The 72,089-nt window shown below is 41.4% G+C and overlaps 1 protein-coding gene and 1 long non-coding RNA gene across 5 annotated transcripts; one reads left to right on the top strand and one right to left on the bottom strand.

Annotated features, from left to right (window-relative positions):
• Positions 19,520 to 33,909, bottom strand: LOC100511509. Its single transcript, XR_001308761.2, has 3 exons — positions 33,508 to 33,909; positions 24,501 to 24,587; positions 19,520 to 19,864 (listed from the first exon to the last, which is right to left on the bottom strand). It is a non-coding gene; the product is annotated as an uncharacterized LOC100511509 (long non-coding RNA).
• Positions 33,942 to 69,978, top strand: KIAA1551 (KIAA1551 ortholog). 4 transcript variants are annotated; one of them, NM_001243821.1, is given in 6 exon segments: positions 34,046 to 34,081; positions 35,417 to 35,505; positions 49,229 to 49,293; positions 59,794 to 64,843; positions 66,687 to 66,770; positions 69,246 to 69,978. In NM_001243821.1, coding segments are annotated over 3 exon segments (5,241 nt in total). In that variant the 5' UTR covers positions 34,046 to 34,081; positions 35,417 to 35,505; positions 49,229 to 49,293; positions 59,794 to 59,850; the 3' UTR covers positions 69,410 to 69,978.

Here is a 72,089-nt window from a genome sequence, read left to right as displayed (position 1 = left end):
AAATGAATATCCTGGAGCCCACCTATCTACAGCCCCTGTTCCATCAATGTTCTTTGTTTCAAAGTGGATTAATTTGTTGTTAGCTGTCTTAAATACAAGATCCTAAGTAGAGTAAGTGAGTAAGTAGGGTTGTTTTATTTTTAAGCAACTATTATTGAATTATTATTTTGGAGTGAGCATTTAATATACTGATTTTGAAGTTGTGATGGGTGGTGAACAAACGTGTTGTATGCGCTGGTGGGTGAGGGCAGATGGGTCCATATTGGGAACGTCAGAGTGGTACCTTTCAGCTGAGTGGTACTGCTGGAGTGTGGGTGGAGGAGGAGCACCAGGATCTCTGGTGATGAGTTTAAACTTCATGCTGGGATAATCACATCAACATCCTATAATTTCATTTTACAACTAGTTCATTTCATTCTGAATTCAGATGTGGTATCAAGTGGAAAGTGTCCCTTGGATGTCTTCCATTTTCTTAGAGAATTTACATTTATTCTCCAGGAGTTCCCGTCGTGGCGCAGTGGTTAACGAATCTGACTAGGAACCATGAGGTTGCGGGTTCGGTCCCTGCCCTTGCTCAGTGGGTTAACGATCCGGCGTTGCCGTGAGCTGTGGTGTAGGTTGCAGACGCGGCTCGGATCCCCCGTTGCTGTGGCTCTGGCGTAGGCCGGTGGCTACAGCTCCAATTCAACCCCTAGCCTGGGAACCTCCATATGCCGCAGGAGCGGCCCAAGAAATAGCAACAACAACAACAACAAAAGACTAAATAAATAAATAAATAAATTTATTCTCCAATACCAAGATTACTCCCATTTCAGAAACTTCATACTCATTATTCCTTTTTTTGGGGGGGGGAAGTATACTATTCCTTTTAAGGAAAAACAGTGTCCACTTTTTGCAAATGACTCAAAATTAAATCCCTTAAGACATTTCAAACTGCCCAAACAGATTGCCACCCTAAAGCTCCCCTAGTTAGAATTTTAGTCACCTCTGCCCTTAGTGTGTCTTGGGGGTTATGAGAAAGACTTCCAGGAGAAGATAAGTTAAATCAATGAGTCTTGAAGGATGGGTAAGAAAAGTGGGAGGTATGCTCCAGAAAAGTAGCTTAAGGGCTGGAGAGTTTATGAAAAACCTTCTTTGTATGTGGTTCTGTGGAAAGAAAGAAAGAAAGAAAGAAAGAGGAAAGAAGGAAAGGATGGAGGGAAAGACAGAATGAAAGGAAGGTAGGAAGCAAGAGAAAGAAGTAAAGAAAGGAAGGAAGGGGGAAAGAAGAAAGAAAGAAGGAAAGAAAGAAAAAAGAAGGAAGAAAGAAGGAAGGAGGGAGGGAGGAAGGAAGGAAAGAAGAAAGGGAGGAATGAAATAAAGGAAGGAAGGAAAGAGTAAAGGAAGGAAGGGGAAAAGAAGGAAGAAAGAAAGAGAGAGAGAAAGGAAGGAAGGAAAGAAAGAACCAGTGAATGAACATCAGGCCCCAAATGAAGTCACTTGTGCTAAGTCCACATCACCAAACTGAGACTTATTACCTAACCTAATTGCAGTTTCAATTTTACCCAAGATTGTAATTTTTTTTTTTTTTTTGTCTTTTTAGGGCCGCACCCATGGCATATGGATGTTCCCAGGCTAGGTGTCTAATTGGAGGGGTAGCCGCCGGCCTATACCACAGCTCATGGCAATGCCAGATCCTTAACCCACTGAGCTAGGCCAGGGATTGAACCCACAACCTCATGGTTCCTAGTCAGATTTGTTTCCGCTGTGTCACGACGGGAACTCCAAGATTGTAATCTTAACTGGACAATCTTGAGTATCCTGGTCATCACCAGTGAGATAGTCCACTTGATTAACATTTTGTCTCCCAAGGAAAATCTTGCCTGCAAATAATCCTTATGTCATTTATGACTTTGGTTGCACCCCCCTCCCCTCAAGCTGCAATTCTCTGCTATTCCCAAATAAACCCATCTTTGCTGAGGAAATATCTGGTAGACTATTCATTCAGATCAACATGTGGAAAACCCACACCAGAACTGTTAAGTAGATTAATCCTGGGTACTGGATTGCTCTGAATATTCAGAGATTACTGTGTCTAATATACGTGAAAATTACAGAGTTTTCCTTTACAACCAGATTCCACTTTTAAGCCTTTCCATCACTAACAGGAAAAAAAATTTTTTTTGAGGTTTCTGTTAAAAAACAAAATTCAGGAGTTCCCGTCATGGCTCAGTGGTTAGTGAATCTGACTAGGAACAATGAAGTTGCGGGTTCGATCCCCGGCCTCGCTCAATGGGTTAAAAGATCCGCATTGCTGTGAGCTGTGCTGTAGGTCGCAGACGCGGCTTGGATCTTGCGTTGCTGTGGCTGTGGCGTAGGCCGGTGGCTACAGCTCCGATTCGACCCCTATCCTGGGAACCTCCATATGCCGCGGGAGCAGCCCAAGAAATGGCAAAAAGACAAAAGAAAAACAAAACAAAACAAAACAAAAACAAAATTCAAGGAGTTTCTGGTAACAAATCCGACTATTATGGGTTCGATCCCTGGCCTTGCTCAGTGGGTTAAGGATCCTTATTTCCATGAGCTGTGGTGTAGGTCAAAGACGCTACGGTGTAGGCTGGGACCTGGCATTGCTGTGGCTGTGGTGTAGGCCAGCACTGCAGCTCCGATTTGACCCTTAGCCTGGGAACATCCATATACTGCATGTGTAGCCCTAAAAAAGAAAAAAACAATTTATGAATTGGGCTGCATCCCGTCTAGCAAATAAAAAGGAGTTCCAAAGAGCTACAGAAAAGGAAAGATTTTTTTTTTTTAGTCTTAGAAAGGAAAATGCCATTGTTTTCATTTATATTTCACACAATAATCTCTAAATATTCAGAGCACTCCAGTATGCAAGATTGTCCACTTAACAGATCTGGTGTAGGTTTTCCAAACATTGATCTTAAATGAGTAGTGTACCAACCATTTCTCCAGCAAAGATGAGTTTTTTAGAATCAGAAGAGAATTGCAATTTGGGATCTGCAATCATTTTATGCCATGTGCAGGTCCCCACAGAGAACGGGGAGGACAATTTATGTGTGAAGAGAAGAGGGAGTCGGGAGGGCTGTGGTAAACTCAGCTCTTCATTGGCTGAGTCTCTGCCAGGAAAGAAGAGGAGTCTTTCTTCTTCCTTTTGGACTTTGCTGTCATCACAGGACATAATCCTCCTTCCAGTCTCTCAATGCTATACAACTGAAGTTTCTCTTTATTCATTTTTTAAGTTTTCCCCTTTTGATCAAGTTCTTTTTCTGAAGGCATCCCAGATCAAGAGTCAGATTTTCTAGTTTTAGCAGGTTTTTGTCCCTCGGTTTTAGGAAGCATCTGTCCTGGTTGTAGTGTCTCATATCAGAGGGAAAGAACAGACTGGAAACTTATTGAGGTCACATTCAAGGAACAAGGAAGGGTAGAACTCTTTTTTATCTAAAGTTCATATGTAATCAAGATCATACACATTGTAGATCCTTTGAAGCATTATGTCATCTTTTTTTTTTTTTGGCTGATCCTGTAGCATGTGGAAGTTCCTGGGCCAGGATCAAACCAGCACCACAGCAGCGACCAGAGCCACTGCAGTGACAATGCCAGATCCCTAACCGGATGCATCACAAGAGAACACCAGTTACGTCATCATTAAAAGTTTGTCAACAAACCTTCCTCAAGCCTGATCTGTGTATCTTGGGAAAGCTGTCCAATCAGATGTCATTTGTTTTAATTCTGGGAGACCTTAACTTTCAGGTCACTAGATGTGCAGGTCCAGTCAGGATTCAGTACTCTCCTTATGTTTGTCACATGAATGCAAGAGTCTATTCCTTGGAGTTTGGTGGCGCCAGGGTTTGATTATCAGTATTTGATAGGGCCCTCTCCAGGGAGGTTGAGGAGAGTCCTTTTTTTTTTCCCTCTCTCTCTCTTAAGGGCTGCACCCACAGCATATGGAAGTTCCCAGGCTAGGGGTCCAATCGAAGCTTCATTTGCTGGCCTCTGTCACAGCCACAGCAACACGGGGACAGAGCCGTCTGCAACCTATACCACAGCTCACAGCAATGCCAGAACCTTAACCCACCGAGCAAGGCCAGGGATTGAACCTTCATCCTCATGGCTACTAGTCAGGTTTGTTACTGCTGTGCCACGATGGGAACTCCTGAGGAGAGTCTTTTTGGAAGTGTCTTTTCCAATAGACAAGTTTCCAATTTCCAAAGGTCTGATGCTTAAGGTCTTCAGTCTCCCGAGGGTGCACTGTGAGATCACTCTAGCGAAGTGTGATCATTTACAATGGAAGCAATTAAGCCTTTGCAATATTGGATTGTCTCTCCTTTAATCAATTATGAGTCAAAAGAATCAGGAGCCAAGTGCCTTGGAGGTCCTGTGGCTGTTTCCAAGGGTGAGAGTCTATGAGTTCCAAAAGGTGTGGATCTGAGATATAGAAGGACCAACAGCAATGTTTTGGCCAAGGAATTTGGAGGGCTCCTACAGATTTTGCCAAGTGAGTCCTAATAATGCTATAAGTGTATTTGACTAAACTAGAAGACTGAGGATGGCCAAGGAGGAATCTTCTATCATCCCTGGGCATGAGAGCCCCTCCTTCTGGTCTCCCAATTCTATTTACTTGAGATTTATGTTCATTAGTTTTTTCAGCATACACCTAGCTATTCTGTGACACCAGCTGGATGTCCTACAATTTAATTCAACTCTGCCAATATTTACCTAGAGGTAACATCAGAGCCCACAGATTAAGGGCTCAATCACACAAGGCTCTCCCCTCACCTCCACTTCAGACTCCAATCACAAATCCAGGTTGTCACCTGTGCTTCTGACCAATCAGCTATAAATTAAAAACCCCTATCACCCTTCCCCTAGGTTTGATTAATTGGCTAAAACAGCTCGAAGTGTTCAGGAAAACACTACTACTTACTAGATTGCCAGTTTATTACAAAGGATATTAAAGGATATGGATAAACAGCCAGAAGAAGACATACATAGGGCCTAGAGTTTACGGAAAATGTGTGTAGAGCTTCTGTGCCCTCTGGAGGTACAACTCTCCTAGCATCTCCATGTGTCCACCCTGGAAGAGCTACAAGCCCTATAGTCCATGGTTTATTATGTAGGCAGAGCTGATTAAATCACTGATCATCAGTGACTGATTCAACATTTAACCCCTCTCTCCTCCCTAGAGATAGGCAGTGAGGTTGGATATATAAGTGATACCATATGATATCACTTGTATGTGGAATTGAAAATATGGCCTATCGACAGAACAGAAACAGACTCACAGACATGGAGAAATGACTGGTGGTTGCCGAGGAGTAGTGGGATGCCCTGGGAGTTTGGGGTTAGTAGATATAAACTATTACATTTAGAATGGATAAGCAATGGGGTCCTACCGTACAGCATAGGGAATTATATCCAAACTCCTGGGATAGACCATGATAGAAAACAGTATTTTAAGAAATAAAATTTAAAAAGAATGTATATATATACATATATATATATATATATATGACTGAGTCACCTTGCTCTACAGCAGAAATCGGCACAACTTTGTAAATAAACAATGCTTTAAAAAATAAAATCCATTCTGTAGGCTGCCTGTAAGATTTCAGTCAGTTTTTAAAAGCTTTTTGGGCCACAGTATACAGAAGTTCCAGTGCCAGGGATCAAACTTGAACTACAACAGTAAGCCAAGGAACAGCAGTGACAAAACTGGATCCTTAATCCACTGCACCACCTTGGAACCTCTGCCTGCTGAAAGGCTGAAAGTAAATAGTAATAGAAAAGAATAGCATAGAAAGTAAATAGATGGAAAAGATTTACCAGGCAAAAAGAAAGCCAGTGTGTAAATATTAAAATGAGAAAACAATACAGTTCAATAGAAATAGCGTTTTTAGAAATGAACGGGTGCTAGCAGTGATCAAGATAAAAACATAAGACTATTACTGGCTCACTCATCCTTGTCATTTTATAATTTGACCATCAAACATGGTAGTATGTCATATCTTCTATTACCAAAGCAAAGATGTCTGATATTTTCTATTATCAAAGCAAAGGTGGAGTTCCCTTTGTGGCTCAGTGGTAACCAACCCTACTAGGATCCATGGGGATGCAAGTTTGATCCCTGGCCTCACTCAATGGGTTAAGGATCTAACACTGCCATGAGCTGTGGTGTAGATCACAGTTCCAGATGGGATCTGGTGTTGCTGTGTCTGTGGCATAGGCCCGAAGCTACAGCTTTGATTCAGCCCCTAACCTGGGAACTTCACATGCCACAGGTGTAGCCCTAAAAGACAAAGGAAAAAAAAAAAAGCAAAGGTTTGCCCATAAAGCTTTTTATTCTTCAGATTTCTTCTTCTCCCCCTCCCCCTCACTTCTCCTTGTCATCCTCCTTCTTCCTTTAATCTTATGGAGGGAAACAAAAGTATCTCAATGTTTTATTTTGAATTCCTGTGTAAGGTTGAACACACCCTCTTTTTCGGCATTGGATTTGGCATTTGGATTTCCTCCTTTATGTTTTACTGTCTCATATCCATTACATATTTATCTACATCTTTACATATTTATACCTGATTTGGTCAAAGGGGAAGATTACTACTCAATGTGTATAATTAAACATAAATTTATGACTGCAAGTAGAACAATACTGATCTGGCACAATATCCTTGAGGAAAGCTAACTTCTGATCTTATAAGGTTCTTGGGAAGCAGTTTCTAGTAGTTATATTGATTGTAGAGGCAAGAGTGGGTTTTACATCACCTTTAGAAATGTGAGTTGAGCTAATTACAGATATGAGAGTGGGTTATTCTGGCCAGACTTTCTGGGTAGCTGATTTTCAGGAATATTGGGGGCTATCTCTGGTCAGTTTTCAAGGGCACTTTCACAAAAGCAAATTGATTTATGAGGGTTTCTTGTTATCATGGGTATGGAACTGTCACTTTCGCAGGAGCATAAGGACTTTTTGATACTCAGCTCCTCATATTGAAGATATTAAGCTTTTATCTCTCTCTCTCTCTCTTTTTTTTTTTTTTTTTGGCTTTGCTTTTTAGGGCTGCACACCCAGCATATGGAAGTTCCCAGGCTAGGGGTCTAATAGGAGATACAGCTGCCAGCGTATATCACAGCCACAGGTTAAAGGCTCAGTCATACAAGGCTCTCCCCTTACCTCCACTTCAGGCTCCCATCGCAAATCCAGGTTGTTACCTGTGCTCCTGACCAATCAGCTATAAATTAAAAACCCCATCACCCTTTCCCTGGGTTTGATTAATTGGCTAAAGCAGCTCAAAGAGTTCAGGAAAATGCTACTACTTACTAGATTACCAGTTTATTACAAAGGATTTTAAAGGATATGTACCTACACCACAGCTCATAGCAACACCAGATCCTTAACCCACTGAGTGAATTCAGGGATCAAACCTGAATCCTCATGGATCCTAGTCAGGTTTGTTAACAACTGAGCCACGAAGGGAATGCCAAGCTTATATCATGTTTAATTTTTTTTTCCATTTTGTCTTTTAATTTGGAGACATCTTCAAATGTAAAAATCTATAGTTTGTCAAATTCCCTTGTCTTCTTTATGCTTCCTCTTCTTTTCAGTTTAAAATCTTTCACTACTCACAGCACCCAATGAGGAAGTTTCCACTTTTTTTTTTTTTTTTTTTTTTTTGTCTTTTCTAGGGCTGCATCCACAACATATGGAGGTTCCCAGGCTAGGGGTCTAATCGGAGTTATAGCCTCCGGCCTACGCCAGAACCACAGCAATGCCAGATCTGAGCCGAGTCTGCTACCTACCCCACAGATCATGGCAACGCCAGATCCTTAATCCACTGAGTGAGGCCAGGGATCAAATCCGAATCCTCATGGTTCCTAGTCGGATTCGTTAACCACTGAGCCACGACGGGAACGCCAACGTTCCACTTTTTATCAGCTCTTATTTTCAAAGAAACTCTTCATATTGATTTGTCGTAGCTTCAGTCCACATATCTTGCTTCCTCTAAAATCTCAAGCTCCATGAGGTCAGGGTTTATATCATGTTTTATTCCCACAGCACATGTGGTGTATGTGAGGTAGGTGAGACTGCAGTACGAAGACTGGGTTGGAACAGGAGTATGAGAGCGCCTGTTGTGGCTCAGCAGGTTAAGAGTCCGATGTAGTGTCTGCAAGGATTCTGGCTCCATCCCTGGCCTCGCTCAGTAGGTTAAGGATCCAGCGTTGCTGAAAGCTGCAGTGTAGGTTGCAGTTGCAGCTCGGATTCAGTGTTGCTGTGGCTCTGGCATAGGCTGGAAGCTGCAGCTCTGATTTGACCCCTAGCCTGGGAACCTCCATATGCCACAGGTGCAGCCATAAAAAGGAAAAGAATAGGAGTTCCTGTCGTGGAGCAGTGGTTAACGAATCCAACTAGGAACCATGAGGTGGCAGGTTTGATCCCTGGCCTTGCTCAGTGGGTTACGGATCCGGTGTTGCCGTGAGCTGTGGTGTAGGTCGCAGCTGAGGCTCAGATCCCATGTTGCTGTTGGCTGTGATGTAGGCCGGTGGCTACAGCTCCGATTCGATCCCTAGCCTGGGAACCTCTATATGCTGCGGGAGCAGCCCTAGAAAAGGCAAAAAAAAAAAAAAGAGGAAAAAATAAAGGAAGAGGAGTATGAACTTTAGACTGAGCGACAACAGACCATCATCTGGTGGGGTAAGAGTAAGTAAAGGGTTGATGTAAACCAAGGAGAAGCTGGATGCAGGAAAAGATTTAGGAAGAGGTAACTGAGGATCCAAATTTGATAGAACTCAACTTGTAGGCAAAATTTATTCTTTTGGACAACACAAATTTCTATCATATTTTAAAAAAATCTGCCTTTTATTTGGCATTAGTTCAGTGGATTGGAAATTGTAGAGTCCTCTTGTGGGGTCTTAGTAAGGGGTGATGGTTAAACATAAAGACTGGTCTTGTAAAAAGAGTCCCTCACAACTGAACTTAATAAATCCCCGGGGAGGATTAGAAGACAGAGGACTCAGGTGGCAGCATTATTTAAATGGCTACTTCTGAACATAGCAGACAGGAGTAACCATAATTAGAGTGCTTACTCTAGGAGGGTCCCTAAAGGTGCATAAATCCCCAAGCCTTACCTAGGACATCCTATGGGTAATCAAAATCACAAGGTGTTTTTCTTTCCCCAAAAGATACTCAAAAAATTTTGTGAATGTCATATTGAATTAAAAAGCAGGAGTTCCCGTTATGGCGCAGTGGAAACAAATGCAATTAGGAACCATGCGGTTGCAGGTTTGATCCCTGGCCTCGCTCAGTGGGTTAAGGATCCGGCGTAGGCTGGCAGCTGTAGCTCCAGTTAGAGCTCTAGCCTGGGAACCTCCATATGCTGAGGGTGCAGCCCTAAAAAGACAAAAAAAAAAAAAAAAAGAATTAAAAGGCAGAAAGTCTTACCTCTCATTATGTGAACCTCTCGTTATGTGAGATAATAAACTTCCTCATGATGATAAAAGAAAGGAAAGGAAAAGGGAAGGGAGGAGGGAGGGAGTGAATGAGGCAGGGAAGAGAAAAGGAAGGTAATTTTTTTGTTCTTTTCTTAGGGCAGCACCCATGGCATATGGAGGTTCCCAGGTTAGGGATCTACTTGGCCCTACAGCTTCAAGTCTATGCCACAGCCATGCCAGATCCGAGCCGCGTCTGCAACCTACGTCACAGCTCATGGCAACACTGGATCCTTAACCCACTGAGCAAGGCCAGGGACCGAACCCGCAACCTCATGGTTCCTAGTTGGATTCATTTCTGCTGTGCCATGATGGGAACACCTGAAAAATAATTTGAAAAGGAAGAGAAAAGGGAAGGGGGATTTCCTGTTGTGGTACAGCTGTTTAAGAGCCCGACTAGTATCCTTGGTGATGTGGGTTCAATCCCTGGCCTCACTTGGTGGGTAAGGATCTGGCCTTGCCACAAGCTGCAGAGAAGTTCACAGATGCAACTTGGATGCTGTGTTGCTGTAGCTGTGGTATAGGCCTGGGACCTTCCATATGCCTCAGGTGCAGCCCTAAAAGAGGGGGAAAAAAGGGGGTGGGGGACTAGGAAAGGGGGAAAAAAGGGGAGAATCAGGGAAGGAAAGAAAAGAGAAGCAAAAGGATAAAGCAAGTAGCTTAGAAATGAAAAGTCGGGAGTTCTCTGGTGGCTCAGTAGGTTAAGAATCCAGTATTTCACTGCTGTGGCTCAGGTTGCTGCTATGACATGTACTCTATCCCTAGCCTGGGAAGTTCCACATGCCTCAAGCATGGCCCCAAAAAAGGGGAAAAAATGAAAAATTACATTTAGTTACTTGACAGATGTAGAGAAGAGAGGCTTAGAGTCTGGATTTCCTTGAGAAAAATGCTCTGCCATTTACCGACTATTGTACAATGCTGTGACTTTAGCTTGGAAAAGTACCTGGAAACCACCTAGTTCAACTCTTTGAATTTTTTTTTTTTTTTTGTCCATGCCCAATGAATGCAGAAATTCCTGGATCAAATCTGTGCCATAGCAGTGACCCCAGCCACTGCAGAGACAACACTAAATCCTTAACCACTAGAATACCAGGGAACTCCTTAACTCCTTAAATTTTTAAAGTAAAAAAAAAAATCAAATGCTCAAAGGTTAAATTATTAAAGTTAGTACCAGAGCTGGAGCTATAATCTAGATCTTCTGATTCATAAACTAATGATATGTACATTACAATATGCTTCATTACACACTCCAACTTCAATAGTGAATGGATAAGAGAGCACAAACTCAGCTAAACAAAGATGTTTAGCTACATCCTAATAATTCTGTGTAAGATGATCTCTCTGGATGAATTCCTGAGGATGTAATTAATATTTCCCAGTAGTACTAGCATCAAATTTTCAATTTCTTATACTCCTCCTATGATAAAATTTTGCTAGGCCTTGGGAAGAAGATAAATCATTTATGGATAGCTCTGATAAATATATCCTTCCCTTCCTATGTATTACAAAGTAATGAATGGATTTGCAGCTAAAGTTTTTAAGAAAAGATGGCTTTAGTGGCTTAAGCATGACTTTTCCTGTTAGGATATACTATTCATTTGCAGGCGTAAAAGACAGAAACCAAACAGGAAATGAGATTGATTTTATTTGGATCAGAGTATCTTAGCCAGGTTGTCTTGCCTTAGACTTTTTTTTTTTTTTTTTTAACCTTTTGTGCCTGTGGCAAATGGAGGTTCCCAGGCTAGGGGTCAAATCAGAGCTATAGCTGCCAGTCTATGCCAGAACCACAGCAAGGCCAAATCCTTAACCCACTGAGTGGGGCCAAGGATTGAATTCGCATCCTCAGGGGATACTAGTTGGGTTTGTTACTTTTGAGCCATAAGAGGAATTTCTAGGAAGTGTTCTAATTATATTCTTTTACATGTAGCTGTCCAGTTTTCCCAGCACCACTTATTGAAGGGACTCTCTTTTCTACATTGTATATTCTTGCCTCCTTTGTCATAGATCAGTTGACTGTAGGTGTGTGGGTTTAAGTCTGGGCTTTCTATCGTGTTCCATTGATCAATATTTCTGTTTTTGTGACAGTACCATACTGTTTTGATGACTATAGCTTTGTCGAATAGTCTGAAGTCAGGGAGCCTGATTCCTCCAGCTCCATTTTCCTTTCTCAGGATTGCTTTGGCTATTCTGGGTTTTTGTTCTTCCAAATTTTAAAATATTTTGCTCTAGTTCTGTAAAGAATGCCATTGGTATATCTTTCCATCTGTTTGTGTAATCTCTGATTTCTTTCATCAGCATCTTATAGTTTTCAGAGTGTAGGCTTTTTGTTTCTTTTCTTCTTCTTTTCTTTTTCTTGCTTTTTAGGAACCACCTGAGGTATGTGGAAGTTCCTAGGCTTGGGGTCGAATCAGAGCTGCAGCTGCTGGCCTACACCGCAGCCAGAGCAACGTGGGATCTGAACCAAATCTGCGACCTATAGCACAGCTCACAGCAATGCCTGATCCCCAACCCACTGATCGAGGCCAGGGCTCAAACCCACATCCTCATGGAAACTAGTCAGATTCATTTCCACTGTGCCACAAGGGGAACTCCCTTTTGTTTCTTTAGATAAGTTATTCCTAGGCATTTTATTCTTTTTGAAGCGATGGTAAATGGGATTGTTTCTCTAATTTCTCTTTCTGATCTTTTATTGTTAGTATAAAGAAATGCCATCAATTTCTGTGTATTGATTTTGTACCCTACAATTTTACCAAATTCATTGTTGAGCTCTAACGATTTTATGATGATGTTTTTAGGATATTCTAGGTATAGTATCATGTCATCTGCAAACTTCTTCCTTTCCAATTTGGATTCCCTTTTTTCTTTTTTTCTCTTAGACCTTCTAAAGTCATGTTGAATAGTAGTGGCAAGAGCAGGCATCCTTGTCTTGGTCTGATTTTAGCAGGAATTCTTTCAGCTTTTCACCATTGAGAATGATGTTAGCTGTGTTATCATATATGGTCTTTATTATGTTGAGGCAGGTTCCCTCTATGCACACTTTTTTGGAAGATTTTTATCAGAAATGGGTGTTGGATTTTTTTCGAAAGCTTTTTCTGTATCTATTGAGTTATTTATTTATTTATCGTTTTTAGGGCCATACCTGTGACATATGGAAGTTCCCAGGCTAGGGGTCGAATTGGAGCTGTAGCCACTGGTCTACACTGCAGTCATAGCAACGTGGATCTGAGCCGCGACTGTAAACTACACCAGAGCTCACAGCAACACCAGATCCTTAACCCACTGAGCGAGGCCAGGGATCAAACCTGAGTCCTCATGGATGCTAGTCATTTTCATTAACTACTGAGCCATGATGGGAACTCCCCTATTGAGGTTTTTTGTTCTTCAGTTTGTTACTGTGGTGCATCACACTGACTGATTTGTGGATAATGAAAAATCCTGGCATCCCTGGGGAAAATCCCACTTTACAATCCTTTTAATGTATTGCTGGATTCAGTTTGCTAGAATTTTGCTGAGGATTTTTGCATCTGTGTTCATCAGTGATATTGGCTTGTGATTTTTTCTTGGGGGTATCTTTGGTTTTGAAACCAGGGTGATGGTGGCCTCAAATAATGACTTTGGGAGTTTTCTTCCTCTTCAATTTTTAGGAATAGTTTCACAAGGATAGGTATTAATTCTTCTCTAAATTTTTGATAGAATTCACCTTTGAAAGCATCTGGTCCTGAAGTTTTGTTTGTTGGAAATTTTTTAATCACAGTTTCAATTTCAGTACTTGTGATTGGTCTGTTCATCTCTTCTATTTTTGTCTTGGTCTAGTCTTGGAAAATTGTATTTTTCTAAGATTTGTCCATTTCTTCTAAGTTGTCCCTTTTATTGGCATTTGTTGTTTGTAGTAGTCTCTTATGATCCCCCCCCTTTTTTTTCTGTCTTTTTAGGGCCTTACCCTTGGCATATGGAAGTTCCTAGGCTTGGGGTTGAATCACAGCTGCAGCTACCAGCCTACACCACAGCAACAGCAGTGCAAGATCCAAGCTGTGTCTGTGACCTACACCACAGCTCACAGCAATGCCGTATCTTTAACCTACTGAGCAAGGTCAGGGATCGAACGTGTGTCCTCATGGATACTAGTCAGGTTGGTTACTACTGAGTTATGATACTTTGTATTTCTGTGATGTCCATCGTAACTTCTCCTTTTTCATTTCTAATTCTTTTTTTTTTTTTTTTTTTTTTTAAGACTGCACCCACAGCATATGGAGATTCCCAGGCTAGGGGTCCAATAGGAGCTGTAACTGCAGGCCTATACCACAGCCACAGCAACACAGGATTCAAGACATGTCTGCGATCTACACCACAGCTCATGGCAATGCCAGATCCTTAACCCACTGAGTGATGCCAGGGATTGAACCCAAAACCTCATGGTTCCTAGTCAGATTTGTTTCTGCTGGGCCATAGTGGGAACTCCCTCATTTCTAATTTTATTGATTTGAGTCTTCTTTTTTTGTTTTAATGTGTCTGGCTAAGGGTTTATCAATTTTGTTGCTCTTTTCAAAGAACCAGATTTTAATTTCATGATCTTTTAAAAGTTTTTTTATTGAAAAAAAATTTTTAATTGTAGTTGATTCATAATATGTCAATTTCTGCTATACAGCAAACTAACCAGTCTTACATATATATATATGTATATATATATATATATTCTTTTTCTCATATTATCTTCCTGCATGTTTTTTTTTTTTCTTCTTTTTTCTTTTTTTTTCCTGCATGTTCTATCACAAGAGACTGGATATAGTTCCCTGTGCTGTAGAGTAAGATATCATTGCTTATCCATTATAAATGCAATATTTCTTTCTTTCTTTCTTTCTTTCTTTTTTTTTTTTTTTTTTTTGGTTGTTGTTTCTTTGTCTTTTTGCCATTTCTAGGGCCACTCCCGAGGCATATGGAAGTTTCTAGGCTAGGGGTCCAATCGGAGCTGTAGCTGCCAGCTTATACCACAGCCACAGCAACGTGGGATCTGAGCCATGTCTGCGACCTACACCACAGCTCACGGCAATGACGAATCCTTAACCCACTGAGCAAGGCCAGGGATCAAACCCGAAACCTCATGGTTCCTAGTCGGAATCGTTAACCATTGAGCCATGGCGGGAACTCCGAAATGCAGTATTTCTTGATTAAACTAGATTCCTCAAGTAACAATCCTTTATTACCTTACCTTAGGCTTGATGGAAACCTCTCAGTTACAAAATTAATTTATAGAAAACATAACAGCTTGTGAATGCTTTCAAACTTTTCAGTATCAAAGATTTTGCAATTGAAGTTGCATACCAAGAGCTCTCAGAAGTATGGACTTGTAAAATAGCCAGGAACAAGATAAATAGGGTATAGTAACAAATCAGAGGAAGGTAGTGACTGTTTTAAGACAGTGAATGTATTTAATCACACTAAATTTTATACTTAAAGTGTTATACTTTTCTTATATATATTTTACCGCAATTCTCTCAAGTGTATAGAAAAAAGATGAAATCAGAAAGCATAATGCAAAAAAGTCTTTTTTTTTTTTTTTTTTTGACTATGCTTGCATCCTGCAGAAGTCCAGGAGCAGGGATTAAACCAGAGCCACAGCAATGCCAAATCCTTAACTGCTAGGCCACCAGGGAACTCCTGCAAAAAAAAAAATCTCCTTTATAACAGCAAGAGAAATTAGACTATCTAGTAAGAAAATTATAGCACTGTGTAAAAAGACTGAAAAATTATAGCACTGCGTAAAAAGGCACTGTTGTACAGTGGAAAGGAATCTGACTAGTATCTGTGAGGATGCAGTTTCAATTCCTGGCATAGCTCAGTGGGTGGGGGATCTGGCATTGCCATGAGCTGTGGTGTAGGTTGAAGATAAAGCTCAAATTGGGCGTTGCTGTGGCTGTGGTGTAGGCTGGAAGCAGTAGCTCCAATTTGACCCCAGCCTGGGAATTTCCATATGCCATGGGTATGGCCCTAAAAAGCAAAAAATAAAATAAAATAAAATAAATTAAAAAATTAAAAGGCATAAAAGAATATCTGAATACATGGAGAGATTTTGTGTGCTCCTGGAGTGGAGGACTCAATGTAAAAACAAAACAAAACAAAAAACCAAGGAAGTTTTCTTTTAATTTATCTAGGCATTCTGTGCAATGTCTTAAAAGAATTTATACACACATATACTATAGCCAAACACATGTACACACAGTTTGTGAATGCTTTCAAACTTTTCAGTATCAAAGTTTTTGCAAATGAAGTTTGATACTGAAAAGTTTGAAAGCATTCACAAAAAAATTGATTATAATGCCACAGGAGTGGCCCTAGAAAAGGCAAAAAAAGACAAAAAAATTGATTCTATATTATTAATTATCTGGAATGAATTATTCAGTGAGTAGTATTGTACAAAGTGCCATCTGGAAAGTATACTCTTAGAATTTATCTTACACCAAAATTAATTCCAGGTGGATCAAGAATGTAAACATACAATCAAAATAAAATGTACTAAAATCTTTTTTTTTTTTTTTTGCTTTTTTTAAGGCCTCACCCAAGGCATATGGAGGTTCCCAGGCTAGGGATCCAATCGGAGCTACAGCTGCTGGCATACACCACAGCCACAGCAATGCCAGATCCAAGCTGCCTCTGCGACTTACACTACAGCCACAGCAACGCCAGATCCTTAACCCACTGAGTGAGGCCAGGGATCAAACCCGCAACTTCATGGTTCCCAGTTGGGTTCATTTCCGCTGCACCACAATGGGAACTCCCAAATGTATTAAAATCTTAAAAAGGCATCACAGCACACAGAAATTCCAAATGACGGATAGACAGGTAAAGATGCAAACCAGTCCTCATAATAATCAGTAAAACCATAGTAAGGTGTGTCTATATACCCACCAGAATGATTGAATTTTAAAAGGTTGATAAAACCACATGTTGGTGGGAAAGTCAGCAATAAAAACCTTTATGTAGGGGGATGTGCCTGGGCTGTGGGATGGAAATCCTGTGAAATCAGATTGTTATGATGATTATACAACTACAGATGTGATAAATTCTTTGAGTAATAAAAAACAAAACAAAACAAAACAAAAAAAACCTGTATGCACCAGTGCTGGGAATGTAAAGTGATACAACTTCTTTGAAAAATAGTTTGACATTGAATGTATTCTATGAATCCAAAATTCTACTCCCATTCATTCAGAAGAATGTAATTTTTTTTGGTCACACTCTCAGTGTGTGGAAGTTCCCAGCCAGGATTGAACCCAAACCACAGCACTGACAATGCCAGGTCCTTAACTGCTAGGCTACCAGGAACTTCAGAAGAATATAATTTATTAATAAAAAAAGAATATCTGGAAGAGCAGATTCATAAAAATAACTTATTTTTTCTATTTTTATTTTTTTCTTCTTAAATTTTATTTTATAAATAACATACTTCGAATAGAAGAATAAACATAGGAGTTCCCCTCATGGCTCAGAGTTAATGAACCTGACTAGCATCCACGAGGATGCAGATTCGATCCCTTGCCTTGCTCAGTGGGTTAAGGATCAGGGTTGCTGTGAGCTGTAGTGTAGGTCAAAGATGCAGCTCCAATCCCAAGTTGCTGTGACTGTGGTGTAGGCCAGTGGCTACAGCTCGGATTGGACCCCTAGTCTTGGAACCTCCATATGTTGAGGATGAGGCCCTAAAAAAAAAAGCAAGAGGGGAAAAACATCACGTTGAAGAAAAATTAATCAATCGTTGATCTACTGGAGAAACAGAATTTTATTTGAGCCAACCTGAAGATCATAACCCAAGAGACAGAGAGTCTTTCAGGAAACTCTGCACACTGTTCCACTTGTTAGAACCCAAAGGCACATTTATATACATTTCAGACACAAAGGACTGCCCATCGAAATGACACACTGACATTTTACATAAAGTTCACCAAAGATACATAGCCTAGATCTACAGGTACCAAGAGAGCAAGAGGTCACCATGACTCCCCACCGCACTAGGAAAAGAAGGTTATCATCTCAGGAGTTTACGTTGCTGCAGTCAGAATAAGGAAAAAGAAGTTGATCTTTATGCCTAAGCACACTTTCCCATCTTTGCGGTCTAGTTAATTATAATGCAGGTGCCCATTGCACGTTAGAAGGGTCCAATATGAGCAAGGAATATGTTACATTTTCTTATCCTGCCTGAAAACATAAGTTTTATTCCATCAACCAGCATATCAGTGATTATTATCTGTAAGTAATGGCTTAATGATAATATTTTATTTTATCTTTCAGAATTTTTCTCATCATCTAATGAGCATTTATTATTTTCATGACAAGGAAAACAAAACAGCATGTCTCAGCATGCTCTGACTCTTTTTTTTAAGATGTGCAATGCAATAGGTTGGCCTCCTGTGGCTTTTCCAAAGAAGTAGTAATTGGTGATCCTCCACATACTGAGCAATTTTACCTCACATAATGAATATCTGATAGTTGGGTTTTTTAAACGAGGGGGGAAAAAAAAAGAGGAGTTCCCGTCATGGCTCGATAGTTAATGAATTCGACTAGGAACCGTGAGGTTGAGGGTTCAATCCCTGGCCTTGCTCAGTGGGTTAAGGGTCTGGCGTTGCCTTAAGTTGTGGTGTAGGTCGCAGACGCAGCTTGGATCCTGCGTTGCTGTGGCTGTGGCGTAGGCCGGTAGCTACAGCTCCAATTAGACCCCTAGCCTGAGAACCTCCATATGCTCAGGGAGCGGCCCTAGAAAAGACAAAAAATAAAAATAAAAAGTGAAGGAGGGCAAGTTCACACTTTAATCTGTGATTGAATTACATAGATAGTAGGTCTTCTGTAAATTTTTTTGTTTTTGTTTTGCTTTGTTTTGTTTTTATCTTTTTGCCTTTTCTAGGTCCGCTTCCCGCGACAGATGGAGGTTCCCAGGCTAGGGGTCTAATCGGAGCTGTAGCCACCAGCCTACACCAGAGCCACAGCAACGGCGGGATCCAAGCTGCATCTGCGACCTACACCACAGCTCAAGGCTATGCCAGATCCTTAACCCACTGAGCAAGGCCAGGGATCGAACCAGCAACCTCATGGCTCCCAGTCGGATTCTTGTTAACCACTGTGCCATGACGGGAACTCCTTTAAGTTTTGACTAGGGGAAAAAAAAAATCCTGTAGTTCTCTTGTGGTAGAGCGGGTTAAGGATACTGCATTGTCACTGCAGTGTCCCAGGTCACTGCTGTGGTGAAGGTTTGATCCACATGCCTTGGGTGTGGTCAAATAAAAGAAAAAAAAAAAAAAAAAAAGGAAGAGAAAAAACATTTCTGTACTGTGTTAAACAAATTCTTCAGATGGTTTATTTGGGAAAAAATCCATTTTAACTTAGAAAGGAAAAACTTTACCTTAGATTTATTGCCTGGAAATGTACTAATTAAACTAACAAAAAACAGATTAACAGGAGAAGGCACATTTTTTAAATGTGCAGAGGGGTTCACAGAAAAGAAGTGAAACTCAATGAGGCAGAGCTTATATGCCCTTTCAACCAAAAAAGGGGGGTTGAGCTTCAAGGGAAAAAAAAAATTGTAGGGAAGTGAAACTAATAGAAAATAAGGGCTATTTTAGCAAGATTTTGTTTATGCAAATTCGTCTTTTTAGGGCGGTACCCATGGCACATGGAAGTTTCCAGGCTAGGGGTTGAATCAGAGATGCAGCTGTTGGCCTATGCCACAACCACAGCAACGCAGGATCCAAGCTACACTACAGCTCCCGGCAACACCAGATCCTTAACCAACTGAGCAGGGCCAGGGATCAAACCCATGTCCTCGTGGATACTAGTCAGGTTCATTACTGCTGAGCCACAATGAGAACTCCTGCAAATTCATCTTGGTGTAGGCTCCCTGTCTTTGATGAGAACCACTCTTCTCTCCCAGTTGGGGTGAGGGTGGAGGTGATTCTTAATGCTTTCAGTTCAAAATAATCCTTATGCCAACATGGCATATTGGGGTGGCATATCCTGATCCCTTTCAAATGACTGTCCTACAAAATAACACAACCAGTTATTTTACCAGCAGAATAGGTTTATTCAGCGATAGCAGAAAGATTGCAATTAGAGACAAGCAAGCTATAGCAAAAACCATAGGCAAGACCAATTAGCAAAGGAGAGGAAAGTTACTATAAAGAGAAGAGGAAGTTGGGAGGGGTGGTTTTGAACAAAAGTGGAACAAAAGTCAGGGTGGCCCAGCTTTTCCCATTGGCTGAGCTTGTTGCTGGGCAAGAAGAAATCTTCCTGTTGAGGTCTGTAATTGATGCTTCCTGTTGGAGTCTGTAACTGAAGACAAGTGGTCATGCTTGAGGGCTCCCCATTCTGGTCTCTTAACTCCATTTTAAATGAAGTTTCCTTTATTCTGTTTCACAAAAGAGAAATGAATAAAGTTGGAGTTCCCTAGTAGGGCAGTGGATTAAGGATCTGTTGTTGTTACTGCTGTGGCTTGGATTCGATTCCTGGGCTGGGAACTTCTGAATACCGTGGGCACAGCCAAAAAAGAAAGAGAGAGTATAGTAAAAATACCTATGGCGTTAAAAAAAAAAAAACAAAAAAAGCAACATTCTGTACACAGAATTCATTGTTGTGCAGAGTTTATGCTCTTTGGGGAGGCAGGATGACAGCAGTTATGAACAGAAACTCTCATATTCTAGCAGTGTGCTCTGGGGCAAATTTATTAATCTTTTTGAGCTCAATTTCTTCACCTTTAAAATAGCGTTATAAAGATCAAAAGAGATAAGGCACACTTAGCAAGATGTCTGGCACATGGCAAATGATGAATGCTGCAAGTAAAATTTTATGTTCCTCTTTAGAAGATATTTATTTCATAGCAGTACTGACTCCTTATATCAGGCAGAGTTTTGATGATAGAAGCAGAAATACCATGAATAATTTATTAAAGAATTTATTATAGGTGTTAGACCTTAGACAGTTATGGTAGCTGGTTGAGAAGTCAATGCAAGGCTATTACCTCTGTATTGTATAGGGCTTGAAGTCATCCAGGCTGCTAATCAGGGAAGCTGGGTGCAAAGTAGGGAAAAGCAAGAACTAGAATCCATAAGGAAGGGGAGTTCCCAATGTGGCTCAGTGGTTAACAAATCCGACTAGGAACCATGAGGTTTCAGGTTCCATCCCTGGCCTTGCTCAGTGGGTTAAGGATCTGACGTTGCCATGAGCTGTGGTATGGGTTGCAGATTTGGCTCAGATCCCACGTTGCTGTGGCTGTGGTGGAGGCCAGGGGCTACAGCTCCAATTCGACCCCTAGCCTGGGAACCTCCATATGCCGCGGGAGCGGCCCAAAAAATAGCAAAAAGAAAAAAAATTAATTAAAAAAAATTAGAATCCATAAGAATAAACTTGAAACCACAAGGCTAAACCATGCTGTGGAGTGAACTGCAGGAGAAGTTGGTACCCTTTGCCATGGAATTACCCAAGCATTTGGCCCAGGACTAGGAAAAGCTGAAGGAGGAGATATGGGGTGTGCTTGAGGAGCTATGGATTGGGTGCTACTGTACCCCCACAAGGCATGTTAGCAGACGGATGACAATATGTACTCACTAAGACAATGCCTGACACACTATATACTGACTTTCAATCTAAAAAACCAAGAGCTTCTTTGCTTAGGCCTTCCCAAACATGCCTGTAATTCTCCTGTGGCCAACCGTAACTTAAGAATCATGCCAGGAAAGAAGTTCTGAGAAAGGTAGTTTGAACTTCAGTTAACACATTCCAAAGACATCATACTACTTGTATCATTTATGATCCTGTCAACTTTATTATTTATTTATTTATTTATTTTTGCTTTTTTAGGGCTGCACCCTTAGCATACGGAGGTTTCCAGGCTAGGGGTCTAATTGGAGCTACAGCTGCAGGCCTACACCACAACTACAACCTACATCACAGCTAGCAGCAATGGCAGATCCTCAACCCACTAACTGAGGCCAGGGATCGAACCCGAAACCTCATGGTTCCTAGTTGGATTTGTTTCCACTGTGCCACGATAGGAACTCCTGATCCTGCCTACTTTAGTCTGAAAATGAAAACTTAGAGGAAAAGACCCACCACAGCATTTAGCATTCTAACCTTTTTTTTTTTTTTTTTTTTTTTGGTCTTTTTAGGGCCGCCCCTGCAGCATATGGAGGTTCCCAAGCTAGGGGTTGAATTGGAGCTATAGCACTGGCCTATGACACAGCCACAGCAATATGGGATCCAACCCTCATCTTCAACCTACACCAGAGCTCACGGCAACCCCGATGTTTAACCCACTGAGGGAGGCTAGGGATGGGATGCACATCCTCAGGGATGCTAGTCAGGTTCACTTCCACTGAGCCACTACAGAAACTCTTGTCCTGATTTTCTGTATGGAAATAGAAAGAAAGGTTTAGGATAAATTAGGGAGTCCAAGGATAGCAGATCTATTTAGGGCAAGGATTCAGGTGTGTCAGCTAGTTAAGATCATACAAAGGGGCAGCCAGTACAGAAAGTCAGGAATCCAATGTCTACAATATCCCATGAGTCAAGAACTCTTCTAAGTTATGCTTCAGTAATTAGCCAGGTAAAGTTATGAAGTGCTTCCATTCTCTGAAAAGATTTCCCATTTTGTGTGATGATGTTATGACCAACATAATGCACTTTGGTCTGAAAATTGGAGTTTATCCTTTGAGAAGTTATGTTCCTAATGTGCAAATATAGGTAATCAATTCTTGAAGACTTTCTATCTGGAGAGCATAACAGAAGACTCCACATTATATAAGAGTTTTCCTATCTCTGGGTCTCATAAAGGGATGAAGTAATTGATAGAAGTCAGAGATGCCATACTATAAATTTCTAAAATGACTGTAAATTCTTCAATGAATTTCCCTTTTAGAAGGATTTAGAAAGTTCTTAACTACATCATGCAAATCTGATCTTGACCAAAGTTTGAAGCTAAAATGTCAGGTGCTTGGTCATCATCTTTACCTATGTTATAAGACATTATGAAGGACATTGTTTAGTGAAAGGGGTACATTGTTTAGTTTAAGAAGGAGCAATGGGGAGTTCCTGCTGTGGTGCAATGGGATTGGTGGCATCTCTGCAGCACCAGGTGGCAGGGTCAATCCCCAGACCAGCACTTAATGTTGCTGCAGCTGCAGCATAGTTCAAAATTGCGGCTCAGATCTGATCCTTGGCCTGGGAACTCCATATACCTCGGGGCGGCCAAAAAAAAAAGAAGAAAAAGAAGAAAAAAGGAGTAATGGAGTGAAGGGAAGAGGATCTAGGAAAGAAGAGGAAGAGCAGAATGAGAGAGAGGAAGAGAGTTCCCGTCGTGGCTCAGTGGTTAATTAATCTGACTAGGAACCATGAGGTTACGGGTTTGATCCCTGGCCTTATTCAATGGGTTAAAGATCTGGTTTTGCTGTGAGCTGTGGTGTAGGTAGCAGACATGGCTCGGATCCTGAGTTGCTCTTGCAGTAGGCCTTGGAGTAGGCTCTTGGAGTAGGCCTTCGACTACAGATTAGACCCCTAGCCTGGGAACCTCCATATGCAGCAGGTGCGGCCCTAGAAAAGACCAAAAAAAAAAAAAAAAAAAAAAAAAAAAATGAGAGGGAGGAAGAGACCAAGGTACAGGGGTTAAGGAGGAAAGTCAATCTAGGGTTAGGAAATTTTAAGGTTGGATTGTTAGCTACTCCACACTGGGGCGCGGGGGGGAACATACCTGCCCTTGGCATATGGAAGTTCCTGGCCAGGGACTGAACCCACGTCACAGCTGTGATCTGAGCCACAACAGTGACAACACTGGATCCTTAACCTGCTGGGCCACTGAGGAACTCCAAGATCCTCCATATTTTTATTCGCCTTTCCTGAGGTGGTCATTATGGCAGGAATTTTATAATTATTCTTTCTTTTTTTCCTTTTTTGGCCACACTCATGGCATGTGGAAGTTCCTGGGCCAGGGAGAGAATCTGAGCCACACTGGAACTGTAGCTGCCAGCCTATGCCACAGCCACAGCAACTCGGGCTCCAAGTCGTGTCTGTGACCTACACCACAGCTCAGGCAATCTGGATCCCGGAACCACTGAGTGAGGCCAGGGATCAAACCCTCATCCTCATGGATACTAGTTGGATTCATTTCCGCTGCACCACAACAGGAACTCTGGAATTGGATCTTTAACCCATTGCACCAGGGCCAGGGAATGAACCTGCAATGCCAGAGAAGAGCCTGATCATTAACCCACTGCGCCACAGTGGGAACTCCCATTATTTTTCCTTTGGAGGGCTCTTCATGCTGTTGTCTGGCTCAACAGCGATAGGTTCTAAGGGGACAGCTGATGTGGTTGTTCCGGTTGAGCAGCGCAGACAAGGACATATGGAAGGTCGCTTGTGAAGCATGCATTACTAAGGCTTAACTACTCTGCCTGCTTGCGTCACTCCTTGCCCTTGGCAGGGTGGCTGCAACACATATTTGGACATGAGACACAGAGAGGAGACGTTTACTCCTTTGCTACGTCCCTCCTTGGTACATTGTTTCTGTCACATTTTTCCCACCACCAGCCCCTTATAAGCAGAACTCCTCTTCACAGTCTGGGCTGATATCATCTTGAGCTCAACCCATTTGTTCCAGATGCCTTAATATATTTCTCTTGCTTTATCGACTCCACCTTGTGCGTTCCTTCCTCAATAAACGTAACAAATAGGTCCACTGCTTGGACTGCATAGCAACTGAAGTGTCAAGTACTTTCCAACAAAGCAGAAGAATTTATAACTTGTGACAAGTAAGGAGACAGGGAGAGAGTTCTCAAAGCACTGTTCTGAACAAGTTCAGGGCAGTGTTAAGCTAAGGGCACATGCATATTCTCAAATGGGCAAGTATGATCTTCCCTGCAGAGATGTTCTAGATGAACAGTGTGATAACAGGCTGGAATAGACTTTGCATGCTCAAAACAAGCCCTGCCCTTGGGGCGGAGATTTTAGCATTAAAATGAGGCAAAGGATATTCTGGGTTGATGAGATCCAGGCACCTAATTAAGTGAAGTCACAAGGGTCAGTATCATCAATCCTTAGGCTCCACTTAGTCTGGTGGTTGAGGGCTCCAGGTGGTTTGGATCCTGTAAAACAGCACAAGAATGTGCTTCAGGCTGATCTTTACCTTTGAAAGAGAACTGAGAGTCTTTGTGATAGACTTATTATCTTTTCTATTTGTTCCCACCTTCTTTGTTCTTTTTGAAATCATTGATTACTGAGACCTATTATTTGTTTCCACATTAAGACCTAGGAAACCATAGGTTACCTTTCCCCTAGTCATCAGTAAAGAGAACACAGAAAGGTTCTGGAATTCACACTCTGGTTATTAAGCTTGTCCTGGGTGTGTTACTATTTCTGCCCGATACTCAACTTCTGAATGATGTGATATAGTCTTGTTTTACCCCATTCCTTCCTTACTACTGTCTCGCTAACAGTCCCATTTGAAAATAAGGATTATTGGGAGTTCCCATTTTGGCGCAGTGGAAACGAATCTGACTACTATCCATGAGGATGCGCGTTCGATCCCTGGCCTTGTGCAGTGGGTTGGAGATCCAGTGTTTCCATGAGCTTGGTGTAGGTTGCAGACTTGGCTCAGCTTCTGAGTTGCTGTGGCTGTGGTGTAGGCTGGCAGCTGCAGCTCCGATTTGACCCTTAGCCTAGAAACTTCCATATGCCACGAGTGTGGCCCTAAAAAGCAACAAAATAAAAAACTAAAATGTAGATTATTGAAATGTTGGAATCTTCCAACCATTTGTGTCTAAAATGGCAAGGAAATGGATTATATTATTTATGTCTCAGTTTCCCCAGAATAACCCCTCAAGTTCTAAAATGTTCTTGGTAAGATTCTGCCAGAGCTTGCTTGCTTACTTTCTTTCTTTCTTTCTTTCATTATTTATTTTTCATTACTCAATGGATTTATCACACCTGTACTTGTACAATGACAGAGCTTCTAACATTTAGTGTTATTTTTCCCCACAACTCTGAGCCCATATTCAAATGATAAGAACAAACATGAATAAGTGGGCCAGGAAAATGTCTTGGACCATATGAGCCCAATTCACCTATGAGAACCCAGATGGTGAAAACAAATGAAATCAAGAGGATTGCACCACAGACAATAAAAAGAATAAAGGTCTAGGTAGCTCTTCAACACAGACAGCAGGTCAGGAGTAGGGTTCACTCAACCATCCAGTACTTGCAACTTGAGGGGATGTGAAAAGGAGTCTCGGGTGTGTTGTTCTCTTTCACGTAGTTGGGGGCCAAGCAGCAGAGAGTCCCATCCTGATTGGAATTGAAGCACTACAATTTAAGAAAATGGGCCAAAACACTATTAGCACAAATCTTTATTGGAGAATGCTGGGTATGAGCCGCCTAACTTGTGAAAGAATGTCGTCTTAGCAAGAGAGGTCCATCGAAGTTGGCTAACTTGGGGAACTGATGGCCGAAGATGGTTCCTTGGGAAGGAGAGGAATAATTCTTGTGAATCGGTAGCCATTGTTTGTCAAGAGGAATGGGGGTGATAGGTAAGGGCTATGGTCAAGTGCAAAAAGGGGTGAGGAGGAACTGTTGCAGGGACAAGGACCACTGTCCCATGAGAAGACCACTGTGGAAGATTCTCTGTCCTTCAGTCTCTCACAATCTTCAATATCACCTTGGATATCACCTCTGAGAATGAAAAGACCGGACACAACTGGGCTAAAGTTCAGTCCTTAAAAACCGGTTGCCTGTAGTGGCAGAATTTATCCCCCTTAACCATGAATCAGAAAAGAATGAATTGACAAGTTAGTAGCAGTCTCCAAGACTCAAAGCTTTCAGCATGTGAATTGCTGGGCTATTTCCTTTTCTGATCGGTAAATTTTGTGGCTACCTTCTCACTTTTTGTTCTTAGTTTTCCAAATTGACCTTGAATTTTGGTTTCCAGATGGTAATTCAACTCACCAGATCCTTTTAAATGCTCAGATAAACACAACAATAAGATCACTTTACACAGATTAAGAAGTAAATACTTATTGTCAATGAGAAAGGATAAATTTCTTGGCATTACTGAACATTGTTATAGTCTTAAAAGGAAGTAATCTGGCAATAGTGGTTATGTTGAAATTACAGTTTAACCTACGATTTTCCTCCTGGGAATCCTTCCAATACTTACCGATTGTTCACAAGTGGCAAAAATCGAAAACAAAGCCAGTTTCACAAGGATAGCAATGAATTTTAAGTAATTATTAAAACGACTTAGAGCTATTACTGTGACGTGGAGGGATTGCTAAGGCTCGTTGACTAAAGTAAGAATCAGAGAAGTGTGAATCATATTCTATTTAATAAAATGGAGAGTAAAATCACTCTGTGTGTATATTAACACATAGTTAAATGAGCATGGAGGAAAATACTGAAGTGCCCATGGATTAGGGGGAGCTAGTGGTTTATCCTTACACTAATACTACACTTGTTGATTATAATATATTAAGTCTTTTTTTCCTTTTTCAAAGTTTTATTTTAGTACAGTTGATTTACAGTGTTGTGATCATTTCCGCTATACGAAAAAGTGATTCAGTTATACGTGTACACATATCCATTCTCTTTCAGATTCTCTTCCCACCTAGATTATCATAGAATATTGGGTAGAGTTCTCTGTATACTAAGTCTTTAAATCAGTTTGTGGAAGTCCTTTAACTATTCTTCTTCAGGATTGTTTTGCCTGTTCTTGGTCCTTCGTGTTTGTTTCCAGGCTCGGGCTTACCCATCTGGTCAAATTCAAAGGGTATTTTGCAGTTTATTCTTACTTGATCTTTAACAGGGCTGACGTTTTTCACGCATGTGAATGGCTCTCCTTCTCTGCCTGGGTGATATCATTCTCCTAGTTTTTCTTCTCTCTTTCTGGCTCTTCCCACATTTCTTTAAGGTGTATCTTCCGTCACCATTAAACACTGGAGTTTTTCAAGACTTGGTTCTGGGCCTTTCCTTGTTCCACACTTGACATAAAAAAATACTGTTTCATAAGCAGAGCTTTATTAACTTATGAAAGATAGCAATTTATTGCTCTGTTATTAATAGTCCAGCTGGTCTCAGTTGTTGAAGAGCTCTTCTTTACAAAACTTTCAGGACCTAATTTCCTTATGTTTTGCGCCTTAAACAAAGGAGCAGGGGTTATTTATACCCTGGAGTCCCTTATGTTGGTTTTCTGTTGCTGACACGACAAATTATCACAAACTGAGCTGGTTAAACAACACCTACTTAGCTCACAGAGTTTCATGTCCAATCTCATTCAGGTTGTTGGCAAATTTTATTTCCTTCTCATGCTTTCTCTGTAGTCCCCTCTGTATTTAAGTCAGCAAAAGTGAGTTGAGCTGTTCTTACGCTTTCAATTTCAGATTTCCCCACATGCCGTGCCGCATCTCTGCCTTCCTCTCCTATCCTCCTTTTCTGGGTTTTAAGGTTCTTACGATTATGCTGGGGTGTCCCACCCAGATGATTTATGCTAATCTGCTCATTTTAAGTCAGCTGATTAGTGACTTTACTTATATCTGTCAAGTCCCTTTTGTATGCAAGTAACATAACCATTGAATAACACCAGGAGGTGAAGGTCACAGCAACCAAACTTAAGCCTACCATATCTGATTTCAAGAATACCATGAATTTGAATGGCCAAACAATTAACTCTATTTTCATTAACATTTTATTGAAATATACTATTTCCTTCAATAATAAATGTTGGCAGCAAAGCCACAGAAATATAGAAGTATTTATAATAATTTTTTAACCATAAAAACCACAGGTATTCTTACATCATTAGAATTTTTTAAAAAATGTTTTTTTTTCCGGGAGTTCCCGTCATGGCGCAGCAGAAATGAATCTGACTAGGAACCATGAGGTTGCAGGTTCAATCCCTGGCCTTGCTCTGTGCATTAGGGATCCAGCATTGCTGTGGCTGTGGTGTAGGCCAGCAGCTGTGGCTCTGATTGGACCCCTAGCCTGGGAACTTCTATATGCCACAGGTGCGGCCCTAAAAGGACAAAAGACAAAAAAAAAAAAAAATTTTTTTCTACAAAAGTTTTTTGGCTGCACCAATGGCATGCAAAAGTTCCAGAGCCAGGAACTGAACCATACCACAGCAATGACAATGCTGAATCCTTAAACTGCTGAGCCACCAGGATCTCCGAATGCAGATAATCTTCAAGTATCATGTCTATCACTTTCAAAATCACAGTTGTGATTAAATCTGCTGCTAGATCTTATTTTGTTAATAAACACACCACATATTTAAAAAAATGATTTGATAACTGATAACTAGTATTGAATTAATTTCCTTTGTAATCATGTATTTTTATTTTTTTGTTTTGTTTTGGGGTTTTTTTTTTTGGCCATCACATGTGGGAAGTTCCCAGGCCAGGGACTGCTGCAGTGACAATGCCAGATCCTTAACCCACTGCATCACAAGGGAACTCTGTTATGTATTTTATTTTAAGCATTCTTTTTTTTTTTAAATTTTTTTTATTTTCCCACTGTACAGCAAGGGGGTCAGGTTATCCTTACATGTATACATTACAATTACATTTTTTCCCCCATATTTTAAGCATTCTAAAACATGATTCTAACAAGGGGTCTATTGGCTCCACCAAACTGCCAGAGGGATTTATAGCACAAGAAAGGAAAAGAATTTCTGCCTTCAGGAATAGTTCTCCTTCCTAAGGTTGAAATTGGGTTACTGCCATTTCTATTTCCAATCCAAGCAAATAGAGAGCAAGCAATTTCAGTGGAAGGCATTCCCTTAGGCAGAAAGTACAAGCAACATTTTTGCTTATATGTCATTACGAGAACTGAAATGTGGCAATACTTAGCTGCAAGGGAGGCTTGGGAACATATTCTCCAGTTAAGTGACCTGGTACCTCCCTAAATATTCCTAACAGGAAGGAAAAGCAGAATATAGAGGACAACCAAGGAAAGAAGAAGAAAACCAATGACCTCATTTACCTCTTACATGAATAATAAGCATCTTTTGCACAAATTTCTTACTATAGATATACCAGTGACATCATGCACTTTTCTAAAACATGTTTTATAAGTTCAGGAGTTAACAAGTCTTGAACTAAATTATGCTCTTGAAAAATTGTATAAAATCTCAATATTCAAAGTAACTTTGCTTTTCAATGCTGTAAAACACAGGGAGAAGATCTGCAATTTATGATGGGGACATAGCATAGAAAAATCTAATCTTTTGGGGAGGTCTTTGTCCAGCCAGGCAAGTTGGACTGTTGCAGCGGAAACAGACAAAGGGGCACTCAGAGATGTGGAATAGCAAGGTTTATTCAGCACCATTGAGGGCTCAGAGGAGCTGCTTCCAGAATCTGAGCACCAGGTCTTTGTTCTGGGTAGCTTTTATACAATACAGAATTCCAGGTCTTAAGGTTTTCCCAGGCAAGCAATCCTGGCCTTCCCCCTTCCCTGAGCAGACAGAGTTCCCGCCTAAGAAGCTGAGCAAGCAAGATTACAAAGCGAAACTGATAAGCAATGCTTGGAGCACCATTAGCAGGGCTGCTAGCAAAGATATAAGGCACGTAGTTGCTGGAAGATTACAAGAAGGTAGTAGGTGGCGATCAAAGTTGCTGACAGGCACTTAGCTGCCTTTTCGGGGGTGGAGGGTAGGGGTAGAGGGTTGTTTCTCTAGTTAAAACTCTTACTTCAGGGTAACAGCATTCTTTGGCATGTTGAGTTATAAATATCTTAAAGAGAAGGCATGATTAAAGTCCAGCCCATGATTAAACAACTTTTAGGTCCTAGAGATTGTGTCCTCCCCTTGTGAGTCTCCTTGCTGGTGACCCTTCAAGGGCTGCTGTATTGACACCTGTCAATTGTACTTTAGGACTGGTGTAAAGACCACACTTCTGGAAAATAAGACAAGCTTTTGCCTGTAGGAGACAGAAGAAAGTCAGCACAAATGTGGGCAAGGATACATGGCAGAGAGATCAGCAACTTCATCTCAAATAGAGTTGTAGCTTCCTGGGAATTAAATCTTATTGAGCATTAAGGCTTTCTTAGGCTGTATAGAAGTGGGGTCCAGTCAGACTTTCTTGCAACAAAGCCCCACTTTTCCTTGGTTCATTTCTATTTGCTGACCTGTGTGGCTTAGGCTCTGGAAAATCCCTTATCTGAGCCAAGAGCCACCCCCGCCCCCCGCAATATTCCAGGAACTGCTTTTAATTGTATATTAAATCATGCAACCATCTAATAATCCTATGAGTTAGTGTTTCTCACTTTACAGTTGAAAAAACTGAGAGGAGACAGGTTAAGTGATTTTCCCAAAGTTGTATGTCTAGTGTGGCCAAGCCATGATCTGAACTTCAAGAGGGCAAAGGAATACCCTGCCCTCCATACTGCAAGAACTAACCAACCTCTGCCCTTTTTCATTCTTATTCATTCAGATTGCATTCCCTTGTTTACTTTGTTGACTTTCAAAATAGAAGTCAGTTATTTTACCTGCAAAAAATGAGTTTATTCAGGAATAGCAGAGGCACTGTAACAGAGAACAAATCTTACTCCATATTGGATCTATTCCTTTAGTTATAACCTTTGTTTTCTGTTAAGGCTTAGTCATGCTGACTCTGTAACTTCACCTCATTAATCAGTAAAAAAAATGTTGCCTATAGTCTGAAATATACATAACTGCCCTTTTTCAAGGCTCTAGCTCCCAGGCTTGACCTTTAAAGCCATAACAATTTTCATTCTTACAGAGATTAAAAAGTTGCAGAAGAGAATGATGTTTGTTTGGGAGGTTTACAGGAATACCAAACCTACTTGAATAGCTGCAAAAACAAAGGTTTATCGTATCTCCTCAGGGGGTCTGGCCTGCCCAAAGAAGTCAGCCACACCTCCACCCCTTTTAGTATAAAAAAAGTCTGAATTCTAATTTGGGTAAGATAGTTCTTTAGGACACTGATCTGCCATCTTCTCTGCTGCCTTTCTGAATAAAGTCATCATTCCATCTCTGAATGGCTCATCTCTCTTAATTATTGGCCTGTCAGGCAGCAAGTGGTATGAGTTTGGACTTGGTAATGAAATGCAATTCATGTCAAGTAAGCTATAGCAAAAGCCACAGGCAAATCCAACAAACAAAGGAAAGTTATTTTACGGAGAAAAAGGAAGAATTTGGAAGGAGTTCTTTTGAAGGAAAAGTGCATTAGTGAAAAGTGAGGGTGATGACACTTTTTCACTGGCTGAGTTGCTGTGGTAGTGAAGCAGAATAAGAATTCAGGTAGTTAGTGTAGGAACATGGGCTTTGATATAGTCCCTGATTAATGTCCATGGTTTAAGGTTTGTAAAAACAAATCTAGACAAGCAGGCCTTGCTCGTTGGAAGATTAACTATTGAAAGTACATCTGTTTTACTTCAAGATGGACATTAACCTCTGACCTATACCTTTGGCTGTTAGCAAAAGAATGTAAAGAATAGCAAGTCTAAGTCTAGGGAAAAGAACAAAAGGACCATAAAACTTACCAAGCATACCCTAACCCTAAGCCCCTATTGGACAAGGCCCGATTGATACAGGTGCTGGGCAAGGCCAACAGGGAGAAGGACTGATATCCAGGACCCACATTGGTACCCCTGTCTTTTTTCTTTCTTTTTTTTTTTTCCAGTTTCAAATCTTTATTTATGCTGCCTTTAGGGATATTCTTGGGAATCAGGAAGAAATTACTTTTTATTCATTTTTAAGTACCCAACTTTTAAGAGATAAAACGTCCTTAGAAAATTGGAGGATGGTAAATATAGAACTACCATAATGACCCAGCAATCCCACTCTGGGCAAAGCTTTCCTTGAAAAAGACATGTGCACGTGTATGTTCATTGCAGCCCTATTCACAATAGCCAAGACATGGAAACAACCTATATGTTCACTGACAGATGAACGGATTAAGATGATGTGAGATACATACATATATAATAGAATACTACTCAGCTGTAAAAAAGAACAAAATAATGCCATTTGCAACAGTGTGGATGGAACTAGAGACTCTCATACTTAGTAAAGTCAGAAAGAGAAAGACAAAAACCATTTGATATCACTTACATCTGGAATCTAGTATACAGCACAAAGGAACCTTTCCACAGAAAAGAAACTCATGACTTGGAGAACAGACTTATGGTTGCCAAGTGGGAGGGAGTGGGATGGACTGGGAATCTGGTGTTAATAGATGCAAACTATTGCATTTGGAATGGATAAACAAGGAGATCCTGCTGTATAGCCCTGGAAACTACATCTAGTCAGTTGTGATAGAGCATGATGGAGGATAACGTGAGAAAAAGAATGTATATACACACACACACACACACATATATATATATGTCTGACTGGGTGACTTTCTGTACAGTAGAAAATTGACAGAACACTTGTAAACCAACTATAATGGAAAAAAAATCATTAAAATAAATAAGTAAATTTATCAACAACAACAACAACAAAAGAAAATCAGAGGATGGTAACTCTTCCTCCCCTTCCCAGTGTCTGTGCTGGGAGCTGTCTGCCTTCCTGTAATGAAGACTTTTGTTTGCCTGTGTGTTCTCCAAGTTCATTCTTTGACTTCATGAATGAGAACCTGGATTCTAGTATCAGTAGTCTATTCTTCTTCTTTTTTTTTTTTTTTTTTGGTATTTTTGCCTTTTCTAGGGCCGCACCTGTGGCATATGGAGGTTCCAAGACTCCGGGTCTAATTGGAGCTGTAGCTGCCAGCCTACGCCAGAGCCACTGCAACTCGGGATCAGAGCCGTGTCTGCAGCCTACACCACAGCTCACAGCAACGCGCGATCCTTAACCCACTGAGCAAGGCCAGGGATTGAACCCAACCTTATGGTTCCTAGAGGATTCCTTAACCACTGAGCCACGACGGGAACTCCAGTGCTCTATTTCTTGAATGAGATCCAAGGGTACATCTTTTCCTGTTTGGACTTATAATTGACAATTTTTCCTATAATTTCCTATAATTTTTTCTATAATTAACATGGAGAGATACTTACTGCATGAGAGCTCCCTCTTCTGGCCTCCCAACTTCATTTTGGTGAGGTTTCCCTTCATTTTCACAACTTTCTCCTATCAAAATCCTCCTAGAAAAAGAGCCTATTACCTTTTTTTCAGAAGGGTCCTTTGCATTAATGGATGATCTCCCTTGTTAGAAACATACATTTTCAGCGCGGAGTTAGAATTACTGAATTGGCAGTTTTGCTGGTGATGCTCTTCAGTACCCTTTTAACAAGTCCTTCGCGAGATTCTAATGCAAGCTAAAGGCGGAGGGCCACTGCTGGAGAAGTTTTCTTCGTCAGATAACGTGAACATGTTTTGCAAGCTCGGGAGATGACTGGTGAGCCGGGATGGCCCGGACTCTACTTCATCTGAGTGGCACTAGGACCACAGCGCTGCGCGGGGGACCGGGTCTCTCAGCTGCCTTTGCGCACAGGGCGGAGTCCAGCTGTTCCGGGAGCCCGGCCTCCAGCTCGACACGCCCCTGGAGGCGGACCCGAGTTGACTTAAACTCCAGGGCCGCTCCGCAGACGCGTCCTCCCAGCTCGCTCTGGCTGGTTTATGCGCCCATCGGTAAGTGAGAGACCTGGTTCCCGGCCGCCACTCGTTCCTATTCTCTGGTCCTCGGCCGGGCGCGGGGCTCCGGGGGCCGAAGTGCCCAGGGGCGGGGGCTGGGCGCGCGGCGGGGAGCGCTTTTGTTCTGCGGCGGGGACTGGGTAGCAGTCGGGGCTGGTGGTGGCGGGGGAGACTTGGGCCTCGGCCCGCGGCTCGCGCGCCCCTCTGGCCACCGCCCAGAGCTCGGCTGGCCCGCCGGCCGCGGCCCGCTGCCCTCCCGCGGCGCGGGCGGCCTCGGAGCAGTAGAGGACGCCGAGCGCGACCGGGAGGGCGGCGCCTCGCCGGGTGTTTTCTGTGGATCACCTTACTCCTCATGGTAGAGGTAGCGGGTGGCGACCGCGAGGACGCATTTTCTTAAACTCCAAGATGATTGGTCAGGCTGGTGGATGTGAGAGTAGCTGATGTTTTTAATTGTTTCCTGTCTCCGGCTTGGAAAGAAATTTTTTGTTTTGTATGTGTTTCTCGAATGATCCTTTACTCCCCGCCCCCCATTATCCTGAACCTCCTAAAACTGAATTGCTCAGGTTACGTCTCCAAGTGGCCCGCGAACGCGATTATGCCGGGGATGCTTTCTGCTCCTGAGGAAGTTAGTTCCTCGAGGCATTTTTAAATGCATAAATGCGCACGGATTTTAAATGTTCTCCAGGGACTGGAATTGCCGAAGCAGATGTCCTTAGGGACCCGAGTTCAGCAGCAGGCTTTCAGGGAATCGTTTCAGTGAAAACAATTTATTTGTAATACTCTAAGTGCCTACTTTCGAAATAAAGAAACTTGCAGGTGATGTGAATGAGCCTGCGTGCATTTTAATAGGCGGGTCGCAGGGCTTGTTTGCGGATTTTCCCTGATTCACCTGTTCATTGTAAATCAATTGAAGTTTTATTGGATGTGAACATTTATGAATTAGTTACTTTTTGTTTTTGGGTTTTTTTCCCAGTGCGGCCGGATTCTCATTTACTAATCCAATGAAGAAAAGTGTTTTAGAATAAATAATAGGATAATAATGGGCCAGGAGGAGCGCACATAAATTCTCACTTAAAAAGTGAAGGTATTTTAGGGCAGACCTGGTTTCTTTGTTACTTTACCCTTTTAGAAAAAAAATCAGTAAACTTAGTGTGCTTTTGGTACAGCTTTAAGGAACACAGTTTTGCACAGTACTGTCCCATCGCTAATAAAAATACACGGTAAAACTTTTAGCGTGTATTTTTTATTGTAAGTTTAAGTGAGTTTTATATAAATAAAGTGTAAGTTTTATATTAAACTACAGTTATATAAAATGTTTCTTGCTGTCCCTAGGACCAAAGAAGTAAACACTGTATGCAGGTACTGACATGTTTGGAAGGAAATGGGAATATACAAAATAATGAAGGAGTAACTATTTAAAGGTAAGTGTGCCATCTCTGAGAAGTTTATTCTAATGTATCTGTTATGAAACAAAATTATTAATTAAATTGGATCAGCATTGGTTAAATGTTCAATTACAGGATACAGTGAGTTTCACAAAGCTTGAGAAGTAATGTTGGCGTAGCAGGGGGGAATTGTTGATCTTTACAAGATAAGGAATGGGAGATGATGATGAGGTGGTTGGTCTAAGTTACTGAGGAAGAGGTTTGCTTAAGATTGTTTTCTATGTGGTCTGCTGCTTATTTTATTTTTTAAATTGTTTGTGGCACATTGGGTTGAGGGAAGGCAGCACAGAGCACATCTCTGGGAGAAGAGAACCATTACATAAAATACCAGTTTCCGTTGTGGGGCAGCGGAAACAATCTGACTAGGAATTAGGAGGTTGTGGATTCAATCCCTGGCCTCACTCAGTGGATTGAAGATCCAGCATTGCCTTGAGCTGTGGTGTAGGTCTCAGATGCAGGGGCTCAGATCCTGTGTTGCTCTGGTTGGTGTAGGTTGGCAGCTGCAGCTCCAATTAGACCCCTAGCCTGGGAACCTCCATATGCCCTGGGTGGGCCCTAAAGAGACCAAAAAAAAAAAAAAAAAAAAAAAAAAAAATTCCAGGTAGATATTACATAAGGCCAGAGTGATCATTTCCAGGGTTTCCATCCTATAAACTACAAGTAGTGTTAGGAAACCTTCTGTAATGATTAACACCCTGCTTCCTGCAATCAGACTGCTAAATTTCAGGTCTTGCCTCTACCACTTGCCATCTATGCAATCTTGGGGAAATTCTTTACGTTCTTCCTCAATTTTCTCATCTGTGAAATGGGGGCAGCAGTAGTGCCTACTGTTAGAACGGTGGGGAAGAAGGAGGCAGAGACTGGAGCAATGAGATCTGAAGTAGATTTATCTACCAATAGAGTGGGAAAAAGGAGCAGGGAGAACTCAGGCACCCTGCTGCTTAGGGAGAAGTGAGTTAATTAGGAAAAGGGATAGTTTCTGTTTTTAGCACAGGTTTGTGATGGAGTGAGAAACAGGGAAGTTGAACAGTTTCTCCATGAGATTATTTTTGTTCCAAGGCCATCAAACAAAAGAACTAATAACATTTTAGTTCTTTTCCAATCTACATTTACCACCTAACACTTACCTTGTGCTCCAGGCGGAGATCCTCAAAGAGGGACTGCACTTTATGACAAAACACACAAGACTCTTACAGTTAGAAAGTGGTGTACCAGGGGGCACTCTGTTCAGCAGAACAAGGGTGCTAGAGTTTAGCGCCCCCATGACTTGTATTAGGGAAGGTGACTGAGACTAGAGTGCAAAACAAAGCTATCACTTACTGAACTACTAGCGAGGAAGTTACTGGTGCATACCCTTAGGAGGTAGTGCAGCTGTTTATAGAATCACATGGTTAATCTTATCGTCTTTGAAGGAGACACTGTACTTGAGAACTCTTGTTACGTTTGCATACATGGCTTTTCTGGCTTTGCCACACAACAAGATTGCTTTCTGCAGAGTTCAGCAGCAGAAAGTGTTGAGGTCTCCAACACTACCTCATAGGATTGTTGTGATAAATTAATGAGTTTCATAGATGTAACACACTTGGAAGAGCTCCTGGTACATGGTAAGTGTAATGTCTTGGACACAGTAGGAGCCTAAGTGTTTAGGGAATTGATCTCAACTCAAGTTTTAAAAAGGTATTTATAAATTTCAAGATTTTTCCCCCCCATTTAAATCAGGCTTTCTCCACCCTCCCCTTTACCCCTTGGCTCCCACCATTGGCATACTCTGAATCGGACTCAACTTGAGCTAATGAGACAATGAACAACCCAGTATATAGAAATGTAAGTTAAATTTTACTTTGTAATAAGCCTTGTAAAGAAGTAATCTGAGGAGTTCCGGTCCTAGCTCAGTGAATCCAACTAGGAACCAAGCGTTCGATCCCTGGCCTTGCTCAGTGGGTTAAGGATCCAGCGTTGTGGTGTAGGTCGCAGATGCGGCTCAGATCCTGCGTTGCTGTGGCTCTGGCGTAGGCTGGTGGCTACAGCTCTGATTAGACCCCTAGCCTGGGAACCTCCATATGCCACAGGTGCAGCTCTAGAAAAGGAAAAAAGAAGTAATCTTCTGGACTTTTGAAGAGTTCTAAATGCTCTTGGGAGGCAGCTATGTAGTGTCTATCCTTGATATCCTAAGTGTGCTTGTAAGTGGAAGAACAACTTTGGAGGCTGGCCTGCTGAGGTAAATGTCTGGAGTGAGATTTTTGTTCATACTTCTATGATGATTGCAAAGATTTAATGACAGTCACTAAGATTCTCTTGAGATGTATTAAATTACAAGACTTCATTTGTAAATAAAATTTTAATTTGTGGTTAAAATTGCAAAGTGTTAAAAGAAATTATATTGTCCACTTAGATTTTATTTTATTTTTTGTCTTTTTGCCAATTCTTGGGCCAGTCCCAAGGTATATGGAGGTTCCCGGGATAGGGGTCGAATCGAAGCTGTAGCCACTGGCCTACACCACAGCCACAGCAACTTGGGATCCAAGCCGAGTCTGCAACCTACACCACAGCTCATGACAACCCACTGAGCAAGGCCAAGGATCGAATCCACAACCTCATGGTTCCTAGTCGGATTTGTTAACCACTGAGCCACGACGGGAACTCCCACTTAGGTTTTAAGAAATAAAAAATCACAAGCAAATGATTGTTTTTTAAGCCCCAGGGAGAATTTATTGGATCACATAACTTGAATTCATGTAGCTTAACCTTTCAGGTTTGGCTGGATCCAGCATTTGAATCTGAAAGAAAGTTTTAAAGGCTTGAGACACTATCTTTGAGTTCTGCTGTCGTCTTCAGCATAAGCTTCATTCTCAGGCCACCTCCCTTCATTGGGTGACTCTAATATCTCTCAAGTATATAGCCAGTCACCTTCAACTTGCACAGAACATACCTTTTGTCCAGTTGCTCTACCAAAAGTCTATAATGAATTTCATTGGCCTGTGTACATGTCTGTTAGCAACTGGGATTTGTTGTTGTTGTTAAAGGGCTACACCCACTGCATGTCTTAGTTCCCAGGCTAGGGGCTGAATTGGAACTGCAGCCGTCAGCCTGCGCCACAGCCATGCCAGATCTGATCTGTCTGCAGCCTCAGCTCATGGCAACCCCAAATCCTAAACCTCACAGAGCGAGGCCTGGGATTGAAACCGCATCCTCATGGATACTAGTCAGGTTTTCTAGTCAGTTTTTCAGTTTTACTTCCTTTTTTTTTTTTTTTTTTTGTCTTTTGTCCTTTATTTTAGGGCTGCATCTGCAGCATATGGAGGTTCCCAGGCTAGGGGTCTACACCAGAGCCACAGCAATGCCAGATCTGAGTCGCGTCTGTGACCTACAACCGCAGTTCACAGCAACACCTTATCCTTAACCCACTGAGCAAGGCCAGGGATCGAACTCGCAACCTCATGGTTCCTAGTCGGATTTGTTTCTCCTACACCAAGATGGGAACTCTCAATTTTACTTCTTAATTTCCAGTCTGGATGCGTTTTACTTCTTTTGACGGTTTCCATGACTAGAACCTCTCAGTGTTGAATAAATAGAGCAGATAATTCTTGATTTGTTCCTGATCTAGTCAAGGGAAAACATTCAGTCTTTAAAGCTGTAGAGTTTTTGTAGGTACCATTTGTCAACTTGCAGAAGTTCTCCTGTTTCTACTTTTAGAGTTTTTATTTGAAAGGGTGTTGGATTTTAGGATTCATATGATTTCAGTCGTAGTAAATGCTTTTGTTACCTCTGCTTGAGATTGTGTCCTTATATTGATGTATTATATAACATTGGTTTGACCTAAAAAAAAAAAATCAGTCTTGCATTTCTGGGATAAGTCCCAGCTGGTACTTGGTCATGGCATATAATTATTTTTATATACTGTTGTATTTGGTTAGCTAGGATTTTGTTGAGGATTTTTGCCTCTATGTTGGTCCATAGTTTTATTGTGATTTTTTTTTTTTTTTTTTTTTCCAGCTCTTGCTATTAAGGTTACCTTGCCTTAAAATTGATTTGGGAAGTATTCCCTTTGTTTAGGTTTCAGAAGGGTGTTTGGAATGGGTTTTTAAATCTTTAAATTCTTGGTATGAATCACCGGAAAGCCATCTGAATCTAACCATTTCTTCTTGGGTTCTTTTTTCATCACTAATTCAGTCTCTTTATAGGTCTCCTCAGATTTCCTCTATCTTCTTGAGTCAGTTTTGGTCAGTTTGTCCTTTTGGTTTCTGCTTCCATTTCCACTGTATGTGAGGGAGGAAGTTTATTCCTCACAGCACCAACAAGCAGTTCTCTGGGGACGCAAGTTGGGTGTCCTTTAGTTCAACTCAGTTCGACACTGTCTACCTGGAAATGGCATCAGATTCCTCAGATTGAGGTCTCAGTCCCATAAATTGCCTCACCCCCTACTCCAGACACACAAGCCCACATTGTCATCAGTGCTTCTGACTGGGTACAGATTGGAGGTTCCCAGCACCCACTCCTTGCAATTCAGAGACCCATCTCAAGTCAAGGTTGTTACCTGTACTTTTGGTTTTTTGTTTTTTATGTTACCTGTACTTTTGATCAGCTGATGGATGAGAGGTTTCCAAGACCCTTTCCTCTGTTCAGTTAATTTGCCAGAGCTGCTTGCAGAACTCGGAAACATTTTACTATTCACTAGAGTACTTGTTTATTGCACAAGCTGTTGTTGCATAGTATTCAAGTAAATTTGAATACCTAACTGGTTTTATTCAATAGTTCCTGAGTTGAGGAGCATCCCATCTAGTAAATAGGAGCTCCAGGGGAGAGGTGCAAAATGGCAGGCTTTTATAGAAACAAGGAGGTTACTCGCAAAAGAAAAGAAAGTATTGTTTCAGGCAAGGTTACCTCACTAGTGTACAGCAGGAAATTCCAGAAATGTAATTCCTGGGAGATGTTGAAACTATAGTTAAATCCTGGTTTGTTATATCCTGGGGGCATGTGGCTGCAACCTAGGGCCTGGTTAGTCTTTTTGGTTTTGTTTTTTTTTTTTTTTTTTTTTTTTTTTTGTCTTTTTAGGGCTGCACCTGCGGCACATGGAGGTTCCAAGGCTAGGGGTCGAATTGGAGCTGTAGTCACTGGTCTACACCACAGCCACAGCAACTTAGGATCCAAGCCATGTCTGCAACCTACACCACAGCTCACGGCAATGTTAGATCCTCAACCCACTGAGCAAGGCCAGGGATCAAACCCGAGTCCTCAAGGATGCTAGTCGGGTTCATTAACCACTGAGCCACGATGAGAACTACTTGTTTTTTTTGTTTGCTTTTTTTTTTTGTCTTTTGTCTTTTTAGGGCTGCGCCTGCGGCGTATGGCGGCTCCCAGGCTAGGGGTCTAATTGGAGCTGTAGCCGCCGGCCTACGCCACAGCCACAGCCATGCTGGATCTGAGCCTCGTCTGTGACCTACACCACAGCTCACGGCAACACTGAATCCTTAACCCACTGAGCGAGGCCAGGGATCGAACCCACAACCTCATGGATATTAGTTGGGTTTGTTAACCACTGAGCCATGATGGGAACTCCTCCTCTTTTTTTTTTTTTTTTAATACAGTAGGAATCATCAGCCAGATGGAAGAGATGTGTAGGGGGTGGTATGTCAGAAGGTGTGTCTCCCCAAATCATGTGTTCACCAACCCTGTCCTTTTGGGTTTTTTATGGAGACCTTTTTACAGTTACGATTGATGAAACCTTTGCCATTGGCTATTGATTCATCCTCCAACTCCTCTCCTAATCCTGGTGGGGGAGGGAAGGGTGGGAGTGGTACTGAAAATCCTCTGGTAGGTTCTCCTCTGCATCCAGCCCCTATTACCTCGTTCACTTAATGAAAGTCACCTCATTGACATAACAGAAGACACCTTTATCACTCGCTGCTTGGGAAAATCACTCCTCACCACTCAGGAAAATCCAGCGGTTTTAGGAGCTCTGTGCCAGAAGTGGGGATGAACACCAAATAACATTTCTTACTATAAATTACTGTATCACAGGGGGTTGTCCATTTCATCCACATGATCGAATATATTAGCATAGAGTTGTTCATCATATCTCTCACAGTATTTTTTGTTTGTTTTTGGCTGCCCCACTGCATATGGAGTTGTCAAGCCAGGGATCAGATATGAGCCCAGCTGTTACTTGGCAGCCCAAGCTACGACTGTGGCAATGCTGGATCCTTAACCACTGGGCCAGGATGCTGCTGATCCCTTGGTGTCTCAGTAGGAACTTCAGTAACTTTTTTTTTTTTTAATGCCTGAACCCACAAGATGTGGAAATTCCTGGGCCAGTGATAGAATCTGAACCACAGCTGTGACCTACTGCCACAACTGCTGCAACGCCAGATCCTTTAACCCACTGCACTGGGCAGGGAACAAACCCTTGCTTCCACAGCCACCTGAGTCACTGCAGTCAGATACTTAACCCACTGCACTACAGCGGGAACTCCAGTATCTTTTCTTTTTTTTTTGCTTTTGAGGGCCATATCTGCACCGAATGGAAGTTCCCAGATTAGGGGTCAAGTTAGAGCTACAGCTTCCAGCCTACCACACAGCCACAGCAATGCCAGGTCTGTGCTGTCTGTGACCTACACCACAGCTCCCAGCAATGCCAGATCCTTAACCCACTGAGCAAAACCAGGGAACAAACTCATCAGCCTCTTGCTGAGCCACAGTGGGAACTCAGTTTTTTTAATGTAAGGTTGGGTAGTAAAGTCCTTATCCCTGATTTTAATAATTTGAGTCCTGTCTTGGACAGTCTAGCAAAAGTGTTATCATTTTTTTGTTGATCTTTTCAAAGACTTGTGGATTTGTTCCTTTTCTCTATTTTTGTATTCTGGCTAAAGTTTATGACAGCAAAGGATACAAACAGGATCAATGGGAAAAAGATATGCATAGACAAGAGTTCCCTTGTGAAGCAGTGGGATAAGGATCTGGCATTGTCACTGCAGCAGCTTGAGTCACTTCTGTGGCACAGGTTCAGTCCCTGGCCCGGGAGCTTCCACGGCCTTGGGAGTGGGGGGATGTGCATAGGCAAGGTCCATAGAGGTCAAATGCGAGCTTCCAGATTATCCCTTCATGAGAGCTGCATGGACATGCTTTCTGTACATCTGGAGACTGCAGGAACACATGGTTTCAGGAAGCAATTATGTACAGTAGAAATTCTTCAAGACCCCAAACATTTGTTTACATAGGTTACAGCAATATTTACTGTTAGAAACTAAAACAGAAATATTTCTAAATTATTTTATTTCAAAGAATAAATCCTTACATGTTAATGCAAATGTTTTCCAAAACAGCAGAAAAACAGTAGTGAAAAGAGTGGCATTGCTTTGTATTTTTGCAAATCTCTTTGGTGTCTGGCTTAATTAAAAAAGAGTTGAGGAGTTCCCATCGTGGCGCAGTGGTTAACGAATCCGACTAGGAACCATGAGGTTGCGGGTTCGGTCCCTGCCCTTGCTCAGTGGGTTAACGATCCGGCGTTGCCGTGAGCTGTGGTGTAGGTTGCAGACGCGGCTCGGATCCCCCGTTGCTGTGGCTCTGGCGTAGACCAGTGGCTACAGCTCCGATTCAACCCCTAGCCTGGGAATCTCCATATGCCGCGGGAGCGGCCCAAGAAATAGCAACAACAACAACGAGACAAAAGACAAAAGACGAAAAAGAAAAAAAAAAAAAAAAGAGTTGAATTCTCTTTATCTGCTGCTGCATTCAGTTTCTTGCTACATAATAGCTGAAGTAGTCAAAGGCTATTTATTGGATGACAGAAATTCATCTCTGGTAGGTCACTGCTTCATTATGTCTCTAAAGATCACTGTCGCATCTTCCATCAGCTTTTAGAGTTTCCCTCTGTGTGATCATGGTCATTGGACAAAGTGTTGTGGCTGGGGTGGCTTAGAGCATGGGATTGTCCATTTTACAACCGAGCAATTGCCATTCCTTTTCATCCAGCAAAACCTGAACAGCTCCTCTTTGCTGCTGGGGAAGGAAGACAGTGCTGATCATGGGGGCTGGGGGTGCACAGGAACAGTTAATCTAATTTACCCTAGACTGTTGCCACCATCTTCAGTATATCCGCTGCCCAATGGAACATCTTTTTGTTTCTTGGGGGCGGGGCGCACCGTGGCACAGACATTTCCGGGCTAGGGGTCAAATCAGAGCTACAGCTGCTGGCCTATGCCACAACCACAGCAACATGAGATCTGAGCTGTGTCTGCGACCTATGCCACAGTTCATGGCAATGCCAGATCCTTAACCCGCTGAGTGAGGTCAGGGACTGAACCAGTGTCCCCATGGATACTAGTTGAGTTTTTAATCCCTCAGCCACAATGGGAACTCCTGGAAGATCTTAATCTAAGGACACTTACACACTGAGCACCTGCTAACTTTGGGAGTAGATGTCCTTGGAGCTGTGTCCTTGGGCAAAGGCCTGAATAACCTCATCCTGTTGGTCATGATTTTTCATGGATTCCTGATTAAGGGGAAGTGGAATGCTTATATGTATTTTCTAGACTGGAGTTGGCTCTGAATTTCAAGTGTTTGCTGGCTCTCTCTCTTCCTTTACCTGACCTTGTTAGATTCTGTCCTATATTTCTCTCTCTTCTGGTCCTTGAGATCTCACTCCATCATTAATCTCAACCCTTAGTTTTATGAACTGTGAATCTTAACCCCATGACAACAAAATGCCTGTTGAGGTTCTTGGGGTCCTGTCAACAGAACCTGGGATGACCAGAGCAGACTGGTTATAACGTGCCTCTGATGACAGGAGTCACTAACAGGAAGGAAGAGATTTGATCACATTTCTCTTCAGAGGCATTTCAGCATGCTTCCCGAGAACAGTTCAATTCTACTTGAGTTTGTCTACCTCAGGAGTCACAGAATTGGCTCATTCATATTGTAATAAGTGGTAGTTGTCTTCTGATACAGTTTGTAGGCTAACAGAATATAGCAACTTGTTCCTGTCTAGCAAACATGAGTCCTGTGTACTTGAGGCAGTTGTCAGATTTCCGGATCCTTGGAACATGTTTCCTCGAGGTGGGTACCTGGAGGGCTCTAAAAATGAGTTGCCAGGCAGAACTCCAAGAAAGGACAACTAACTTCTTCCTGTGTGTTCTCTGATCTTTAATTCCCATTTACAACTATAAAAGATAATCTGAAACTTGTCTGACCTCTGCTATAAAGACAACAAACCTAGTATGAACCTTCTAGCCCCAGTGATATAGTCATATTGCCCTGAACTTCTTGCTGTCCATCGTGATATGTGATAGCCAGCAGCCCAAGCTGGACCTCGATTAATTAGTCAGGAAAAGTAGTGCAATTTATTTGCACTTCTCCTTTCTCCCAGGGAAGAGAAACTTGACGGCCTCTGGAACATCTGGCTGTGGCCTGATCATCCTGCCAAGAGCTGCTGTCTAGTACCACGTACCCAGTGTTACCTAAGAGGAAGTGTAATTAAGCAGGGTTTCTGATTGAGTTGGCCTGTGCTTCTAGAGCCAGATAACCTGAAGGGTGGGAGGGTAAAGATGTTGGTGAACAGCTTCACCACTGTGGTGCCCCATGAGCTTTTTAGAGGGCCTCACAGGCAAAGCTAATCTTCCTCTGACCCTTGCTTTGGCAGGACACCCCACAGGTCCTACAAAAGTTGATAAGCAGCTTCCTGAGAAAAGCAGCAAAGTAGTTTCTCCTCTGCCTAGTCAGCCTCCCTTCCCTTGGGATATAGCTGCAGGCTATGAAGTGACTAGTTCTCAGCAGCCTGTTTTCTATCCACCTCAGGATTGCCCTGGGGGACTAGGAACACTATCCCTGATGTTGATTTTTCCGTTTCAGTAATAATTCATTCGGTAGGGTTTCCTTTTTGTCGGCAGCAGTATAAGGAGCAGACCTTAGATTAGGACAGTGGGACTTTAAGCCCTTCAAGCCACATTGCGCATGCTTAGGACTGCTTGGCCTCCAGCATTTGTTGTGACCCTTAAATGTCATAGTGTATCAGAGCATTCAGCACAGTTTTTTTTTTTTTTTAAATGGGCCACACCCACATCATGTGGAAGACTCCCAGGCCAGTAATTGAATCCTAGCTGTGATGCTACACCAGGGACCAAACCCTCACTTCTGTAGCAGATTCTTAACCTGAACCTGTAGTCACATTCTTAACCCACTGTACCACAGTGGGAACTCCTCTGCACAGTTCTTTTCTGCACAGTAAGTTTTCAAGTGTTAGCTGTTCTTAATTATAGAGTTGTAGTAGAAACATAGTTTGGAATAATCTATTGTCTTTTGGTTGTGCCCTTAGCATGCAGAAGTTTCCAGGCCAGGGGTCTAATCCATGGGACAGCTGTAACCAGAGCCACAGCAGTGACAGTGCTGGATCCTTAACTCACAGAACCACAAGGCAACTCCTAGAATAATCTTTTTTTTTTTTTTGGTCTTTCTAGGGCCATACCCACTGCATATGGAGGTTCCCAGACTAGGGGTCAAATGGAATTGTAGCTGTTAGCCTATGCTGCAGTTACAGCAATGCTAGATCCTTAAGCCACTGAGCAAGGCCAGGGATCAAACCTGTGAACTCATGGATGCATGACAGGAACCCCAGAGTAATCTATTCTTGAAAGTCTATTCAAGGACTGATAATCTTAATTTCTCCTATGACTAAAGACACCAAAAGCCAAAGCTAACTCGGTTGAGTAAATCTTGATACGTTTGGAATTTCTCAGGAGTTTAAATAAGTATCCATAGCTTTTCCCATTGCAAATCACTTTCCAATGAAAAATACTAGCTTTCCTCAATTTAACCACATAAGTGGTTTTAAAAACACATTTAGATGTGTAACTAATGCTGTAAGGGAAAATCTAGTTTAAGGTACCACAAGAGGCCTCTCCCCTTCTGAGACAGCCCACATTCTAGTCTACGGGGTGTGCGTCTATCTAAATAAATCCACTTCTTAGCTACCACAAATTGGAACAGACTTTTTCAGGTATGAGAGAGTTTTTAAAGAAATGCTTACAGATGAAATGATGTGATGTTTGTGGTTGATACAAATGTGAAGGGAAGGGTGGAGACTTTCCCATCTACAAGTTTAAATAGGGCTTCTCTTTAACTTAGTGCTCAACAATTATGTATACCTTTTTAATAATTTAATTTTGTTGGCTGTACCCACAGTATATTGAATTTCCCAGGTCTGGGATCAAATCTAAGCTGCAGGCTCAGTGGTTAACGAACCCGACTAGTATCCATGAGGAAGCAGGTTTGATCCCTGGCCTTGCTCATTGGGTTAAGGATCTGGCGTTGCAATGAGCTGTGGTATAGATTGCAGATGGCCGCTTGGATCCCTCATTGCTGTGGCTGTGGCGTGGGCTGGTGGCTACAGCTCCAGTTTGACTCCTATATGCTCTGGGTGTGGCCCTAAAAAGACAAAACAACAGCAAAAAACAAATCTAAGCTGCAGCAGCGCCACATCCTTAACCCACTCTACCACAGTGGGAGCTCCAACTTTTATTCATTTGACATTGATCAAAGCCTGCTAGACAGTTGTCTAGATACATACCTTTTGGGTCGCCCTGAGACTGTATTTTTAAAATCCTCTATCATCTTGGCTTTTAATAGCATTATCTTTCGCTATAGTAATGTTAGAAGAGTTCCTTCATGGCTCAGCAGTTTTAAGAATCTGGCATCACTACTCTAGCTCTGGTTATAGCTATGGCATGGGTTTGATCCCTGGCCTGGGAACTTCTGCATGTGTGGCCAAAAATGAAAAAAAATACCGTTTTCTTTGATTAAATTAATGGTTACCCTTGCATATAAAATAATTCTTAATGTGGCCTAATTTTTCCTTGTATGTCTCTTTCTTACTATTTCATCTGACCCAATGTACCCCTGGCTATGGCAAACCATAATAGTGTTAGGTTTGTTGAAGGAGGAATGTATGAGGCCAAAATTAGTGCAGCAAGAAATTAACTGAAGCATCTGTGATTGGTGAGCTGAGCTCAAGATAGCATCAGCCCCGACTGTGAGGGGAAGTTAGTCTTATAGAGTCATGGTGGAAAACCTTGGCAAGGGTCTATGGTGGGAATTTGGGGCAAGGACAGTGAAAGGAAGGTTACTCATTTGGATTGTTTAATCCATTCACGTTTGTTTTTTTTGGCTGCACCCACAACACATGGAAGTTCCTGGTATAGGTGTTGAACCCTCAACACAGCAGCAGCCCCAGCCACAGCAGTAATAATGCCAGATCCTTAACCTGCTGCACCGCAAGAGAACTCCTAATCCTGTCACTTTTAATGTTGTTACTGATATAGTTGGATTCATATTTTCTGTTTGTACCTTTTGGTGGAGGGGCACTCCTGAGGCATATGGCGGTTCCCAGGCTAGGGATTGAATCTGAGCCACAGCTGCCTACACTGCAGCCACAGCAATGCAGGATCCCAGCCGCATCTGCAACCTACACCACAGCTCACAGCAATGCAGGATCCTTAACCCACTGAGCGAGGCCAGAGATCCAACCCGCAACCTCATGGTTCTTAGTTGAATTTGCTAACCACTGCACCACAACGGGAACTCCTGTTTGTGCTTTTTAAATTTTCTGTGTGTCATATCTTTTATACTCACCATTTTCTTTTGCATTAAATGAATGTTTTCTAATGTAGCATTTTAGCTTCTTTAATAATTTTTTCACTGTATATTTTTTAGTCATTTTATGGAGGCACACATTACTTTTTTTTTTTCTTTTAATGGTCACATTCACAGCATATGGAAGTTCCTGGGCCAGGGATTGAATCCCAGCTGCAGCATCTCAGGATCCTTAAACCTCACCTCTGCAGCAACCCGAGCCACTGCAGTCAAGATTCTTAACCGTGCCACAGAAGGAATTCCACATTAATTTAATTTAATTTTAATTTAATTTTACTTTGTTTTTGCTTCTTAGAGCCGCATTCGTGGCATGTGGAAGTTCCCAGGCTAGGGGTCAAATTGGAGCTGCAGCTGCTGGCCTACACCACAGCCACAGCAACACCATATCCGAGCTGCATCTGTGAAGTTTCCCACAGCTCAAGGCAATGTCGGATCCTTAACCCACTGAGCAAGGGCAGGGATTGAACCTGCATCCTCATGGATACCAGTTTCCACTGAGCCATGAGAGGAACTCTAAAAAAATTATTTTTATTTCTATCTTTAAAGATGTTAAGCATTTTTAAAATCTGACTTGTTATGCTTATGATTTTTAACCAAGTTAAAAGACTCACTGGTTGGTGGAGAGTTGACGAATATAAGTTATATGTTGCATTTTTTGCATAACAGCAGTCCTGGAATATGTGTTCCTCTGCTTGTGTGTGATTGACTTAATCCAGTAGGAAAAGGTTGCTACTGGAATAAAGGGAGGGGGAGTAAGATTTTAAATATAGAGATTTGATTCTGCATATGCAGATTGTATTTACAAGGATGTGTTTTAAAGATTTGGTGAGAGTAGGATGGCAGTGCTATTCTTTTTCCCTCGGAAATAAAAGCTGAGTAGGTGGAGCATGAGTCTGGGTTGCAGAGAAGAGGTTTTAGAGAATGGAAAAGTGAAATGACGGACTTTAATAAAATAACAGTTTTAACAAAATAAACTATGATTTTTGGGCACTGTTGAGTTTGACGTTTGTGTCTATGAAGTAGACTCAGCTTGTTGACATGTGTGATTTGTTTTCCTCAGAAAACTTTGGCTACTCCTGTGCAGATAAGGGGATTTTTAAGTTGAGCCTAATTGGAGTTTGCCCGGTAAGTGCCATGGCTGTCACAGGTGAGGGGTGGTAAGAGGATGTGGTGGGGATTTGGAGGCAAAAGAGACCATGGAAATAATAGACCATGGAAATCCTGTCTGTGGTAATCACCAGTACAGTGAATTGCCAGTTCATTGGGTCTAGGAATATATCATATCCAAAGGTTGAGATTGCAGATAGGAAAAATGTCAGAAAACTTTTAACTTCTTCCTTTTAATTTAGGTAGTTCAAGGTTGATTTTCTAGGCTTCAGTTTTCTGTGCCAGCAAAGGAGGAGGATGCATGGAAAACCCCAGTTACTCATGAAGTGCATTCTCTTCTTCCTACCAGTAGCCTCTGTATTAGTCCCCAGAGGTTCCCTAACAAAATAACCACAGCTTCGGTAACTTAAATGACTAGTTTCTTAGAGTTTGAGGGTCTGGAAGTCTACGATCAAGGTGTTCGGTTTCTCTTGAGGTCTCTGTCCTTGGCTTGCAGACAGCTAGCTATTTTCTCTTTGTCACCTCATGGGGTCTTTCTGGTATGAGCATACAACTGGTATCTCTTAGAAGGATATTAATCCTATTGGATTGAGGCATTCCTCCCCTGCCCCATGACCTATGCAACTTAAATTGCCTCCTTAATTAAAGGCCCTGTCTCCAAATATAGTCATTGGAATTTTCCAATTTCCTAATTGTGTTTTGGGGGAGACACAATTCAGTCTGTAACAGCTTCCCACAATCCAAGCTCACATAAGGATTAGGGGGAAGGAGTTTCCATTGTGGCTCAGGGTTACGAACCCAACTAGTATCCATGAGAACGCAGGTTCGATCCTTGCCCTCGCTCAGTAGGTTACGGATCCGGCATTGCCATGAGCTATGGTATAGGTCGCAGATGCTGCCCAGATCCCAAGTGGCTGTGGCATAGGCTGGCACCTGAACCTCCAGTTAAACCCCTAGCCTGGGAACTTCCATTTGCTGTGCCTGCAGCCCTAAAAAGCAAAAAAACAAACAACAAAAAAACAAAACAAAACAAACAACTAAGGGGATTAATGGGAAATTATCATTAACTATTGTAGCCCTTCCTTTTATATTTGTATTACACTTCTACCTGATAAGTTGTCTTCTTAAGGAGAAGGCATGTGAAGAATGAATATACTGAGGCATATGGAGGTTCCCAGGCCTAGGAGTCCAATTGGAGCTACAGCTGCCGGCCTACATCTCAGCCACATCAATGCAGGATCCAGCCCTGTTTTCAACCTACACCACAGCTCATGGAGTGCTGGATCCTTAACCCACTGATCCGAAGCCAGGGATTGAACCTGCAACCTCATGGTTCCTAGTCAGATTCGTTTCCACTGCACCACGGTGGGAACTCCCTTGGGACCTGTTTTTAAACCAAAATGTTGATGCTGTCTTGCTGGATAAGGTTCATCTGGCTTCCTGACAAATTAAGTGCTCAAAGAGTAGACAGTTTCTTTACCACCTCGCTCAAATGACAGGTTAGGATAAAGCAGTCACCAGTGGTTTCGTCGACTTTGCACGAAAGGAAAAAGAAATAGCAGAGAAATAGAAAGCAAAGACGTCTGTGAAAATGCAGAATGAAAGTTAAACCACTTGAGACCAAAGTGCTTGAAATGAACCAAGTCCATGCGTTCACAGTGGAAAAGTCCATTTGGCCCAGGAGACCAGTCTCCTGGAGGAGGCACGCAGCCAGGTCCAGATTACTGCAGAATTGCAAGCAGTGAGGTGAAGACTGTCTTTTTACAAAGAGATGAAGTTATAGCAAGACTTCTATCCAAATGACAGTCCAGCATACCTGTATTTACAGCCTCCAAGACCAGATGTTCAGTTTGGGAAGAGGAGAGTTCCTTTTTTTTTTTGGTCTTTCTCTGTCATTTTAGGGTTAGGGGTCCAATTGGAGCTGTAGCCACTGGCCTACACCAGAGCCACAGTAATGCTGGATCCGATCTGTGTCTGCAACCTACATCACAGCTTATGGCAAGCCAGATCCTTAACCCACTGAGCAAGGCAGGGATCGAACCTGCATCCTCATGGGTGCCAGTCAGGTTGTTAACCACTGAGCCACAACGGGAACTCCAGGGAGAGAGTTTCTAATGCCAGCCTTGTCACCTTAGGTCACCTGGCAAGATATCCCTAAGATGAGGGCCTCTTCCTACCAGCATGCACAGATCTTGGTTCAGGTGCAGCAGTGATTAAAATGAAACCTTCTAAGGCATGGAGTCAATCTCCAGTCAAGGCTTTATTCCATGCTTGACACCAGGCCTCAAAAGGCTGCCACTTTTTGTTTTTGGGGTTTTTTTGGCTTCACCTGCAGCCTGTGGAAGTTCCCAGGCCAGGGATTGAACCCGTGTCACAGCAGTGACCTGAGTTGCTGCAGTGACAATGTTGGGTCCTTCACCAACTGCCCCACAAGAGAACTCTTTTTGTTTTTATAAGCAAATACCTAAGTTAAACGTATATAAAGCACAAGAATCACATCAAGAAATAACAACACACACCTTCAGTGTTAGTTTGAGTATACTATGACCCATAATTTATATATCTACAGATTTTTTTGCATTTTCTACATATCCTCTAGCAATAGTTTTTATATTTTTCTTTCCTAATTCTTATACTTTCTAGGATTTCCAGTGCAACAATGAATAGATGGGGGGTGATGGTGGCATTTTTGTCTAAACTATTCGTTGTTATTAATAAGGCCATTCTAGGTAGTTCCAGTTGTGGCTCAGTGGGTTAGGAATCTGGCTAGTATCCATGAGTTACGCAGTTTCAGTCCCTGGCCTTGCTTGGTGTGTTAAGGATCCAATGTTGCCACAAACTGCAGCAAAGGTTGCAGATGGAGTTTGGATCCCACCCACATTGTTGTGGCTATGCGTAGGCTGGGGTGTGGCCCTAAAAAGAAAAAAAGGAAAAAAAAATAATGCTGTTCTAAATTTATTAATTTGACCATTTATCAAAATTAAGGAAATTTCTATTCTTGGTTTGGTATAATAGTCCTTTTTGATTGAATTTTATCAAAAGTTCTTAAATGTATTGAAATGATCATAGGATTTTTTTCCCTTTTTTTGGCCATACCTGTGGCACATGGACATTCACAGGCCAAGGATTGACTGTTAACCTGACTGTAATCTACTGTGCCACAGCTGTGGCAACGCTGAATCCTCAACCCACTGTGCCACAGTGGGAACTCTATATGCTTTTTAAAATAATTATAATTACTTTCATTCATTTTCAAATGACAAACTCTGTATTCCTGAAAGAAACTCAATTTGAGCATGATGTTATCCTTTTCATGTATTAACCCCATTTGATTTGCTAACATTTTGTGTAGGACTTTTCAGGTTTGTTTCTGAGAGAGATTGCCTTCATTGTCCTTTTCAGCTTTGGTCTGGTAGCCTCAGTAAATAAGCTGTGTACTATCCTGTCTTTTAACCTAAAGACACTTACTGTATTTCTTCCATAAATGGTAGAATAGTCCAGTAAAGCCACATAGGTCTCGTGGTACATTTCTTTGTGAAAAGATACTTAATTACAAATGTAATTTTTTTTTCTGCTTTTTTTTTTAAGGGCCGCATTCATTTCCACTGTGCCACCACGGGAACTCCCAAATGTAATTTCTTTTTTTTTTTGTCTTTTTGTCTTTTTGCCATTTCTTGGGCCGCTCCCGCGGCATATGGAGGTTCCCAGGCTAGGGGTTGAATCGGAGCTGTAGCCACTGGCCTACGCCAGAGCCACAGCAACGCTGGATCCGAGCCGCGTCTGTGACCTACACCACAGCTCACGGCAATGCCGGATCCTTAACCCACTGAGCAAGGGCAGGGATCGAACCCGCAACCTCATGGTTCCTAGTCGGATTCGTTAACCACTGCGCCACGACGGGAACGCCCCAAATGTAATTTCTTTAAAAAAAAATAAAGTATTTTTATTACAACAGCTCTGATTAGGGTATTTTTTTTTTTTCTTGGAAATTTTTCTGTGCCACCTAAAATTTAAATTTATTGAAACAGGAGTTCCCCTCGTGGTGCAGTAGAAACCAGTCTGACTAGAAACCATGAAGCTGTGGGTTCCATCCCTGGCCTTGCTCAGTGGGTTAAGGATCCCACGTTGCTGTGAGCTGTGGTGTAGGTTGCAGATGTGGCTCAGATGTAGCATTGCTGGGGCTGTGGTGTAGACTGGCAGCTGTAGGTCTGATTAGACTCCTAGCCTGGGAACCTCCATATGTTGCAGGTGTGGCCCTAAGAAGCAAAAAAAGAAAAAGAAATTTATTGAAATATTTACTCAAAATAATCATTTTAATGTCTGTAGGGTCTACTAATAGACTCTGTTCCCAGTATATCATTTTTATTTTTTTTCTTTAAATGGGCTGTGTTACCAGAGGCTTATTGTTTATTTATTTAGTTTTTAAAATTCTTTACCAACTCATGACATGCTTAATCGCTATACTTTTATTCATTGTTTGGTTTATTTCACTCTTCTTTTCCCTTAGATTAACTTTTTACTCTTAACTCCATATATAAATGTAGAGTGTGTTTCTAAGTATTTTTTTTTTGGCTGGCATATTCTGGGGCTAGTCATCCAAGCTGGTGCACTGACAATGGATCCTTAACCCACTGTGCTGCAAGAAATCTTCCTCTGGGTCTTTTTTTATGTTATAAATTATTTCCAAGTCTTATGAAAACATGGGGATGGTAGCCTGTTAATGGATTGAATTGTGTGTAAGTCTCCCCCTTCCTCTCCTCCCTATTCATACCTTAAAGCTCTAGCCTCCAGTGTGACCACACGTGGAAATGGGGCCTTTAGGGAGCTAATTCAGGTTAAATGAGGTCATATGGGTGGGGCTGTGATCCAGTTGGACTGGTATCATAGTTAGAGCAAGAAACAGCAGAGCTCACTGCATTCTTGGGGCAGGTACCATGCCTTTGGCATAGTAAAGTTCCTGGGCCAGGGACCAAACCAAACCACAGCTGTAACACGATCCACAGCAGTGAAAAGTCCAGCATCCTTAACCCACTGAGCTACAGGGGAACTCACAGTAAGGCAGAAAAATAACTCAGGCACTCAGTGTAGGAGCATGGGTTTCAATGCATTCTTTGATATGGCTATTGATTAATATTTCTGGCTTATGGGCTCCAGAAAGTAACATCCTCATAGGCCTTGTTTACTATAGGGAGTGTGTCTACCTCCATTCTCAGTTTACAAGAAGCAAAGGGCAAAGAAACCATGAGACTTGGGGGACATGTCCACCCCTAAGACTGCTATTGGACAAGGACTGATATAGGTAATTGGGCAAGGCTAATGGGAGAAATCCAAATATTTCTGGAGCTCACGTTGGTACCCCCATCTTTAAGGGATAAAAACCTCTGTAAAAACCCCCACCGCCCAGCTGTCCTAAGAGCTATTTGTTTTCCTGTAATAAAGACTTTGCTTGCTGGCTGCCTGTGTGTTCCAGAAGCTCATTCTTGAGCTACATGAACAAGAACCCAGATTTTGGTAACATCTTTCTGGCATCACCAGGAACTCAACTGCATTCTTTTTTTTTTTTTTTTTTAAGGAGTTTTCCCTGTTATTTTCTTCCTTTCTTTTTTTTTTTTTTTTTTTTTTTTTTTGTCTTTTTTGCTATTTCTTTGGGCCGCTCCTGCGGCATATGGAGGTTCCCAGGCTAGGGGTCAAATCGGAGCTGTAGTTGCCAGCCTACGCCAGAGCCACAGCAACGCAGGATCTGAGCCACGTCTGCAACCTACACCACAGCTCACGGCAATGCCGGATCGTTAACCCACTGAGCAAGGGCAGGGACCGAACCCGCAACCTCATGGTTCCTAGTCGGATTCGTTAACCACTGCGCCACGATGGGAACTCTTTTTTTTTTTTTTTTTTTGGTTTTCTTTTTGTCTCTAGGGCCACCCCCATGGCATTTGGAGGTTCCCAGGCTAGGGGCTGAATCGGACCTGTAGCCACTAGCCTACGCCAGAGCCACAGGCCAAACTACATCTTTGACCTATACTAGAGCTTATGCCAACACTGGATCCTTAATCCACTGAATGAGGCCAGGGACCAAACGTGTATCCTCATAGATGCTAGTCTGGTTCATTAACCACTGAGCTGCAGTGGGAACTCCTTCCCTGTTATTTTCAAGATTAATTCCACTGTGGATTAATCTGAATTATTTTAATCCTTCAAAAATGAGATTTACTTCTCTCCTAGTTATAATGTCATTAAAAATTCCATGTACATTTGGGATGAATATGTATCTGCAATTGTGTGCTATTAATATGTTTAAGTTAAATTTGTTTATTATTATGGTTATAGATTTGTTCATTTTTAGCGATATCAGTATACCATTGGTGTAAGTGTAATTATTTTTGAAAAGTAATTTGTCACTACTTACACAAATAGTTTTAATGTCCTTTGACATTGTTTTCACTTGTAGGAATTTCCAGAAACATATAGCACATCTATAAAAGCATAAATACAAGAATGCTTAGCATAGGGTAATTTAAAAATTATGTGTGGAGTTCCCGTTGTGGCGCAGTGGTTAACGAATCTGACTAGGAACCATGAGGTTGTGGGTTCGGTCCCTGCCCTTGCTCAGTGGGTTAATGATCCGGCATTGCCATGAGCTGTGGTGTAGGTCGCAGACGCGGCTCGGATCCTGCGTTGCTGTGGCTCTGGCGTAGGCTCCTAGCCTGGGAACCTCCATATGCCGCGGGAGCAGCCCAAGAAATGGCAAAAAGACAAAAAAAAAAAAGAAACAATGTTGGGTAAAAAGGATAAAAAAGTAAACTGCATTTAAAAAAAAAAAAATTATGTGTGCACAAACATAAGAAAACCCAATATCAGTCCAAAGAGGAATGGCTAAATTGTGATAAACCTATAAAGTGGAAGGTTATGCAGTGAGATCGATATATGTAGATCAGAAATGATAAGGTGTCCTAAGTATGGTATAATGAAAATTAGGCAAACTGTTAACAGCATATTTTGTAGAATTCTGTTGGTCTTTGGAGTTCCTGTTGTTGCACAGAAGAAACAAATCTGACTAGTAACCAAGAGGTCCAAGGTTTGATCCCTTGTCATGAGCTGGGGTGTATATGGCAGACTCTGCTCAGATCCTGCATAGCTGTGGCTGTGACATAGGACAGCAGCTGTAGCACCAATGCAACCCCTAGCCTGGAAACTTACATATGCCACAGGTGTGACCCCAGGAAAAAAAAGCAAGAAAAAAGAATTCTGTTTGTCTTAATAGATAAGGATTAAATGGGTTTTTTTGTTTGGGGTGGGGGCAGGGTTTGCTGCATCCACATTAAGCAGAAGTTCCCTGTAGCATGGGTGGGCCAAGGATCCAGCCCACGTTACAGCAGTGACCCAAGCCACAACAGTGATAATGCCAGGTCCTTAAACCCACTAGGCCATCAGGAAACACCTGTTTTAGTGTTTTTTACGTAGAGAAATTTTCTGAAAGAAAAGGTAACAGTCAATACCCTTAGGAAGTTAGACATTAGAGATGGCGATAGTAAGAGTTTTTTTAGCATATACTTGATTTTTTTTTTAAATAATGATTTTATTTTCTCCATTATCACTGATTTAGTTTTCTGTCAATTTTCTACTATACAGCAAAGGTGACCCAGTCACACATACATGTATGCATTCTTTTTTCTCACATTATCATGCTCCATCACAAGTGACCATAGTTCCCAGTGCTATACAGCAGGATACCATTGCTTATCCATTGCAAAGACAGTAGTTTGCATCTACTGACCCCAAATTCCCACTCCCTCCCTCTTGGCAACAACAAGTCTGCTCTCCAAGTCCATGATTTTCTTTTCTGTGGAAAGGTTCCTTTGTGCCATATATTAGATTCCATACATAAGTGAAATCATATGGTATTTGTCTTTCTCTTTTTGACCCACTGCACTTAGTATGAGTCTCTACTTCCCTCCATGTTGCTACAAATGGCATTTTGTTTTTTAATGGCTGAGTGGTATTCTATTATGTATGTATGTATGTGTATATATATATATATATACACACACATCTTCTTAATCCATTCATTTGTTGATCGACATTTCGGTTGTTTCCATGTCTTGGCAATTATGAATTGTGCTGCACTGAACATACGGGCGCATGTGTCTTTTTCAAGGAAAGTTTTATACAGATATATGCCCAAGAATGGGACTGCTGGGGCACATGGTAGTTCTATATTTAGTTGTCTAAGCTACCTCCATACTGTTTTCCATAGTGGTTGTACCAATTTACATTCCCACCAACAGTGCACACCCTTTTCTACACCCCCTCCAACATTTGTTATCTGTGGACTTAATAATGATGGCCATTCTGACTGGTGTGAGGTGTTAACTCATAGTAGTTTTGATTTGCATTTCTCTAATAATCAGTGATGTTGAGCATTTTTTCATGTGCTTGTTGACCATCTGTATATCTTCTTTGGAGAAATGTCTATTCAGGTCTTTTGCCCATTTTTCAATTGGGTTGTTGGCTTTTTTGCTCTTCAGTTGTATAAGTTGTTTGTATATTTTAGAGATGAAGCCCTTGTTAGCTGCATTGTTTGAAACTATTTTCTTCCATTCTCTAAATTGTCTTTTTGGGTTTATAGTTTTCTTTGCTGTGCAAAAGCTTGTCAGTTTCATTAGGTGCCATTTGTTTGATTTTGCTTTTATTTCTGTTGCCTTGGGAGACTGACCTGAGAAAACATTTGTAACGTTGATGTCAGACAGCATTTGCCTATGTTCTCCTCTAGGAGTTTGATGGTGTCTTGTTTTTCGTTTTAAGTCTTTAAGCCATTTTGAGTTTATTTTTGTGCATGATGTGAGGGTGTGTTCCAATTTCATTGATTTACATGCAGCTATCGAGTTTTCCCAGCACCACCTGCTGAAGATTGTCTTTTTCACATTTTATTTCTTCCTTTGTTGAAGATTAGTTGACAGTGGGTGTCTTGGTTTATTTCTGGGTTTTCTATTCTGCTCCATTGATCTGTATGTCTGTTTTGGTACCAGTACCACGCTCTCTTGCTGACTGTGGCTTTGTAATATTGCCTGAAGTCTGGGAGAGTTAAGCCTCGTGCTTGGTTTTTGTTCCTCAGGATTACTTCAGCAATTCTGGGTCTTTTTGTGGTTCCATATAAATTTTTGGATTGTTTGTTCTAGTTCTGTGAAAAATGTCACGGGCAATTTGATAGGAATTGCATTGAATTCTATAGATTGTTTTGGGTAGTATGGCCATTTTTACAATATTGATTTTTCCCATCCAGGAGCATGGAATATCTTTTTATTTCTTTGAATCCTCTTTAATTTCCTTGATTAACATTTTATAGTTCTCAGCATATAAGTCTTTCACCTCCTTGGTCAGGTGTATTCCCAGGTATTTGATTTTTTTGGGGTGTGATATGTTTTTTTTTTTCAATCGCGTTTTTAGGTCTGCACTTTCGGCATATGGGGTTGAATTGGAGTTGCAGCCACCAGCCTAAACAACAGCCGCAGCAACTCGGGATCTGAGCCACATCTGCGACCTATGCCACAGCTCATGGCAATGTCTTAACTCACTGAGCTCGGCCAGGGATTGAACCTGTGACCTCATGGACACTGGTCAGGTTGGTTACCACTGAGCCACAACAGGAACTCCAATGCTCGATTTTTTTTTTATTTATTTAATTTTTTTTCTTTCAGTTGGCATGATTTAGTTAAATAGCTAGGTAAAATAAAAGCAGAAAGTAGGCGCAGTGGTTAACAAATCCTACTAGGAACCATGAGGTTGCAGGTTCGATCCCTGGCTCAGTGGGTTAAGGATCCAGCATCGCGGTGAGCTGTGGTGTAGGTTGCAGATGCGGCTCGGATCCCGAGTTGCTGTGGCTCTGGTGTAGACTGGTGGCTCCGATTAGATCCCTAGCCTGGGGACCTCCATATGCCAAGGGAGCAGCCCTAGAAAAGGCAAAAAGACAAAAAAAAAAAAAAAAAAAAAGGCAGAAAGTAGTTGCCTTGTTAGTGTAACAAAATACTAACTGTATGAAATCCTGTTAAGCACCATAGAAAATTTTATTGTCATTTGCCATATTTATTGTAACATCTTCCTTTCTTCCTTTACTGTTCTTCTTACCCAAATTAAAGATGAGGCTATAGGAGTTCCCGTCGTGGCGCAGTGGTTAACGAATCTGACTAGGAACCATGAGGTTGCGGGTTCAGTCCCTGGCCTTGCTCAGTGGGTTAACGATCCAGCGTTGCCGTGAGCTGTGGTGTAGGTCACAGACGTGGCTCGGATCCCACGTTGCTGTGGCTCTGGTGTAGGTCGGTGGCTACAGTTCCGATTCGACCCCTAGCCTGGGAATCTCCATATGCCGCTGGAGCGGCCCTAGAAAAGGGCAAAAGACAAGACAAAAAAAAAAAAAAAAAAAAAAAAGATGAGGCTATAAATAAGTGTTGATAAGGTGAACTGATACATAAATTCTGTACAGACAGAACAGCTTTTTAATCAAAAGATCTTTATTTCCTACAGATTCCTGACATTCAAAACAACTGGCTTTTAATACACTACTCCTGCATTGAATCAACAATGAATTGGAATGCAAAACCAGAGAGTGTCACCTTGCCACCACAGTATCCTAGAAAACAGACATCTTTTTTGGAGCAGGCTTTAGTAAGCACACTTACAACATCTCAAAGTCCTTTAAACCACCCTGGAAGTAACCAAGAAGCATGCCTATTTCTCAGTAATTCAAATCCAGTTTCACAGCCATTGCTCAACAACAGAAATTATAAAACTCCTCAACAAATCCCTATTTCTGATATGCATAGTGGGACAATTGTGACCTCCCAAACTTCAGTAGAAAGAATAACATACACAAATGTGAAAGGACCCAAACAATTAAATCAGGATTTGCAGGTGTCTTCAGGAGTTACACAAGATATGTGGCTGAACTCACCAATGAGGAATTCTATGCTCTCTCATACAGGGGCAACTGTATCTCATCAAACTGGTTTTGGCACAAATCCGCCCAATGTACATGCACTACAGAATCAGTTTGTGACATCAGACACGTATTCTATGCAACTACAAATGATGCCTTCTAATTCTGGAAGAGCTCCCATAACTTATCAGGACAACCCGAGACTTAACCCACCTTTATCAGAGCAACAGGTTGACTGGCCACAGCAGTGTGCCTCCAGTGGACTGGCTTACCCTAATTACAGACCACTTCCAAAGCAATATGGTTACTCATCACGAAGCTTTGTGCAAGGTCCTACTCTTCCGAAACAAAACACTATGTCAGCTGGGTCATTACAAGTTAAAAATAGTCCATCTCCAAATCCTGTGCTCCCTCTACAGTCAAAGCAGATTGCAACCATTCCGTCCTATCAATATGCAGTTACTCACACTGACGAAAGACCTCCTCCTCCTTATGACTGTAGATATGCAAGCCAGCCATTGCAAAGTATTCAGCATGTTGTTAAACGCTCTTCTATGGATGGTCCCCAGACTCAAGAAATGTACTTGCCTGAAATGGGGAAAGACTTTTGTAGAGGCTTTCAACAGCAGTGGCAAAACTCGAATGAAAATTTCAGCATGATGGGAAATACCTGCAACTTGAAAGTAAACACCAATGTTGGTCAGCCTTTTAACAGACCTGTTAGATCTTCTCTGGATAGTGTCCAGGCTCTTGGTCAGAATACTCAAGAGAAAAGAGTAGATTCTGGAAACCTGACTTCAAATCAGGTATTGGACACACGTGCCACAAAAGAAAAGTTAGTGAGGGACATTAAAACATTAGTAGAAATAAAAAAGAAGTTTTCGGACCTTGCAAGGAAAATTAAAATTAATAAAAGTCTTTTGATGGCAGCAGGTTGTATTAAAACAACTAGTAGCCCTTATAGCAATACAGCTCAAAATTCTCAGTTTTCTCTGAAACAAACTGCCAAAGTACAGTGTGGGCCACAGGTAACCATAGTCACTCCAGAAACCATGGAGAATAAATCACCAATAGTAATGGAATCTTCAGAAGTAGCAAATAAAACACACAGTCCATCGAATTCCAACCTTCAGGACAGACATTTTAACCAGGTCAGTTCTGTTTTACTAAATTCTGTCCCTTCGGAAAAGTTGCCAATTCCAGAACAGTTACGTGATTTGAAAGTTGTGACTTCTTCAAAGATGTCAACTGTTGAGATTCCCCATGCCACATCAAATAACATCCAGTTTTCATCAGGAAATCTTGTCAATAGCACAAAAAATGTGCCAGCACATTCTGAGACAACTCCTCTTCCTCAGTTCATGACTTTTGAGGAATATATTTCAAAACATCCAAATAAAAATAGGCTAGTTCTCAGTTTACTTGCACCTGGAGGTAAAATTGAGAGGAAATTATTAAAAGACACTATTGAAACTGTTAAGGATTCCAAAATGCGTAGTTCTGACGTGAATCCAAATACCACTAACACTGGTAACCTAATGAATTTGAAAACTGTGGAAACTGCAAGTGCTTGTAATATAAATGCCAAGATTTCAGACAACTCTTCTGGGTTTGAGCATAAATCCTTAAATGGAATGTCTTCGAAAAGCGATGGTCACTTTTCCATGGAATTACTAGCAACATGTCTCTCTTTGTGGAAAAAGCAACCTTCAGAACCTACAGTAGAAAAACAGTCCAATGAGTCAAAAACAAACAGAGCCGCAGCTGGAGTTTCAAAACCTGTGGAAGTTTGTGAGACGAGTCCATTTTCAGCTGTGGGAAATTCGCAGAATAAGGTCACCAGCAGCTCACAGGAAACAGTTTTGTCAATGGTAACACAGAATTTTGAGTCTTCAGGTTCAACTACTACAAAAGGAATTGCCGTAGTGTCACCCTTAATTCTTTCAGATGTCAAAACATTGTCTGTCAAAGGTATAACACCTGAAGCCTTACCTGAAACAGCATACCCAGTTATTAAAGAAGGCAGCATTTGTAGTTTACAAAATAAGTTAGAAAATACTGCTGCTTTGAAGGTTAGTGTTCATGAACCAGTGACAAGTACTACAAGCACCAAGATTTTCCCACTGATTCAGAAGGAAAAACAAAATGAGTCAACTAATGCTAATTCAGAAGGCACACCTAATACCAGTCAAGGGAAGTATAATGAAACAGAACCAGATGTCCAGTGTCCTGTGAGTGATCAGCAGACCTCATATGTATCAAAGGACAGTGATGATGTGCACAGTGATGTATTGCAGATTGATAATATTTGTTCTCTTGTTGAAGGTGATACCTCTTATAATTCCCAAATAGCAAAGATATTCAACCTGCACCCTTTGGAAAAGGTTGAGCAACAGAAACCTCTACTGAGTCACCAAGTGATGAGTAGTAGACAACAAAATGAACAAGTAGACGTCACTGAAAGTAAAGACTTTGATTGTCAAAAAGATAACTTTGTACAGTGCACAGATACTTCCCATGAAACAATTGATCAGTCAATGTTACTGCATCCTCCAGAATCATCATCTTTGAAGTACACTGAAGCAAAGAGGGGCATTCCAGAGGAAAGCAGCTTGGAACAAATCACTGAAATCGAAAGCCTGGCTGATGATGTGGTTTCACCAGCTGCTATTCAGCAGGATAACTGCCCTCAGGAAACTGACATGTCCTGCAGTTACACTGCGCAGGATCCTACAAAAAATGAGCTTCTCGATGATGAGACATCCATCCTCTACCTACAAGATCAGCTGTCAGAACTTTTAAAAGAGTTTCCCTATGGTATTGAACCTGTGAACATGCATGAGGGTTGTGCGGTCCAACAAATGGCAGACCCCATTTCAAAACCTCAAACTTGTGAGCACACTGGTTGTGACTCCAAAGACTCAACAGACCAGATACAAATTACAATACTAAACTCAGAGCAAATGAAAGAATTATTTCCTGAACAGGATGGTCCACCCAATGAGGTAGACAGATTGACAGAACTTCAGGAAGAAAAGCCTGTCACAAAAGAAGGGAACCAGTGTGACCCACAGGCACGTACCATTGAAGAAAGTTGTGAGTCTGTTGTACTGGATTCGGAAAAAGATGATGTCCGTTGCTGTGCCTTGGGGTGGCTCTCTATGGTTTATGAAGGAGTACCTCAGTGCCAGTGTAATTCCATTAAGAACTCAGCTTCAAAGGAAGAAAAAGGGAAAGATCCGTGTTCTCTGGAGGCCAACGCCAACAGTTATAAACGAGGCGAGAGGACCTCTGATGGAGATGACTCTGTCACATTTGAGAATCCTCCAGATAATCAGAAACTTCCTCTGACTTTTCCAGTTGAGGAAAAACATTTTCCTGAAACAGAGGGAGGCCGGAACATAAATGATAAATCAGAAACAGAACAGAACAGCTCACTAAGGACAGAGCAAGAATTACCTGGTCAGTTTTTATGTAAAGGTGGTAAAAGACGAGATCCATTGCAGAGACACAAAAAGAAACCCCTGCAATTTCATGAGGTCACTTTTCAGTCCACTAATAAAACTATAAAAATTTGTCAAGAGAGCTTGCAGAGGAAGCTTATGGCACAAAATTTACGTCCACTCAAACCAAAGATGGGGTTTTTGACGAGTAAAAATAAAGATTTGCATGTGAAAAATGCTTCTTTAGTACAGTCAATAACACCAGAAAAGAGAAAATTGAAAGCAGCTGGCTCTAAACACAAAGTTTTGGAAAAAAGGAAGTTGGATGATGGGAGCATACATGATTCAGAAGTAAAGAAGAAGAAGTATGATAAACAAGAGCAGAATAAAAATGTGGGAAGTGGTACATTTAAATTGTACAATTTCTCAACCCCAAGTGAAAGAGCTATGACTAAAGAAAAGACAGTTTCAAATGTTAAGTCTTCAGGCTCTAAGGATGGTTCATCTAAAATTAATCGAGTTCTGACAGCAAAGGAGTACCTAGCAAGGCAGAAGCATAAAGAAGCAGTGAGTGGCAAAACGTTAAAGAAAAACTGTCTGAAAAATCTGCCATGTGATTCTCAGTACAAGAAGTCCAGTAAACTTCCTGTGCGTGTGGGAAGTTGTGGGAAATCATCCGAGAGACAAAACAGCAATGTACAGACCACTAAAGAATCATTACCTATTAGTTCCAACCATGGTAAAAGCCTCAAAATCCATCATTCCAGGGACTCTAAAACCCACATTTTGAGGAATATTAAAGGAACAGTTGGTGGAAAGCAACCTGATAAAATGTGGATTGACAAAACCAAATCAGACAAGAATGTAAACAATGTAAATAATGAAGCTGAATTCAGCCAAATGTCTTCCCAAGCAAAGGATCAAAGGAAAACGTACCTGAACAGAGTTGGATTTAAATGCACTGAACGTGAACGCATTTGTCTCACAAAATTAGATGGTTCACCCAGGAAGCTTAATAAAGAAAAAAGACCAGAAAATAAGCCCAAGAACCATGTACCTGGGAAAGATACCTCAGAAAAACTAAGCATGCTGGAGTTTAAGTTATGTCCAGATGGACTGTTCAAGAATCCAAACCCTGTTGAAGACCAGAAGGATCTGCAGCCTTGTCCTATGAAAGAGCAAGCTCCTGTGCAAGGTCCAGTATGATTTTTTTGGTGATGTCCACACCATTGTGACGCATTGTAGGTCAGCAAGTGGTGAGCACGTCTCTTAACACCTGGGTAGCTAGAAAGACTTAAATGCATGGTGCTTTTACCTAGTACTTGCTTTTCTTACCAGGTTAATTGTTCATTGGGCACTATTTGTTAAATTTAAGTTTGTGTCCTACTGGTTGTAAATTGTGCTGCATTCACACTAATGACAAGAGGTACATAAAATTGTAAGCTTTGGAGTTTTCTCATGGCTCAGTGGGTTGAGGATCCCGTGTTGTCACTGCTTCAGCTGTGGCATGGGGTTTGATCCTTGGCCTGGGAACTTCCCCAAGCCATGGGCACAGCCAAATAAAACCAAAAAAAAAAAAAAAAGGTTTGCCAAATACAGATTTCCTTTTGTACCAAGAAGTGGGAAATATTCTTTGTGGGAAGTTAGAAAAGTGTTAGATATACATTATTTCATGTCTTTGCTTTTGTTTTTTGTTCCTTTGGGCTTGCATTTTCAAAGCCCTGTGAGTTTGAAATTTGGGTCTAAATATTAGGAGATATGTAATGATTGTTAATGAAATATTTTTATATGTATACAAGTGGTTTGATGTCATTGTTGAAATGGTGACTGTTATCACTAAAGTTACAGTGGTACATTCTAATCTACTTGTCAGATATGCAATGTGAGGATTGTGGGAGCGGTATTGTCCAGTGTTGCAAACCCAGCATTGCAATCATGACTATTGGTTAGCTGAAGGATAAAATTCTCAATGTTAGAGTTCCCATTGTGGCTCAGCAGGAATGGATCTGACTGGCATCCATGAGGACGCAGGTTCGATCCCTGGCCCTGCTCAGTGGTTTAAGGTTCTAGCGCTGTCATGAGCTGTGGTGTAGGTCACAGACATGGCTCGGATCCTGTGTGGCTGAGGCATAGGCCAGTGGCTACAGCTCTCATTCACCCTCTGGCCTGGGAATCTCCATATGCTGCAGGTGTGGCCCTAAAAAGATTAAAAAAAAAAAAAAAATTTCTCAGTGTAGTGCAAGATAGGAGAAAACAAGAGGACTTAGTATTTGTAGTAGTAAACACTTAGAGGTTGTGATATTACCTATGAAACATTGTGTTGAGAAACCCAGATTGGAATTCACCAAAGGATTTGAATGGAATCTCTGCTGTTCAGACAGTGTCTCTTGGGGTGCCTAAAGTTACAATGTAAATGACTTTCTTGGAAGGTGGTAGGGATTTGTGATTAAGTATGTAATCATATAAAGAGTGCAAAGTTCATTTTACAAAGTATTGGTGAGATTACACTTGGTTCTTATAACTAGATCCTTAGAATCTGAGGGCCTAGTTGTACCAGAAACATTGGAAGTGGGTGCAGCAGCGTGAGGTGCCTTCCCTATCTCACGTATCCTTAAATACCTTGAGCTGTGTTAGTGTTCAGCCCTAGTGGGAGATAGAAGTTTTAAATTATGAGATTCAGGCACTTACAGGAGAAAGCATTTTTCTAGGCCTCTTTTAAAGTTATATGTGAGGAGTTCCCTCTGTGGCACAGTGGGTTAATGGTCTGGCTTGTCTCTGTGACTTTGCAAGGATCTGGCATTGCTGCAGCTCTGGCGTAGGTCATAGAGGCAGCTCCAATACAGTCCCTGGCCCAGGAACTCCCATATGTGGGGGATGGCCAAAAATGAGGGAGGAAAAGGAAAAGAAAAAAGTTATGTGTGAATATATCTGATGCCTTCTGAAATCTATTTTAGGCTTACATGGTTTTCCTTGGTTATAGCAGTACTAAAAGGGATGAACAGCAATATCTAGAGCTCTGAAAATGAATATTTAAATAGTTTCAGGAATAAAAAGTACAAAAGAAGACTGGTTAAAATGTGTGACTGAGGAGAAAAAGATACCGGAACCCAATCAAGAAATAGGTAAAACCATCTATATTTTTGTTTTACTCATCTGGCACTCTGTCATATATAAGCTGGACTCTATTTATGAAGCTATTATGAAGTTTGGCTTTTAGCTATATTCTTATTTAAAGGATGATTTGGTGTTAGTATGCCTGAGTAGTAAGAGGACATTTGGCCTTTTCTTCCTGTTATGCCCTGGACAGAGAAGTGATGATTCCATTTCCCTTTAAGAAGAAGATTCTCTCCACAAGGGCTTGGCATACATTTTCTCTATAGACGCTACACAGTAAATGTGAGGTTTTGCGTATCATAAGGTCTCTCCTAAATACTCAACTCCAACATTGTAGTGAGAAAATGGTTGTAGAGTAACGACTGGGTATGGGCTATGTTCCAGTTAAACTTACCAAAATTTGCTAGAGTCTGGGCTCTAGGCCATACCCTAATAGCCAACCCCTAGATAAGATAATTTGCAATTAATTCATTTAATTATCAGACCAGGCAGGCAAAGATATTGCCATTTATCACTGAGAGAATTTAGATCAAAGTCATTTCATTAAGTGTAGAATTCTGAGTTATTTTGTTGATGACTGGTGTTCCTCATTATTCTTTTCTTTCTTCTTTCTCTCTTTTCCTTTTTCTCTCTTTTCCTCCCCCTCTCTCTTTCTCTCTTTGTGGCTGGGGAGGGATTTGGGTTGAAGTACAGCCAGGAAAACCATAGTTTTTAGTGTCTGATTTAATTACTGGGTTGACTTTTTTTTTTTTTTAGGGTTTGGCATTGAGAACTGGAAGCCTAGGGTTCAGGAATTTTATGTTACTTTTGGTTAATGTATACACAAAGACAAGAGTTTATACTCCTTTGAAAATGGAGAGGTGCAGAATTTTGCCACAATCAACCATAAAGACAAGCATATTGTTTGAAACAGAGGAAGTGTGAGAAAGGTTGATAAGAACTTAAAACAAATGTACATGAGCAGGCATGTAGAAAAAAAAAACTTGGCTGAATCAAAGAATCAGAAGAAATGCGTCCTTAGCTGGAACAGGAAGACAGCCCAGAGAGGGGAAAATTTAATTAGTGAGAGAGTAGAAAACACTTCACAGTTGGAGCACAGGAAGTGAAAAATGAGAGATATGGAAATGGGTGTAGAGGTTGGGACAAGAAAAGCCCTTGAAAACAGCAGGGACATAGGTTTTGCCTCCTAGAGAGATGAGAGGCATAATTAGAGTCTGAATCTTTTTTTGTTTTTTTTGTTTTTTGGTCTTTTCTAGGGCCGGTGCATGGCATTTGGAGGTTCCCAGGCTAAGGGTTTAATCAGAGCTGTAGCCACTGGCCTACGCCACAGCCACAGCAACTTGGAATGCAAGCCGAATCTGTGACCTACACCACAGCTCACGGCAACACCAGATCCTTAACCCACTGAACGAGGCCAGGGATCGAACCTGCGACCTCATGGTTCCTAGTCGGATTTGTTAACCACTGAGCCACGATGGGAACTCCGGGATCTGAATCTGAATATACTTTGAAGATGTGTGCACAGACTGACCAGAGAGGCTCATGGAGCAGCACGAGAGTTCCCTGGTGCCCAGTGGCTAAGGATCTGGTGTTGTTGCTGTGGCCCCAGAACTTATGCATGCTATATGCATGGCCCCTCAAAAAAACAACAGACATGGAGATAGCTGCAGACAGCATGAGCAATGAACAGTGGAAGTGGATAAGGATGGGGTTGCAGAAGTGACAGAAATCCAGTGGGGAGCAGTTTAGTGTCCCAGCTCAAACATCGGCATTCATGACAGAAAGCTAAAGTGGATGGAGAAGAATGTGAAACAGAGAGTAACCATCCTCTGCTAACAAGATAAATAAAAATGAAACAGGGTACTTGACACACCCAGACAGAAAGGTAAAATGAGACTTTTTTCTAGAAAGGAATGGCTAGAGCAGGAATGAAAAGTGTGGGAATTTAGAATTGGAAAAGCTTCTGAGATAAAGAGGAACATCTAGACATGCACAGAAAGCGAAGAAGCTGGCTGGGCCCATCAGAAAAAGGATAGTGAAGCTAAAGACAGCACTGAAATGGTCTAAAGAAACAAAAGTACAGATGTTTCTTAGAATACCTAATGCATAGCAGGACCAGAATCTGTAAACTGCTTTGCATTCATTCTTTGGAAATGGCTTGTGTTTGTGCTCCTGATATTGCTAGTTTAGATGGCTGTTAAGAAAGCCACATTTATAATACATATAAATAACATTCATAAGAGGTTTTTATTGGGCAAGGTATAGGTAGAACAGAAGTAAAGGTGGGGAGGTTAGAAAACAGCCCCCAAAGGGAGAGAGGCAAGATGTCTTGTGTATATACGTGATAATTCTGTAGCCATGGTTCTCACAGTTAACTCTTGTCATAATTTTCTGTCCCAGAGAATTCATGTTTTCACAATTTATATTGATTGTATACTGACTAACATTAAGAGTAATAAGAAATAACATTTTTGTTTACTTAGATGATGTGTTGGCTAATTCAAGACTCTCCAAGAGAAGCTTCAGTGCCGATGGATATGAGACACAACAAAACCAAGTAAAAGATTCAAAAGCAATGTTTCAAACCTACAAAAAGATGTACATGGAGAAGAGGAGCAGAAGTCTTGGTAGCAGTCCTTTAGAATAATTTTGAGACTTAATTCTTCTCATGGTCTGTAATTGCCATCAGAAGATTTCACTTTCTGTTCAGAATATTTTTCTGGAAATACTAAGTGTGCCATGATAACATTTCTCAGTTTGGTTACCACTTAGGTTATGTGTATCTTTGAAATTACTAACTAAATTGGCTAGAGAGCCTTATTTGTGAGTTGCAAACATAAGAAATAGGTGATATTTGTCAGGGGAACTGTAAGGTATTGAATTCTGACATTATTGAACCAAGTTTACCATTATTTTAAAAGGAATTTTTATACTAATCTTGTTTTGAAATACTAACAATTCATCCTAAGGGAGACCTATTCCTTAAGGACTTATTTCCACTGGGACTGTATATTTTTGTTTCTAAAACTTAGTAGCAAAACATATTTTTCAGAAATGCTCACTGTGAACATAAAAGTATATTCTTAAGTATTTTATACTGAATTGTAAACTTTTTGTCAGAAGTCTTGTTTTATACTTGTTGAACTGCACACAATTTTTGGATAATGTCAACATTACTTTTCATACTTGAAATAAACATTTATTTTTTAAAAAATATATTCAAAATGGTATGCTTTGTGTTAGATTTCCTACCCTCACAATAGCACATTTTAGAAAGGTGTTTTTAAAAGGAGAAATGTTGGAGTTCCTGTTGTGGCTCCATGGGTTAAGGACCTCATGTAGTGTCTGAGGTTGCAGGTTCAATCTCTAGCCTCACTCAGTGGGTTAAAGATCTGGAGTTGCTGCAAGCTGCAATGTAGGTCACAGATGCCACTCGGATTCAGTGTGGCTGTGGCTGTGGCTTAGGCTCTCCAATTCAACTCCTAGCCTGGTAACTTCCATATGCCACAGCTGTAGCTGTAAAGGAAAATAAATTTTTTTTTTTTTTTTTGGTCTTTTTGCTATTTCTTGTGCCGCTCCCGCGGCATATGGAGGTTCCCAGGCTAGGGGTCCAATCGGAGCTGTAGCCACCGGCCTACGCCAGAGCCACAGCAACTCGGGATCCGAGCCATGTCTGCAACCTACACCACAGCTCATGGCAACGCCAGATCCTTAACCCACTGAGCAAGGGCAGGGACTGAACCCGCAACCTCATGGTTCCTAGTCGGATTCGTTAACCACTGCGCCACGACGGGAACTCCCAAAAAAAATTTTTTTGATAAAGCTGTCACAAGTAAAACCTTTCAGGTTCGTACAAAATTTTAATGTTTTATAAGTTATATATCGTGTTTTAAAACTAGTAGAAATGGGGAGTTTAATGGGTGTGTAGTTTGAGTCTTACTAATGAATATTCTTATCACTAACTGAACTGTGCTTAAAAGTTCTTCCTAAGATAGTAACTCATGAATATTTTATTGTAAGTTTTAAAAATACATTCTGACGATTTCAGAAGGCTGGGCTTCCCAAAGTATTAAGCACCATGCTTCCATAGGGAAAGCACCTGTTCTTATCCAAAGAATTTGATGCTTTAGTTGTAAATAGAAGGTTCATTTACTGATGCCCTAGCACCAGTCAGGTCATCGCCGTGGTTCCAAATTATTAGTGGTTGTTATATTGGTCATTGTGTTCTTTACTGATGGAATCTCTCAATTTAAAAAAATCTCACTTAAGAATGTCTTTAATAAAGTAGTGATAGTCGTCAACTAAGTCTCAATCTCTGAGTATACATATTTAAGTATCCTAAGTAATGAAATACCAAGAACATATAAAAAATTTGCATTCCAGAATGATCCGAACCAAGGAGAGATAACAGAAGCAATGTATCTTCTCTGTGTGTGATGGTCATTGAGATGAAACGCATGTAATTGTTAGATTCACAATAAACTGAAGTCCCATGGAATATTTTTACCTGAAGGAATCATCGACACCTGTCTCTAACGACATCGTCCTTATATTTCATCCGGAGTAAAAATACTTGTTGCTCATAATAAGCCTAGAGCTCTCAAAGAAAAATTAGAATTTTGGAAAATTTGTGTCTGAGACCATGAGTTTGATGGTATCCCCACTACCTGGACCTGTAATCAATTCAGTGAGAATATCAGTAAACATTAATTATTTTTGAGGCATGCTAAAAAGTGTCAATATTTCAAAGATCTAATGTGGTGAACCAGTATTTCTGATGACCAATGCAAGATGACCATTCAAAATGCCACGTAGGCCAATGGATTTTAATAGAACAGTGAAGATTTCTTTGTGTTATCTGCTTCCACATTGCAAGTAATCTTTAGGAAATGAACTGTCAACTTTTGGCACAGTATTGAAGAATAATGCATGATTATCTGAAAAGGCTGTGAAAACACTCCTGTGTTCACATAAAAAGCTACATCTGTATGTGAGATTGGATTTTTCCGGCATATTTCAAGACAACATAGCTCAACAACAGAAGGCACAAGTAAATAGAATTCAGCTGTACAGGAAGCACAGAGATCCCCAAACAAGTTCAACCCAAAGAATCCTACACAAAGACACAGTAAAAATGGCAAAAGTTAAAGGAGAGGATTCTAAAGGCAGCAAGAGAAATACATATTAGGGAACCCGCATAAGGCCATCGGCTCATTTCTCTACAGAAACACTACAGGCCAGAAGAGAGTTGCAAGATATATTCAAAGTTCTGAAAGGGAAAAATGTGCAGCAAGATTATTGTTTAAAATAGAAATAAAAGAATTTCT

The sequence above is a fragment of the Sus scrofa genome, chromosome 5 (assembly GCF_000003025.6).
Source record: "Sus scrofa isolate TJ Tabasco breed Duroc chromosome 5, Sscrofa11.1, whole genome shotgun sequence".
Taxonomy (NCBI): Eukaryota; Metazoa; Chordata; class Mammalia; order Artiodactyla; family Suidae; genus Sus; species Sus scrofa.
Note: the sequence above shows the minus strand (reverse complement) of the source record. Positions and strands in the feature narration are given on the sequence as shown.

What these genes read in the sequence shown, in the direction of transcription:
- KIAA1551 (XM_005664006.3), top strand. Translation starts at nt 59,851, where the DNA reads ATGAATTGGAATGCAAAACCAGAGAGTGTCACCTTGCCACCACAGTAT. An exon ending in AGAGCAAGCTCCTGTGCAAG is followed by an intron (nt 64,844 to 66,686) that starts GTCCAGTATGAT and finishes ATATTTAAATAG; the next exon opens with TTTCAGGAATAAAAAGTACA. An exon ending in GGAACCCAATCAAGAAATAG is followed by an intron (nt 66,771 to 69,245) that starts GTAAAACCATCT and finishes TTGTTTACTTAG; the next exon opens with ATGATGTGTTGGCTAATTCA.